Raw genomic sequence first — 72,089 nt, 5'->3', positions numbered from 1 at the left:
GGATCAAAGTGGGGAATAACGATCAGAGAACCAGCTCTAGGGCAGCCCACTCCCCCAAACTGGTATTAAGTGCCACAGGGAAAACAAAATCTAAACACTCGCTAGAGAGGACCTATAGACCCGGAGGTCAATCCAGAAACACTGCCACCCAGGGGTTGAAGCACAAATTGACTCTTGTGTAAACACAAATAAAGGAGTATAAGAAACAAAGTACTGACTGCTTAAAATTCAGGACTGTAACCTACAACACTGAGGAGCAGTGGAACACAGGGAACTTCAATAATGTCCTGACTAGGAAACAGACGAGCCAAACAGAACAGTAGAGGAAGTGAATGATCTTCACTACTGAACATTTTTATTTTTATTTCATCTTTTACTTAAGAAACTAATTTTTTTTCTTTTTTCCTCACTTGATTTTACCTTTTTAATTATTACATTTTTATTTTAATCAGTATTATTACTACTACTATTTTACCTTTTTTTTTAAAGTGTCATTTTATTTTCTCTTTATTTTATTTTTGGTTTAGTGTTCTACATTCTATTTTCATCTTTCCTTTAGCATCATTTTACTCTATCTCAAATTTACCTTTATGCCAACACTCTCTTCCTCACTTTTCCCCTTTTGATGTCCTGTTTCTTTTACCCTATTCCTGCTTTGGATTTTCCCTATTCCTTCTTTTTACCCCCTGTTAAAATTCCACCCTACTTATATATCTAATTTCCAATACCCCTGCGCTTAGTCCATACACACCTCTCTCTTCTCTTTCTTCACTATCAATTTTTTTTCTCTCTGTCCTTTTATTGTTGTTTGCTTGAGTATTGATTATATTGTTTTTGTTTGTTTGTGAGATTGTTTCGCTTTTTCTTTTTGTTTTTTTCTTGTTTAGTTTTGTTTTTGTTTGTTTCTTGCATCTGTTGTCCGTCATCTCACTTGATATTAGTTGTTGTTTGTAGTTTGCATTCATCTCTAGGTATTTGTTGCTGGCATTTTTTGGGATTAGTGGCTGTTCTATTGGAGTTTTCTCCCCATATAAATAGTTCTTTCCCCTCTTCTTTTTTATTCTCTTTCTTATTTTTTTGTCCTTTTCCCAATTTCATTTTTGCACTCTTTTTTTTTCCTCTTCTTTCTTTCTTATCCCCTAATTCTCTTTTCTCTGGTGGTCACCTTTATTTGGGCTTTTTAGTATCGTGAATACATTTGTGTTCATTGCCTTGTGCATTGTGCCTAGTTGTGTTGTATTTTGTGCCTTTAAATCAATGCAGGAGAGAGAGAACTACATAACCAGACACCCAGAGAAGAGAGATCATGGGGAGACAAAGAAACAGCCCACATATGAAAGAAAAGGAGGCATCACTGGAAAAGGAAATACATGAAATGGAGGCAAGCAACCTGTCCGAGAAAGAATTCAGAGAAATGGTCATATGGTGGATGAAAAGAATGGAAGACAAATGCAACAATATGTGTAAGAACCAAGAGGAAATGAAGAACCAAGAAGAAATGAAAAATGACACTGCTGCTATAAAAAACTCAGTAGAAAGCATCAACAGTAGAATAGAAGAAGCAGAGGACTGCATCAGTGAGCTAGAAGACAAGGTAGGAAAAAATACCCAAGCACAGCAGCTTCTAGAAAAAAAATTAAAAAGCAGGAGGAGAGCCTAAGAGAACTTTGGGACAACATGAAACAAAACAACATCCGCATAATAGGGAGCCAGAAGGAGAGGAAGCTGAGCAAGGAATAGAAAACCTGTTTGAAGAAATAATGACAGAAAACTTCCCTGATATAGAGAAGAAAAAACCCACACAAATCCAAGCAGCTCACAGAGTCCCAAACAAAATGAACCCCAAAAGACCAACGCCAAGGCACATTATAATTAAATGGGCATACACCAATGACAAAGTAAGAATCTTAAAAGCAGCCAGAGAGAGACCAGAAAGTTACCTACAAAGGAACCCCCATCAGACTAGCGACTGATTTCTCAACAGAAACACATCAGGCAAGAAGGGAATGGAATGAAATATACAAAATCATGCAAAAGAAGGGTCTGAATCCAAGAAATACTGTACCCAGCAAGGCTATCAATCAAAATTGAGGGTGAAATCAGGAACTTCACAGACAAAAAAGGACTAAGGGAGCTTATTACCACCAAACCAGCAATGCAAGAAATGCTAAAGGGTCTGTTGTAAAAAGAACAAATAGGAAGCAAAGAAGGAACACAGGGGTAAAGAATAAAAATGGCAACAAACAAGTACCTATCAATAATAACTTTAAAGGTAAATGGATTAAATGCCCCAATCAAAAGACATAGGGTAATGGATTGGATAAGAAAACATGACCCATATACCTGCTGTCTACAGGAAACCCACCTCAGAACAAAGGACTCACACAGACTGATGGTGAAGGGATGTAAAAAGGTATTTCAGGCGACTGGAAATAAAAAAAAAGCTGGGGTAGCAATACTTATATCTGACAAATTAGACCTCAAAATGATAGCCATAACAAGAGATAAGGAAGATCACTTAATAATACTAAAGGGAGCAATCCAACAAGAAGATATAACTCTGGTAACCATATATGCACCCATTAAAGGACCACCAAATACATAAAAAACAAAAACAAAAACAAAAAAACTTCTGGAGGATATCAAGGGAGAGATTGGCAGCAATACAGTCATAGTAGGGGACTTTAATACCCCACTATCACCATTGGACAAATCCTCTGAACAAAAAATCAGCAAAGAAACATCAATCCTAAATGACTCACTAGACCAGATGGAATTAATTGACATATTCAGAACATTTAAACCCAAAGCCACAGAATATACATTCTTCTCAAGTGCACGTGGGTCATTTTCAAAGATAGACCATATATTGGGTCACAGGCAAAGTCTCTTCAAATTCAAGAAGATAGAAATCATATCAAGCAACTTCTCAGATCACAATGGCATAAAACTGGAAATCAACTACAATAAAAACAGTGAAAAAAATCAAACATATGGAGACTAAATAGCATGCTATTAAATAATGACTGGGTTACCAGAGAGATCAAAGAAGAAATAAAAAACATCATGGTAGCAAATAACAATGAAAACACAACAATCCAAAACCTATGGGACACAGCGAAAGCAGTCTTTAGAGGGAAGATGATAGCTATACAAGCCTACGGCAAAAACCAAGAAACAAGGGTAATAAATTACCTAACCCGACAACTCAAAGAGTTAGAAAGAGAGCAACAAGAAAAGCCCAGTGTAAACAGAAGGAAGGAAATAATAAAGATCAGAGTGGAGATAAATGACATAGAGACCAAAAAACCAATACAAAAGATCAACAAAACCAAGAGCTGGTTCTTTGAAAGGATAAACAAAATTGATGAACCTCTAGCCAGACTCACCATGAAGTAAAGAGAGAGGACCCAAATAAACAAAATCAGAAATGAAAGAGGAGAAATAACAACAGACCCCACTGAAATACAAAGGATTGTTAAAAAATACTATGAACAACTCTGTTCCAACAAACTGGACAACCTGGAGGAAATGGACATATTCTTAGAAAAATAAAACCTTCCAAAACTCAATCAGGAAGAATCTAAACATCTCAATAGACCGATAACTATGGAAGAAATTGAAGCAGTCATCAAAAAGCTTCCAGCAAACAAAAGCCCAGTGCCAGACGGCTTCACAGTAGAGTTTTACTAAAACATTCAAGGAAGAACTAAAACCTATCCTCCTCAGACTATTCCAAACAATTCAAGAGGAAGGAACAATTCCAAGCTCCTTCTATGAAGCCAGCATCACCCTAATACCAAAAACAGATAAAGACAAAACAATGAAAGAGAGTTACAGGCCAATATCCCTCATGAACATAGATGCCAACATTCTCAACAAAATTCTAGCAAATCGGATCCAGCAGTACATCAGAAAGATCATACACCATGACCAAGTAGGATTTATTCCAGGGATGCAAGGATGGTACAATATCCGCAAATGAATAAACGTGATACATCACATAAACAAATTGAGAGATAAAAATCACATAGTCATATCAATTGATGCAGAAAAAGCATTTGACAAAATCCTACACCCTTTCTTGATAAAAACTCACAGTAAGGTGGGAATAGAAGGATCATACCTCAACAAAATAAAAGCCATATATGATAAACCCACAGCTAACATCATAATCAATGGGCAAAACCTAAAACCATTTCCCCTAAGAACAGGAACAAGACAGGGATGGCCACTCTCAACACTCCTGTTCAACATAGTACTGGAAGTACTAATCATTGCAATGAGACAAGAAGAAGAAATAAAAGGCATCCAAATTGGAAAAGAAGAAATAAAGCTGTCCTTATTTGCAGATGACATGATATTGTACATAAAAAACCCGAAAGACTCCATCAAAAAACTATTAGACTTAATAAATGAATTCGGCAATATAGCAGGATATAAAATTACGCCAAGAAATCTATGGCATTCCTATACACCAATAGTGAACTTACAGAAAGAGAGACTAAAGAAGCAATCCCATTTACCTTCTCACCAAAAAATTAAGATACCTAGGAATAAAGTTAACTAAAGAAGTAAAAGACCTATAAGAGGAAAATTACAGGACACTGAAGAAAGAGATAAAGAAAGATGTAAACAGATGGAAGAACATACCATGTTCATGGATTGGTAGAATCAACATCATTAAAATGTCCATACTACCCAAAGCAATCTATAGATTCAATGCACTCCCCATTAAAATACCAATGGCATATTTCACATACCTAGAAAGAACTCTCCAAAAAATCATCTGGAATAAAAAAAGACCCAGAATAGCCTCAGCAATCCTGAGAAAGAAGAACAAAGTAGGTGGGATCTCAATACCAGATTTCAAGCTGTATTACAAAGCCACTGTTCTCAAAAGAGCCTGATACTGGCACAAGAACATACATATAGACCAATGGAATAGAATAGAGAACCCAGATATCAACCCAAACCACTATGCTCAATTAATATTTGACAAAGGAGGCATGAACATACAATAGAGTCAAGACAGTCTCTTCAATAAATGGTGTTGGGAAAATTGGACAGACACATGCAAAACAATGAAACTAGATCACCAACTTACACCATACACAAAAATAAACTCAAAATGGATAAATGACTTAAACATAAGACAGGAAACCATAAAAATACTAGAGGAATCCACAGGCAGCAAAATCTCAGACATATGCTGAAGCAATTTCTTCACTGATACCGCTCCTAGGGCAATGGAAACTAAGGAGAAAATAAACAAATGGGACTACATCAAAATTAAAAGCTTCTGCACAGCAAAATAAACCATCAACAAAACAAGAAAGCCCACTGTATGGGAGAACATATTTGCAAATGTTATCACTGATAAAGGTTTAATCTCCAACACTTACAGGGAACTCATACAACTTAATAAAAGGAAGATAAATAATCCAATAAAAAAGTGGGCAACAGACCTAAATAGAAACTTTTCAAAAGAAGACAGAAGGAAGGCCAAGAGGCATATGAAAACATGCTCAAAATCACTAATTATCTGAGAGATGCAATTCAAAACGAAAATGCGGTATTATATCACATCTGTCAGCATGGCAATCATCAACAAACCAACAAACGGCAAGTGCTGGTGAGGATGCGGAGAAAAAGGAACTCTCGTGCACTGCTGGTGGGAATGCAGACTTGTACAGCCACTGTGGAGAACAGTATGGAGTTTCCTCAAAAAACTAAAAATGGAACTCCCATTTGACCCAGCAATCCCACTTCTAGGAATATTTCCCAATAAACCAGAAACACCAATCAGAAAGGATATATGCACCCCTATCTTCATAGCAGCACAATTCACCATAGCTAAGATTTTGAAACAGCCTAAATGCCCATCAGCAGATGAGTGGATTAGAAAACTATGGTACATCTACACAATGGAATACTACGCTGCTAGAAAAAAGAAGGAATTCTTACCATTTGCAGCAGCATGGATGGAACTGGAGAGCATTATGCTAAGTGAAATATATCATGCAATGAAAGAAAAATAACACATGATCTCACTCATTTATGGAAAATAAAGAACATTATAACCTGATGAACAAAAAGATAGATACAGAGGCAGTAAAGCATCGAACAGACTGTCAAATTACAGTGGGAAGACTGGGGAGTGTTGCGGAGAGGGAGAAAGAGATCAACTGATGGACTTGTATGCATGCATATAAGCACAACGAATGGACACAAGACACTGGGGGGTTCAGATGAGGGCGACAGTGGGTAGGAGAGACTGGGGGATGGTCAATGGGGGAAAAAAAGGAGATATATGTACTACTATGTGCAATACTTTAAGCATTAAAATTAAAAAAATAAAAAAAGAAACATCAATGATGAGAAAGAATTATTGATCGGCTGACTCATGCACACACCATACTGGGGATCAACCTCCAACCTGGGCATATGCCTGGACTGGGAATTGAACTGTGACCTTTTGGTTCATAGGTCAATACTCAACCACTGAGCCACACTGATTGGGCAAATTATTTTTTTCTTCTATCTTGGATTTTGAGACCAGCTACCCAGGTGACTGCTTCCCCCTCCGCACCCCCCACAAGTTGGCCTCATTATTGAATCTGCAGTGGACAGTAGCTATTGGCAGATAATTCATAGTGACTTTAACCCTATTGGGGATAGAATTTCTGCTTTGATATATTGAAATTATATGCCTAATTTTTTACTCCTCCCTTTAACTCTGTTTTGCTATGTAACATTGAAATGTCCTTTGACTGTGGTTAGGGTAACCTGCTCTATCCCTTAAAAATGGGCTCAACCATGTGACTAGCTTTGTCCCATCAAACTTAGCAGATGTAACACAAAGACTTGAGGTAATGTTGCACATTGGGACTTGCTTTCTCATGCTTTTGCCTTGCGAATATGCCTGCTAGAGAATGAGAAGCATGTGAAACAAAACCAAGTTGCCCAGTCAACTCAGTCAGGGGCAGAGTAGATCAGCTGACAGCTGATGGATCCCCAGATACGGAAACATGCATAACCAAGATCAGCATTAACAACTGTCTAGCCCAGTGGTTGGCAAACTCATTAGTCAACAGAGCCAAATATCAACAGTACAATGATTGAAATTTCTTCTGAGAGCCAAATTTTTTAAACTTAAATTTCTAACGCCACTTCTTCAAAATAGACTTGCCCAGGCCGTGGTATTTTGTGGAAGAGCCACACTCAAGGGGCCAAAGAGCCACATGTGGCTCGCAAGCTGCAGTTTGCCGACCATGGGTCTAGCCAATCACTCCAAATGCAGGATCTATAAATATTTATTATTATATGACATTAAAATTTTGTGTTTATTTGTTATGTAGCATCATTGTGGCAGAAGATAACTGATGCTGCTGGGTAATATACAAAACCTTTAGACTCTTTACAAACAGTATTGGTAAATAACTTACCAGGGTTGTGTCATTCTTTAACAAATGTAGTTAATTTCATGGGTTAATTATCTCTTTTGATATTTTCTTTAATTCTTAATACCAAGTATTAAAGAAAGAAATTATCATAAGAGAAAGCCAGATAAGTCCTGATCACTACTTCCAATCTTACAATCAAGTAAAACTGTAAAACTATGGGGAACTCTATTTTACTTCATTTTAATTTTTAAAAATATGTTTTTATTGATTTAAGAGAAGGAGAGATAGAAACATCAATGACAAGAGAGAATCATTGATCAACTATCCCTGCACGCCCCTCACTGGGGATTGAGCCTACAACTCATGCATGTGCCCTAACTGGTAATTGAACCATGACTTCCTGGTTCATAGGTTGATGCTCAACCACTGAGCCATGCCAGCTGGGCACTTCATTTTAATTTTTAATCACAAGGAGGTTATATTGTCATAACGATTTTGGTAAAATATTGACCATCCTGACTGTGTTATGGGGATGGATTTAGAGGGAAAGGTCAAAGAAAAGACAAGCAACTAAAAATAATTATCTTTTTAAAAAATCAAACTTCTTAGAACTATTTGCTGAATTATGCTTTTTTTTAAATAGCTATGCTTTGAGATAGGAATGCCATGACATTAAGATAAGAGTCATAACATTTAATACATGTTTATGAAGTTTAAACCACTAACTTGGCTGCAGTTAAAATGCATTCAGCTTTCCTGCTGTGCTCAGTGCCCTCCCAAATGCTGGGCTGGCAAAGGCTGCTACTACTGCTGTCTCTTCCCAGGCTGGCACCACAGGCTATGAGACAAATGTAGGCATTTAACCCACATTAAAGTGCAGTTAGAAGTATTAAAATTTGTGTTTCTCAGGTCTTTGACATAGGACATATTTCTAAAAAGTGGGGTGTATGTGTATTAGGAGACTTTAACAACTGAATGATTTTGAATAGCTTAAATTTCAGTCTTCTAGTGGAGCCAAGGAAAAGACAGATGACCCATAGCCATGCTGCTATCAAGGGCAGGATCCTCCAGGGCCTGGGACAGAATTTTCTCAGGGTCCTCCAGGACCCAGGACAGAATTTGTCCATCTTCAGGAAAGTCTAATCTGGCCTGGAGTACTTGAGACTTTGGCTCCTGGCTGTTGTCTCATCTGGTTTATTTTGTTTACTCACTCCTACCCAGTCTCCTGGATGACTTTGTCATTTACCTACAAATCACATTGTTTCCTTGATGAAAGAAAATAGATTTTGAGAATTTAGATTAAGTTCTTAGGGGGAAAGTAGAAAGCACTAGCCTCTGCTGCCAGTCTGCAGCTTTGCTCATAATTCAAAGGAGAGTGGTCAAGAAAGGCAAGGCTTGTGAAATATTCTGAAAAGTAGGGAAGGCCTAAGTTGATAAGCTCTACTAGTGTGTTTACATGAAATGAATAAATCAAAGCACATTAAATAAAAATGATAGAAGACAGATGGTGCAATGGAGTCACATACATTTGGGTTCAAATCTCTACCCCTTACCAACTGTGGGATGGAGTCTCAGTTTCCCCAATTTTAAAATCTCTATATATAAAAGCCTAAGTGACCAAGCTAACGAATGACCAATCAACTGGCCGACCAGTTGCTATGATGTGCATGGACCACCAGGGGGCAGACACTCAACACAGAAGCTGCCCCTGGTGGTCAGTGTGCTCCCACAGCGGGAGCGCTGCTCAGTGAGCTTACCAAGCAGCAGGAGTGGCAGGCGCAGTGGAGCCAGGATGAGTGGGAACAGCTCAGTGCCCTGCCTGGGCTCGGGCTCCTCCCCAGCTGCCTGCTGCTTTGTGGACTACTGCATCCCTTGGGGGATGTTGGACTGCCAGTTTTGGCCTGCGGCCTCTGGGGATCAGGTTGAAACCAGCAGTCCAACATCCCCTGAGGGGTCCCGGATTGAGAGAGGGTGCAGGCCAGGCTGAAGCACCCCACCAGTGCACGAATCTGTGAATCAGGCCTCTAGTGGGGATAATAAAAGAACCTACTTCAAGGGGCTGTCATACACTTGGAAAAAAAAAAGTAAATAGAGAGTGCTTGATGCTGACTGCAAATGGATGCTCATAGTATCATTGAAAATGCATGTAATGTGATGTTATGTCAAAAACAACCTATGCTAAGTGAAATAAGCCAGTCAGAGAAAGATAGGATATGCACTGAGTGGCCAGATTATTATGCATTCAGAGATCATAATAATCTGGCCACTCAGTGTAATTAAAACTGTTAAAAATAATAATAGGAAAAGTATTGAAAATACATAAAAATTTTATTGTGTGAGTTAAGACAATGAGATGGCCCTCTTTTTTATTTTACAATTCTACTGCTATAGCATTAGATTATATTTATGATGAAAATACTTAAAAATAAATGAAAATTATTTCACTTATGGACAAATCACTTATTAACTTATATAGTATTCTTATGTAATATTTTACCAAATAGTTTAACCCGAATCCAAGCATAAAGAAACAAGCATATAAAACAATACAGTGGGACATTCTGGAAAAGAATTCCCTGAACTCTTTAGAAAGATAACTGTCAATAAAAAAAATAATAATAAAGCAAAGAAAAGAGAACTGAGAATGTATTATAGTAAAAAGACCAACAATATCTAGCAACCAAATAGAATATGTGAATATTTACTGGATGCTGGATCAGAGAAAGAAAAAAATAAAGTCAATTTTGAGAAAATTGGGAAATTTAAATAGGGCCTGCATATTATACAATATATGTTAATACTTCTTAGCTGTGACAAAGGAAATTTCACTATGTTATAGAATGCCCTCATTCCTAGGAAATACATGCTGAAGTCTATGTGAGTGACTTGACATGATATAGGCTATATATCTATATCTACATATTTGACTTCCTTTCTCTTTTTTCAATCCTTGATTGATCTACTAATCAATCAATCAATCTATCAAGAGAAACAAAGCAAATAAAAGTAAATAATTGATAACAACAGATCCCACAGAAATAAGAAGAATCATAAAAAAATACTATGAGCAACTCTACTCCAACAAACTAATCAACCCAGAAGAAATGGACATATTTCTAAAGAAATACAACCTTCCAAAACTCTACCAGGAGGAATAAAAATATCTGAATAGGCCGATAACTATGGAGAAAATTTAAGCAGTAATCAAAAAACTTCCAACAAACAAAAGCCCTGGATCAGACGGCTTCATAGGGGAGTTTTATAAAACATTCAAAGAAGAAATAAAACCTAGCTTCCTCAGACTATTCAAAAAAAATTCAAGAAGAAGGAGTACTTCCAATCTCTTTTACGAAGCCTGCATTACCCTAATCCCAAAACCAGATAAAGACAATACAAAGAAAGAGAATTACAGGCCAATATCCCTCATGAACATAGATGCCAAAATTCTCAACAAAATTCTAGCAAATCGAATCCAGCATTACATTAGAAAGATCATACACCATGACCAAGTAGGATTTATTCTGGGGATGCAAGGATGGTACAATATCCACAAATCAATAAATGTGATACACCATATAAACAAACTGACAGATAAAAACCATATAATTATATCCATTCATGCAGAAAAAGCATTTGACAAAATCCAACACCCTTTCTTGATAAAATCCCTCAGCAAGTTGGGAATAGAAGGATTATACGTCAACATAATAAAAGCCATATATGACAAACCCACAACCAACATCATACTCAATGGGCAAAAACTAAAACCATTTCTACTATGAACAGGAACAAGACAGGGATGCCCACTCTCACCACTCCTGTTCAACACAGTACTGGAAGTACTAGCTATTGCGATCAGACAAGAAGAAGAAATGAAAGACATCCAAATAAGAAAAGAAGTAAAGCTATCAGATGACATGATATTGTACATAGAAAACCCCAAAGACTCCATCAAAAATCTACTAGACTTACTAAATGAATTTGGCAATGTAGCAGGATACAAAATTAACACCCAGAAGTCTATGGCTCTCCTATATACCAATAATGAACTCACAGAAAGAGAAATTTAAAAAGCAATCCCATTTACCATTGCAACAACAACAACAAAAAAATTAAGATACCTAGGAATAAACTTAACCAAGGAGATAAAGGACCTGTACTCAGAAAATTTCAGGACGCTGAAAAAGGAGATAGAGAAAGACATGAACAAATGGAAGAATATAACATGTTCATGGATTGGTAAAATTAACATCATTAAAATGTCCATACTACCCAAAGCAATCTATAAATTCAATGCAATCCCCATTAAAATACCAACAGCATACTTCAAAGACCTAGAACAAATTCTCCAAAAATTCATCTGGAATAAAAAAAGACCCCGAATAGCTGCAGCAATCTTGAGAAAGAAGAACAATGTTGGAGGGATCACAATACCAGATATCAAACTATACTACAAAGCCATTGTTCTCAAAACTGCCTGGTACTGGCACAAGAACAGTCATATAGACCAGTGGAACAGAACAGAGAACCCAGAAATCGACACAAGCCATTATGCTCAATTAATATTTGACAAAGGATGCAAGACCATACAATGGAGTCAAGACAGTCTCTTCAATAAATGGTGTTGGGACAACTGGATGGATACTTGCAAAAAAATGAAACTAGACCTCCAACTTACACCATACACAAAAAGAAACTCAAAATGAATAAAGGACTTAAACATAAGATGGGAAACCATAAAAATCTTAGAAGAAGCCATAGGCATCAAAATAGCAGACATTTGTTGTAGCAATATATTTAATGACATAGCTCCGAGGGCAATGGAAACTAAGGAGAAAATAAACAAATGGGACTACTTCAAAATAAAAAGCTTCTGCACAGCAAAAGAAACCATCAACAAAACAACAAGAAAGCCCACTGCATGGGAGAACATATTTGCCAATGTTATCTTCGATAAGGGTTTAACCTCCAACATTTACAGGGAACTCATACAACTTAATGAAAGGAAGATAAACAACCCAATAAAAAAAATGGGCAAAGGACCTAAATAGATAATTTTCAAAGAAGACATTCAAAAAGCCAAGAGACATCTGAAAACATGTTCAAAGTCATTAATTATCTGAAGAGATGCAAATCAAAACAGCAATGAGGTACCACCTCACACCTGTCAGAATGGCTATTATCAACAAACCAACAAATGACAAGTGCTGAAGAGGATGCAGAGAAAAAGAAACCCTGCTTCACTGCTGGTGGGAATGCAGACTGGTGTAGCCACTGTGGAAAACAGTATGGCATTTCCCCAAAAATTTAAAAATGTAACTGCCATTTGACCCAGTAATACCATTCCTAGGAATATATCCCAAGAAACTAGAAACATGAATCAGAAAAGATATATGCACCCCTATCTTCATAGCAGCACAATTTTCAATAGCTAAGATTTGGAAACAGCCTAAATGCCCATCAGCTGATGAGTGGATTAGAAAACTGTGGTACATTTACACAATGGAACACTATGCTGCTGTAAAATAGAAGGAATTTTTACCATTTGTAACAGCATGGATGGAACTGGAGGGCATTATGCTAAGTGAAATAAGCCAGCAGTGAAAGAAACATACCACATGATCTCACTCATTTATAAAAAACATTATAAACTGATAAACAAAAATAGATACAGAGGCAGAGAAGCATCAAACAGTCTGTCAAACTACAGCAGGAAGGCTGGGGAGGGTTGGGGAGAGGGAGGTAAGAGATCAATCGAAGGACTTGTGTGCATGCATATAAGCATAATCAATGGATGCAAGACACTGGGACGAGGGTGAGGGCATGTGCGAGGTGGGGTAGGGGAGGCTGGGAGAAAGTCAATTGGGGAAAAAAGGAGACATATGTACTACTATTTGTAATACTTTAAACAATAAAAAATAATAAATAATCGTACTTAAAAGCTGAAAGGAAATTTAGAGCTCTAATCCAAATTATATACAGAGAAATTGTGCCGTGCCAGCACGGCCAAGGGTGAACCTGAGTGGGGATAGTGAAGGATTGAGAAAAGACAGACAAGAGAATGAAAGCTGGGTCTCAGTGGGACGCTGTCCTCTCTGATGGAGAGCCTCTCTGATGGAGAGCTAGCGACGGCACCACGGACTACAAGCTGTGTCTTTATTTTATAGCCAGATGCCACGAGGCAAAGTAAGGGCATGGTCAAGATGTTTACAACATTCTTGTGAGTTTTGATTCTACTCAATTACATGCACCTGAAGGCTATCAAGCCCACAACACTCAGACACGTGGGGCCACGTGTTCGGACCATAGGTTCAAGCTTACAACTATAGCTGTTAGCTATAATTGTGCTGGGAGGGCTCTGCCCTCCAAGCTGGGACTTGCATGTGGCCATGAAAAGACTGTGTCCTCTCATTAGTCCAAGGTTTGAACCTGTCCAAATACTGTAGCTGCTCTCCACAAGAAATCAAGTGAGTTAACGGTTGAAATGAATAAGATCAAGCCCACAGATAGACAAAACCTCTTTAATATGGTTAGTCACTACATTTTCAAGATACTAGGTTTTCTGAAGCAATAAGAAGTTCTACTACTAAAGTTCCCAGGCTCTCGGGTGTCTGAAATCTCCTCTCTCTGAGGAAATAAAATGTGATTTTTAAAAGTCACATTGTATTATATTAATAATATATTACCTATGGCTTCAAAGTGTTGTGTGTTTTTGTTGTTGTTAAACATCATCCCAGGATATTTTTTTCATTGGTTTTTAGAGACAGTGGAAGGGAGGGTGGGAGGAGAGAGAGGAGAGAAACATCAATGTGAGAGAGACAGATTAACCTGTTGCCTCTGCATATGCCCACCAGACCTGGGCTGGGATGGAACTTGCAACCCAGGTACATGTCCTTGACTGGGAATCAAACCCACAACCCTTAGGTGTGTGGGCCAATACTCTAAACACTGAGCAACATTAGCCAGGGTTAAGAGTGTTAAGTTTTATAAGTGATTTTTGTATCTTGTGCTTTCAGTCTCACAAGGAGCCAATTGGAAAAAAAAAAAAAAAACCTTCCTGGCCAGTATGGCTCAGCATTTGAAAGTTGACCCAGGAACCAAGAGGTCAAGGTTTCATTCCTGGTCAGGGCACATACCTGGGTTGCAGGCTCCATCCCCAGTAGGGGCATGCACTGATGTTTCTATGTCTCTATCCCTCTCCCTTCCTTTCTTTCTAAAAATCAATTAAAAATATATATATTTTTAAAAGAAGGATGTCTTACCCTTTGAGACAGCATGGAGGGACCTGGAGAGTGTTATGCTAAGCAAAATAAGCCAGTCAGAGAAAAACAAGTATCACATGATCTCACTTATGTATGGAATTTAATGAACAAAATAAATGTATGAAATAGGTGTAGAGGCATGGAAGCATAGAACAGATTGAGGATCTCAGAGGAAATGGGGGAGGGGTGATGGACAGAGAATAAGCAAAGAACTTCTATGTATAACCCATGGACATAGACAATAGTATGGTGAAGGGACTGGTAGAGGGGGGCTTGGAAGGGGGAATGGGAAACTCCAGTAATACTCTTAAAAATAAAGTTAACTATGCCCTGGCCAGTTTAGCTCAGTGGATAGAGCACTGCCCTGCGGACTGAAAGGTCCCAGGTTTGAATCTGGTCAAGGACACATGCCCAGGTTGCGGGCTTGATCCTCAGTAGGGGGCATGCAGGAGGTAGCCGATCAATGATTCTCTCTCATTATTGCTGTTTCTATTTCTCTCTTCCTCTCCCTTCCTCTCTGAAATCAATAAAAATATATTTAAAAAAATAAAGTTAACTAAAAAGATTCATCCATGTGATAGCAAAAAAAAATTCTATCAGTCAATTGAAGTATACATTATATTTTTTATTACAAGAGTAAAATGTAAGAATAATTGGTAATTGTAAGAATTGCAAATTTTCTGGACAAATTTAAGAGTTTTACAGATTTAAATAGAAAAATAAGTCAATATTTAATGTAAATATTAAGGGATAATGTGTTTATCATTAGATAGCTTTAGAAATAACATTATAACCTTGTAAAGCTAATTAATTTTTATAAAATTTAAATATAGGAGCAGAATAATAGAAATTAGCTATCAGAATTTTAATCTTTGTAAAATTTTCTGGTGTTCTCTATTTATAATATCAAATAAAAACAATATCTAAAACCAATAAAGAAAAAAAGATTGTGTAGTCTTATGACACACTTTCACTGTGCTTTATTTCACACAGATTTGTTTCTTCTACCAATAATTCCCATCTAAATCATGTCATTTAAATATATCTATGTATGTATATATGCGATTCTACATATATGTACTTACATATTTTATTCCTGATTCCCTGAAATGCTCAGCACCAATTCGGGCTTTGGTCACTTCTCATTTTTGCTTACTTGGTTCAGCAGGTAATACAGAATACTAAGATGCAGTCCCTGCCTTAAGGAATGGATAACCAATGCATACACCAGCAATTAGAGTGATGTGCTACGATGGAGATCAGCACGTATTGCTACAGGAGAAGAGAGGACTGTGTCTATTCCCTGGTTAGGGGCAGAGAAGGGCCAAAGGGCAGCAGACTGAGGAGATGACCTCTTCCCCAGAGCTGCCTGGGCTCATGAATAATGGCTGCCATTCCTGAGTCAGGCTATGTTGGAGCAGAAGCATCCTTTTCTCATTACCTTGGTATCCCGGTGAGGAGATAATGTTCAGAGAGACAACCACCAGACTCAGAGTCCCCTTGATTTTTTTCTGCCAGTCCTTCAAGGTCATTTGAACAGACAGGAAAGGAGTGCCAGTGAACATGTCCCTGAGGAGTAATTGATGTTTAAGGACTAAGAAAGATAGGAAATTTCTTGAGCGACAAGAAGGAGAAGAGGAGGATTGGGGAGACTCCCACTCACTCATCCCTAATGGCTGGTATAGGGTGAAAAATTAGAATAAAACTGCTCAAATGTCCCTCTAGTCATCCCCAACCACATACCATTCCACTTAGAGAATTTCTGAAGAATTTCAAGGATCCGTGTGGGTATTCCAAACAAGTCAATGATTTTATCATTTCAAAGCAAAGTGCCCATTTTGAATATGTTTATGATAAATTGTTTATAGACTGTTTCCAGCAATTGTCCTTCAGTGGGCTTTCAGCTCTACAGCTTGAGTACATCATAAACACTCCAGCATGTCCCTAACATTTGTGTCAGTGCACGCCAGATTTACAACAAAGGGAACATTGCTGACCCAGGGCTGCTTTTTCAGTCCCTTTACAAGAGCTAGAATCATTATAAGCTCACCCAGACTGAAAGAGCCACTTGGCAGAATTCTGATATTTGAACCTTGTGAACAAAAACACTGATGTACAGGGACAAGTATCATTTTATCATAAAAATTTACAATGAGAATGAAAGCCAAAATGATTGCTTGCAATTGCTCACATGTTTTATAATTTTCCAAAATGATCTCTGCCACAGATACTGATGAGAGCAAACATGAAGGCGCCTGTTCCATGAGCATGCCGAGGGAGTGAGAACTCACAACTGTTTTGCCAGTGAGGCAGGGCCCACCCTCCCCACTCTGGTATGCACACTGGTGATGCCTCTCATCTGTGGAAGAACACGGGGGAGAATGGATTTAGGGAACATTTGAGACAAAGCAAAATGCATTAAATATTTTCCTTTGTCCTCCTGAACAGCAAAATGCAAAGATAGGAAGAGTCTGACAAATCTCTCAAATGGATGGCAAAACATTTAGTCACTTTTTGGAATATTATTTTGGTAAATAACAAACTCTTGTGGAGGTGTGGGCTGATTAGAAAAATAATTAAAAATCATTTTGGAGACAGGGATGGTGAATATTACCATTAAGGCGTATTCTTGGCCAGAAATGAGGTGTACTGGTGTGTGTGTGTGTGTGTGTGTGTGTGTGTGTGTGTGTGTGTGTGTGTGTGAGAGAGAGAGAGAGAGAGAGAGAGAGAGAGAGAGAGAGAATGAAACTGTCAAAGTATGGTGAGATGGAGAGAGAGTGAGTCCACTATCCAACCCTATGACCCTATCTTGGCTATAAATTCAATGCTTACAAAAAAAGGAATGCCAAAATATTTTGAGTAATTACAATACAGTATCATTGAAATATATCTTAATTCTCCAAAGAGAATACTTGAAGAGGGCCACATTATTCATATGTGTAGGTTCTGGGATGCTTTTGTAAATAATGAGTCTTCATATGTCTATTATACATCTGTGGAAATAGACAGACTATCCAAAGGGGGACACCCAGGCTATTTGTTCAGCTTGTTGTGTAGCAGGGGAATTAGCCCTCGTCACTTGCATTTGGCAGAGACTCATAGACAGGCAGCGGAGTGGAAAAGCCTTGGAGTGAAAAACGGTAAGTTTCTGTGCTCTGACTGGATGCTGTTGAGGAACCTGGAGGTGGGCTAACTAGAAGCATTGCATCTTATGTGAATGGTTGGAGGACCATATTTAACTTTCTCTGATTGGTACTGAGTTGGAAAAGGAAGACAAAACATAGGGAAGATGACAATTATTGACCAGGTCCTGCCTACTCTGGGCCTATTGCTTCAGAGCCGATGGGTCAGAGCTCTATGAGCATATGTGGATTGGTCATTGTTCATTTGCATATTCTCCTGGGATTTGGCAGGTTTCCAAAACTAGTTGGATACTTGAAAATGTCCCCTTCCCTTAGCCTTTTTCATCTGTCACTTGTTTAGGCTCAAGACAATCATCACCACATTAAACACCTCTGAAAGACAAACCATGACCACAGAATTTCTCCAGGCCTCAGCTTGGCTCTGACTGCACTTGTTGATTTGACCTCCTGGCTCCCCATTCTGGGCTGATCATGTTGGACTGTTTTACTGAGATTGGATACCGCACCTCTAATTCTGGGCCTTGATTCTGATAGTGGAACCTCAGAGGACCCATCTGGTAGATCCTTTCACCTCACCTCTAACTATGCTCAGACCTCACCAGCTGGACTTCCCAATCTATCCATCCATGAAGGCTATCAGACAGGGCTATTTTGTGAAGCTCAAAGAAAACCCTAAGATCATCTGGACTATTACGATATGGTACATGCTTAACAATCAATATTTAAAGAATGGAGTTTATGAAGATAAAAAGTGGGAGCACCATACTCAAAGAACAAGAGAAAAAAAGAGCCAGGGGCTGGGGACACTGTCAGGACCACTACAAAATTGCCTTCTAGGTGTGACATAAACAGAAATACCAAAACTACACTTAGTCCACTTTATCTAAATCCATAAAGCAATTGTGTTACCAAAAAAGGGAGTTCCAAAAATATTTTATTTTAATTTCTATGTAAACTTTCTAATCAAAAGCCAGGCTGCCAGTCTGGGAGGTGTATTCCCAAGGCTGGCCTGAGAAGGAAGGAATGTGGTTCATGAGGCCCCTCTGCTGTGTTTTTTGATGTTATATTGCTTTGCTGGGAAGTTTCATTAGTTTTTAAAATGGTATCATTTACAAGCAAGTCCTCATGCAATCTAGAGTCCAGCTAGGCTGAAAACTTGTTGACATCCTATTACCCACCATAAACTCTCTGCTTAGGAAGGAAATAGAGTTTTGCTTCTCCTTTTAAAAGAGTAAACAGGAAAAAAGAAGAGGAGAAAAACGAAAGACTGAGTTTAGACAGTGCTCCTTGCAGAGGGTTTAGTCATCAGGATGCCTAGGACTGGATGACTCTTTTGCAGGCAATGAATTCTCAGTTTCCTCTGAATTGTTTTCCAACTGAATGCTGTTTTCTTCCTTTTTGCAGAAACCTAGGCACCAGGTGGTTTCATACCTGAAAGTGATATTAATCCATGCTCCAGGTTCGCCCCCTGACAGTTTACAGAGAGGATGGGTGGCCGGATTGTGCTGGCGAAGAAGCTCTTTCCTCACCAATGGCTTCTGCAGAGCCCAAACTATTGATCCATCATATGATGAAAGTAACAAGGAACAATGGGGACTAGAAGAAACCATTGAAATTGGTTGCTTAGAAAAACGTAACATTCGAGTTGAATAATCTAGGAGTGAAAGGAGAACTGAATGGAAGTAAAAATAGTCAGTGGGGGAAATAAAGCTCTGTATGAAGCTGTTTTCATTAGGTAACATAACTTATTTATAAGCTCTATTGGTAAGGTTAAAGATTGCAGGCTGCTACCCACACCAGTGGGAGAATACTCGCTGGCATGTGGAGCGACACAGGCCCTGCCCTAAAGCAGCTTGGGCCCTGGGTTTGGGGCTCTGGGGTGGGTAGAAGTGTTTATGTAGGAGCACACACCTCCTCTTTGAATTCCTCTTATCTCCTGAGGCTCTTGACATGGCAAATAAAGGCAGTAAGATAATTGTGTTTTAAAAAATACTCCTAGTATATGACTAGCAAGAAATCTGTGGGTTTACAGTTTAGTCACACTCAGCCATCAACTTCCTCCTCCGTCTCATCTCAGAGTTTTAATATCCATTGATGAGCCGTGCCAGATCAGCTATTTCACTGGACTGTAAAATGGTGATTCTTTATTCCTACTGCTCCTTTAACATTTACTAGATGGTATTCTTCTGTAAAAAAAATTCCTTTTATAAAATTTATTTTTTACATGTGTTCCCTTTGTGACAGCAAGTGATGTGTGGGTTGATTTTTTTGACAGTTGCTACAAATCAGTGCAATAACATTTTAAACATGCTACCCATTCAAGTCAGTGTCTCTCTTCCCTCTTCCTACTCTTTTTTTTAAACCAAAGACACAGTGTTAGGTGCTTTAATTGTTTATAATTTAATATCCACCTATCTAATAAATATTTATTTATTTAGTGCCTACTATGTGCCAGCCACTCTTCCAGGGGCTTGGACTACACCAGTGAACAGGAAAAAAAAAATCCCTACTATTATCATAAGCTTAATTTAGGAAGAGAAAGGCAGATAACAAACATAATACATAAGCAAAATATAAATGTTAAGTGGTGATAAGTGTTATGGGGGGAAATAGTAAGGAAGAGCAAAGGGGTTGGGGCAAGGAAGAAAGAAAGTTTGCAATTTTAAATAAGATTGATAGGATCCCTGAGAAGGTGATATTTGAGTTAAAGATCCAAGGCATGCTAACATCTGGAATAAGGCACTCTACTTAAAGGGAACAGCATGTGCCAAGGCCCTGAGGCAGGCATGAACCTGGCTTGTTTAAGCAACAACAAGGAAGCCAGCAAGGTTAGAGGGAAGCTTAATAAGGTCATAGAAGAGGAAGGGGAAGCAGATCCTGTGGTATATTTCTTGTAGGCCACTGTCAGGATCTTAGCTTTACTTCAAGTGACATGGATAGCTATTGGAAGATTTTGAGTAGAAGAGTGATATTATGTGACATATTTCACCAGGGTCTCTTTAGCTGCTGATTATTTCAACAGTCAAAGAGAAGCCTGCTACTCCTTTCTTTTTTTACACAAGAAAAAAAATCAAAACTCACTGAGGTTAATAATTGATATGCTCCAGGTCACCACCTATCAAGGAGCAAAGCCATAATTCAATTCAGGTCATTAATTATCTGTTTATTACAGTGGTTCTCAACCTTTCTAATGCCACGACCCTTTAATACAGTTCCTCATGTTGTGGTGACTCCCAACCATAAAATTATTTTCGTTGCTACTTCATAACTGTAATTTTGCTATGGTTAATGAATCGTAATGTAAATATCTGTGTTTTCCGATGGTCTTAGGCTCTACAGCAGCAGTTCTCAACCCACAGGTCACGACCCACAGGTCACGACCCACAGGTTGAGAACCGCTAGCAGGGTTGCCTAAGACCTTCGGAAAACACAGATATTTACATTACGATTCATAACAGTAGCAAAATTACAGTTATGAAGTAGCAACGAAAATAATTTTATGGTTGGGAGTCACCACAACATGAGGAACTGTATTAAAGGGTCGCAGCATTAGAAAGGTTGAGAACCACTGGTTTATAAAATGGAGCAGACTAACAGACCTTGTTATTAAAGAACAAGGGTGGTTATCTGTGCTAAGGGATGGTACAGCTTCCCAGCCCATGGACCTCTGAAGATGTGTTTTCTGTTCTCGTCTCTGTTTGCCAACAAAAGTTTAGCACTGAGCAAAACTATGCTATTAATCTCTCTCTTCTTTTTTTCATTGAAGCATCTCATCATTCCAAAAGATGACATTTCTAAAATCGTGAGTGCCTCAAACTTAAGGCCATAGAGCATGTCTCTTTAAAAGACAGTTTCATGAGCTGTAAAAAGTAATCATGGTTTGTCAAGTCAGCAAATGCCTCCCCTTCAGCCTTCTAACCATCACTAATGCCTTTTTTGGAGAGATCATGCTTTTGTTATTTCACTTCTCAAAGCTGTTGATGGAGGAGAATGATTTCTTTACTAGAGGACCCTGCATGTCAGCCCTGACCACTTGGGACTACTAAGAGAATCTTACCAACAGTTTCTTTTCAGCCTCTCTGCTGGGGGGACAGGCTGCTGACCAAGAATTGCAATAGCATTTGGAAGATGGTAAGTTCCACAAAATAATCTAAGGGAAGTCCAGGTTCAAAAAAGTCAAGTGATAATTTTGGTAAAAAATATTTTTGTAGTCTTTTCGGCATTACAGCAGTCTATTAGAGAAAAATCAGCTTGCTAGCATAACTAATACAAAAATAAGCATGTTCCCTTTTTAAAAACAATAACACATAAGCAATGCCATATTTGACAGTATACTGGAAATGTAAGCATACTTTTTGTACTCAAACTATATAAATTTGAAAACAGATTTGTACTTGTTATTGAGTCTCTAATACTGAATGCTCTGCTTGGAGGAAGAATTCTTTATAAGTAAGGGAAGGGCCATGTTCTGTCATTTAGCTGGAATAAGAGAGTGTAAATCCCAGATTCCTGCATTGCCAAAATACCCATTTGGATGAGGGGCATAACCATGTGGCTCATGCCAGTGCATCCAGCTCTGTAGCTGAGCCAAGGTTACAAAGCACGCTCACCAAAAGATCTTCTTTGGGGCTCATAATGAGCCATGAAAGGACTACTATCTCCTCTTTCTTACAGCAAAACAATAGGCTCGGAGAAGTGAGCGACTCACCTGAGGATACTCAGCAAATAAGAGGTAGAGTTTGGATTTTAACTCAGGCCTCTGAGTCTATAGCCCATGAACATTAGGCACCTGCACTGTAGGTGTGGCATCACTATAGTTCTGATTTAACAAAGCAAACTGCATATCACCCCTATGATCCTTCTCAGTTGTCGTTTGGTTGTTGAAGATGCATTCGGTGGCCTGTTTTATATGTCTGAAATGACGCCCAGGCATAAAGCCCTGGAGAGTCTAATGAATTGGAAGTCACAGTTGGGCCCTATTTGGGGAATGTAATAGGTCTCAGTCTTAATGATTTAGCTCATCAGCCAACTACAAAAGTTTTCTACCAAGCTGTTGCTTTCCAACAGAGCCTTAATCATTTTTCTGAATCATTCTGTGGGGAAAAACTTGTTCAGTGATCAAAAGAGTTTATTTTATATTGCCTACTATATTCTTACCTTGGAAATTCACAATGCACTTGGCAAAGAAAAACCCCTGGATATCCCACAACAATAAACAAACAAATAAACAAAAACAATCTATTTTGTTTAGTACACAATTTTCTAACCTCACTTGAACACAATCTTTGTTTGTCTGTGCGATCTCTATTAACATTTTGGAAACTCTAATTCCTTGCTTTGGCAAATCTACCAAAGACTTCTCTCTAGAATACAAACTTCATTGGAAGAGAGCTTTTTGTTTCCCTTGCTTAATACTGACTGTTCACTTTCTAGAATAGTGCCTGCCAATAGAACTGGTCATTGAATATAATTTGAATGAATATATAGAGCCTTGTCCTTAATTTTAGCCTTGGTTTTCCAATGTTCTGGATAAACTACCCAAATGGAAATAATCTATAACTAATAATTTAATGTCAATTGAACAAAAACCTTTGATGGATACATTTATGCCAAAATCTTCAAATCAAATGACTAAAAATGATCTTTTCTATACTGCTTATAATATTAAAAGGTAAAGGCTGTAGTTAACTAGCTACAGATCAAATTCAAATACCAAACTAAGTATTTTTCACATGGTAACTGTAAGACACCCAGATCTTTGGAAGAAAAGTGCAAACTTTGATCATTCTGATACCCTGCACACAGACGCCAAGAATCTTTATATTGAAAACAGCTGCTTGACTGGCAATTTTTCATACATCTTCCAAATTCTGGGTGTAGGGAGAACTTCATTGCCATAAATCTTTCATGGAAAGGAAAATGGTAATAAGTTTTCTCTTCTTTGAATGGGTGTTGTGAGAATTCGAAATATTTTCAAAGAAAACAGTATAGACTACACAAAACCAAAATCTGGTTGATTCAACCTCATTAGCGAGGGATATTTTTTAAAAGTTTAGAGCAAAACAGGCCTTGGAGATCATTCAGTTCAGGGCCTTCATTTACTGAATGAGTGAAGAGACTCAAAGTAATTTAGTGACTTTTCCCGAGTTCTGTAACTTGTGCTCATGGTGGTGGGATTAAATAGAATTCTGTAGGTTTCAAGACACCTCTCTCCCCAGTTTTGCTGTCTTTCTCATCATATGGCTTTTCTGAGAGTTTTCTTGTGTATGTGGCCCTCGGGTAATCAGGAAAGTACTCGGGAAAGTACTCAGAAGTAGGAAGCCCCTGGAACTATATACTCGTAACTCTACCACCTCACTTCCCAGGTGAGAAAATGCAGAGTTCAAGTGTGAGCAGCAGGGATAATTATCCAGTGAATTCCGTATTCTTTAGAACAGCACTTTCTAAAGAACTTCCTGCAGTGTTGGAAATCTCTAATATGGTAGCTATTAAGCACTTGAAATGTGGCCAGTGCAACTGAAGAACTGAGCTTCAATTTTAATTTAAATAGGGACAGGTGGCTAGTGGCTACCATATTGGACAACAGGACTGTAGAGAGCTGGTCTAGATATATTCCACTCACTGGGCTTGTCATATCTCCACCAGGATTTGGTTATACCAAAACTACCAAAATGTACCATTTCTTATAGCATTGCATTATATGTTTTATAAACACCAGTAGTTCAATATGAGGAAAAAGAGAAAACACATCTACATTTGTGATTTTACAAGTAATACTAGATCCAACATAAAAGTCATCACAAATAGTCATTTTGCTTCCAATGAATCTACCTTTTCCGTAATCCTGGTAAGGAAGTAAAGCCTGCCTTTTACATTTTAACTGTTCAAATGATATCTAAAATGAATACTTTACAGATTATTTCTAAGTATATCCTCTAAATAATTTGTAAAGGCCAATTTCTTAGCCTCTTTTCCCTTAACACCTTGCAGATACATGCTGATCACATCATTAAGAAAATAGCCAGGGGATTTTACTCTCTTCTGCAATGTATTGTCTCAGAAGCTAACTTAGACATCTCAACTTGCTCACCACTTAGCTGCATCCTGTATCCAATTAGTTTCAGTAAATTATTAGAATAAAGGAGCATTGTTGAATCAAGAGCTGCATGCAATATTTAGATTTACAAACTCATACAGTATAAAGGCTTCCTAAGAAGCTTTTATGTTTCCATCGGAAAGACTGAATCCTTCAAATGATATAATTGATCTTGACATAGATAGTCAGCTACAGAGAAGTCAGGCAATGGGCACTCAGAGAACTAATTCAAATGCGGTGGCAGGATGCTAGCTCCATGTTAGGGCCTAATGGACTCAAAAGATCAACGTTTTTTATTTTCACATGCTTTACCAGACAATTTGGCTCCCATCTCCCAAGAGAAAAGAAAAAGTTTTAACCAGATAAAATTCGCCTATGTAAACATTTCTCTCCTCTTTGGGTGGCTGAATCTCTTCTTAAAATATCTTTGATGTCTTTGTAGAAGCCAAGAATGATCTACTGATAAAATACTCTCTTTGCCACATTTGTAGTAGGAGAAAGTTAATGCATATCAAAATTGGAATTTCAAGATTTGTCGTATTTTGTCTAAGCATCTCTGCTTGATATTGGCGAAGGTCACAGCTGGAAATCTGAAGGGAAGCTGCAGACGTTGTCTCTAGAGAATTTGTGGTAAAAACTGTCTCAGAAGCAATCTGACCACAGAGATGAGAAGACTGGGTCCTGTGAGCACAGAGAACTACGTATGGACCTTTCTTTGGACACAGATGAAAGAGAATAAAGCAAATTGTAACAAAGTTCTAAAAGTTGAGACACTCTTTGATGTGATTCATTAATTTAAGGAAAGGGGAGAATCATACATAAATTACTTTAAAAAATCTTTGTTACATTATGAACTTTTTAAATATCTGAACCAAGATTCCTAATATGAAAAGAACTCTCTCTCTCTCTCTCTCTCTCTCTCTCTCTCTGTAGATAAATATTAGTAGATGAATATAGGTATTTGACAACTCGAATATCAAATCATTGAGTCAATTCTCCAGGTATTCCTGCAGGGAGTATTGTTTTCCCCAATCAAACAACAAAGATAGATATTTGAATATTTTACTGACTTGTGAATACAGATCATTACTTCTAACAATCAGGCAGAAAATAGCATCTCGGTTCAATGTGATGCTGCATGGTATATAATAACAAGCTGCTTTGAAACATAATTACTTTTATAGAAATATACCCTTTCACATTTTGTTTTGTTGACAAATAGACCAAGAAGCTGCCAGAGAAGTGTGGAGGGAACACTTTACTCAGAAGCATATGCCTCACGTTAGCCAAGAAAGAAGAAAAAGTGATTAATGTGTAAGTATGTATCACGAAGCCCTTAATCAGAAAGATATACAGATATTTCTTTTCCATAATCATGAGACCTGAGATTTTTCTTAAGGGAAATGTTCCAACATGAGAAAGAAAATACATAGTTCAAAAAGTCCACGTTTTCAATTTACTGCCACATGGTTTAAATTATCTATGTATTTATTAAGGGCACTAAATAGGCAGCTTAATTTAGGCAGAAGGGTCATTCAAGTTGAGAAAAATCATGTTTAATCCCTTAGCTCACTACAGGTTGATTGTGCTTTTTAAATGCATACAGTCTCAGCTAACAAATTCCCCATGCTAAGAAGGTCCCCTGTCTGCTTCTAAATTTGTGGGCTGCCAATAACAATGGAAACTTGTTAAGCTACTGGCTCCAGGCCCAGCCAATCTGGGCATCTTCCAGAATTAGGGATTTGCCAGTTACTTTCTCTTTATGTTGCCAATGTGCTTGTCTCCAATTTGGAGGTCGCCCTCTCTGTTCCTGGCAAACCACATACTTGTTACATTACTATAGGTTAGAAACAAAAGGGCCAAGGCAGCAGAACTTCTTTCCTTGCATGATAAGTCTGCCTTGGTTTTTCTCTCAGAATGGGGAATACAGTAGGTCTGAGGGGAACCATGAAGAGGACATGGTTAGATGTAAGGGACTACAAATTGGAACACTTCTGGATATTTGATGGTATTACAGAATTATAATTTTTATGGCACCATAATGAAATAGTTATTTTTTATAAAGAGCCCTTATTTATTTCAGAAATACAGCATGAAATATTTTATATCAAATCATATGTCCACAATTTGTTTCCAAATAATATAAAGTGATAAAATAGATGGGGAGTATGGATGAGAGAAGATTGGCCATGAATTGATAAGTGTTGAAGGTAGTTGATGGATACATTTGGGTTCATTAAATAATTATGTTTATTTTTATATACATAGTTGACATACATAATTCAAACAAAAACAACAACAAAAAACACTAAAGGGGAGAAAAGTGCCTGAGAAGAATACAACATCCTCATTTAGCCTTTTCTGGACTATTGGACTGTCAACAAATCATGGGGAAGTAGGGTGAGAGTCTAAGAATCCTTTAGAAACCGGCTTTCAACCTTTGTTCAGCATTTATGAAACAGTGCTTTGAGTGATCCATGCTGTGCACTAAGTGTTATAGCAGACTCTAGTGTTTATTTATTGCATCATACTCTGTTCTGTCAAACATGCTGACTGAAATCCATAGGCCGAGAAACTCCCTCTAGATGGCTTAGACCATGGTTGGAGTTTATCAGCCTCTCTCCTTGGGTTTCTTGACCTCCATGTCATCCCATGCTCACAGGACTAACATGCCCTGAGTCATTTCTTAATGGCCTTTATACACAGCAAAAATGGATTCTTTGCGTGGATATGGCTCCAAATGCAAATAAGCAGCCTTTAAATTCCATCTATTTTTATTTTCAACCCACCCCATGTGACCAGACAATGGCAGGAAGCCTTTCTCCCAGTGACCCCATGGCAGCCTTCCTTCCTCCTAGGCCTGTTACTATGGCTTCAGTTCTCATTGCCCTCCATGTGCTTTACGTAGCCCCTTTCAGGACCTCCCTAGGTTCTGGCCTGTGTCCTTCCCTGCCTTAGTGGTTATGTTAACTACCACAGAATACTTAAGCAAGCCAAGCGTTGTCAGGCAAAAACTTGAGCCACAGCTCCAGACATAGGCCTCTTGGTCTCTTGCACCCAATTCTGGGGGTGTAAGGAATTCTGCTTCCTTAGGGAAAGCAGCTGCTGCGAGCCTCATTGTGGAAATTAAATGTTGGCTTCATCTTAAATAGTAGATATTCTGAGCTTCAGATTTTGACATCAGAAGCCCTTAGGAGAAACACAACAGACACCAACTAAACCAAATAATCAAAGTTAAAATTATAAATAATAAAACATAGCAACATCATTTACCCCCAGACATAATGCACTCAGAAGGACATATCACTTCTGGAACATTCTTGAAAAATGCATAACCTCAATCTAATTATAAGAGACATTAGATAAACCCAAATTGAAGGACATTCTATAATATAACTGATCAGTATTATTCAGGTATCAATATTTTTAGTCCCCCCATGAGGTCTAGGAGACTTGAAAACTAGATGCAAGTGGAATCCTGAATTGGATGCTGAGACAAAATGAGAATATTAGTGGAAAAACTGATAAAATCCAAGTAATGTCTGTAATTTGATTATTGTATTAAACCACTGATACTTTATTTTGGTAATTGTCCTATGATTATATAAGATATTAATTTTAGGAGAAGTTGACTGAATAGCACATAATAATTCTCTGTAGTATATGTGTAATTGTTCTGTAAGTCTAAAATTATTTCAAAATAAAAATTTAAATAAACACAACCGACAGACAAACAAAAAAGCTCCTATGACATACTCTGGTCCATCGTGTAATATTTTCCTCCCTGGTTTGGCTTGAGGCACCTCTACCTGAATAATAACCCAAGCAGAGGTTCTTGAGATAAAAGGAAGAAAGACGTATGTTATAAGAATAAATTGTCATTAGATACCAAGAGACTGAAATAGCAGAACAAGTCTGAGCAGATGAAATCATACATCTCCAGCACCAGTTTTGTGATTGCTGGCTCAGTGCTCCTATCAGGCCCTAACTCAGTCTCAGTGCTAAGTGTAGCCTTGCAACACTAATTAATTCAAATATGTCTGCATATTTCATCCAAAACAAGACGTGAAAAATCACCAGTGGTTCTCAGCTTGAACCTAATTTTGAATGAAGGGAAAGAACTGTTCTGCAAACGCTCTCCGCTTTCCTCACAGCACATGATGAGCACTGGGGCTCTTTGCAGAAGTCCCTTACGGTAAAAACAAAACAAAGCGCAGTGCTGATTCCAATAAACTTGCAGTCAACCCTAGCCCAGAAGCAAAATCCCATGCAGAGAATATAAGCCCTTGTTTCTCACAAATCTAAAAGAGAAAAAGATTTGTGAGTAGAGCTTTCAGCTGTGCGAATAGACCATTGTTTATCAAGCATCTTGTTAAAAATTTTCTTTAAAATTTGTTTTTTCCACTGAAAACTCTGATTTTTTTTTTCTTATTTGCCTATCAATAGCAAAAATTAGAGTTCCAAAACCAGAAAGTTAATGTAGAGAACGAGCCGGGGGAGGGGGGGGGAAAGAGAGAGAGAGAGAGAGAGAGAGAGAGAGGAAAACTCACTATGAATTCAAACAAACCTATAGCCAATGGCATCAGCACTTAGCCAACTCCAGTTTGTCCATACTCCATTAAAATGTCACATTAGGAGTTTACTAAATCTTTTTTAAAATTTCTTTATTGTTGAAAGTATTACGTATGTCCCATTTTCCCCCTATTGTTCTCTCCCAGCCTGCGCCCCCGCCCCCATTGCTTGTGTCCATTGGTTATGCTTATATGCATACAAGCTCTTTGGTTGATCTCTTATCCCCCAGGAGTTTACTAAATCTTGATTTCTTGTCAGGTTAGCCAAGGTTTCACTATCTGAAGCTAACATTTCTAATGCTTACATCTCAAAGGCTGAGCAAAACAGGGATCCTAGAAGAAAGAAGCAATTACACAATGCTCTCTGGATTGCTCATCTTTTGGTTTCTAAGACCTCAGTTGCAAGCTATGGCAGATTGCTAATTGTATCCCCAAAGCTCTTCTCCCAGTTTTAGCTGAGCACTTGGCTATCCAAGAAAACTTGATTTTCTCTCCTCTCTTGCAGCTAGAGGAAACCAATAGGATGTGATTTTGAATGGCATGTGCCACTTTTGGATCTTGCGTTTGAAACAATTGCTTTAGGTACTACCAGATTACTTCCTCCTTCCCGTTATCTGTATAATAATGAGAATGGGCTAGTCACTTTGAACCCAGAAATGGAAGCCATGTGTTTGGAATGTTGGAGCCACCCCAACAGCCCTGACCATTCTTATCTGAGCAATAAAATGAGAGACAAATTTCCATCTGATTTAAAATACAGTATTGTTATAGAAGCTTGCTTCAACCCTAACTAACAATCTCATGGTTTGTAGTCAGAGTCTGGCCTAAAAATCCATACATGATTTCTTAGTAACATGGATTCACTCTTTATCTTTAGCATTGAGAATGGGCAAAGTGTAACTAAGCCAGCTTTCAGAGAAGTTACCCCATGAAGTATTCATTTCTAGATGTTCATTCTAAAGAAATACTGAAACAAAAAAATTAACATGTTATTCTTTATGAACCTAAGAATTGAACTCTATCAACTTGAACAACAATAATGGAATGATTAATTGAAATATGGGCTAGTACATACATTTTATCTTATTCCAGAAAGAATTTAAGTGTGACCCCTGAATAAAAGAAATGTTTCTGTATGTGTGTGTATGCACACATGTGTGTTCACCATGTGCCCCAATGGCTTTATTAAATTTGCAGCCAGATGATTTTTTTATTTAAAAATAGTTTGACTTTTCTATTTGACTGCAGTCCTAGGCACTCTCCTATCTAATAAAGAGGGAATATGCTAATTGACTGTCACACCCTCAAAGATGGCGGTGCCCACAGCCACAAGATGGTGGCGCCCAGTCCCCTCAGCCCTGCCAGGGCGGCAGGCATGCAGCATGGCTGGGCCCACCCCCAGGCAGGTCCGGCTGCTCCACACATCTGCCTCTAGAGTCCCCCAGTCCCCTCAGCCACCCAGCCGCCCAGGGCTAGCCTGAGACACAGGCAAGCCTTGAATGGCGGCTGCCCAGCCACCCAGGGCCGCCTGAGGATTGCACTGCTGGCAATGGCAGCAGCAGAGGTGTGATAGGGCGTCACCTTCCCCTGATCGCTGGGTCGCCTCTCACCTGAGGGCTCCTGGACTGTGAGAGGGGACAGGCCAGGCTGAGGGACCCCCCTCCAGTGCAAGAATTTTCATGCACCGGGCCTCTAGTTATTTAATGATATATATTTGAAATCATGACTCTCTTTGATTATTGTAAATGTCAGTAGGATGGTAGACACAAACAAGAAGATTCTCCAGGGCTCTTAAAATTTAAAAAAATATTAAAAAATTTAGAATCATAATTCCTAGTTATTTTTTCCACCAAATCCTAACAGAGTATAACTTTTTTTCTTTATTGATTAAGGTATTACATATGTGTCCTTATCCCTCCATTGCCCCTCCCATCCCACTGCCGTTCATGCCCTCACCCCACTGGTGTCTGTGTCCATTGGTTATGCTTATATGCATGCATACAAGTCCTTTGGTTGATCTCTCCCCCTTAGAGCATAACTTTTTGATTAGATAGTTAACTAAGTATTTTTAATGTATCTTTAGTTCCAGGCTTTAACCACCTGATGTTTAGAATAACTCATCTTTTTACCTCCCTACTTCTTCTGGTAACATTTTCTCCCAACTTTTTATTTTGAAAAATTTTAAACCTACAAAGTTGAAAGAATAGTATAATGAACACCAGCATACTTTTCACCTAATCTTTCTTTTCTGCTGGTCCATTTAAAAGTAAATTTCAAGCATAATTTTTAATGAAATAAAAAGTGATTATAACATCAATATAAATTGAATAACATCAATGAAAAAAACAATGGTTAACTATGAAAATACCAACTAATGGTCATTTCTGAATGGTAAGGCTATAATTTTTTTTCCTGTGTTTTCCAAAGTTTCCAGAAAGAAACAGCTTGAAAACCCTATACTATATTGAACCAATAATTCATTTAGAAGTTTGATTAAAATGTACTACTACTATATGTTACAATTATTTTTATTTTGTGAATGTAAACAATATGAAGTGGAGTGCCAGCAGCATGATAAATATTCAATTACACCCTCAGGATGATAGTATTTTTATACCAATCAAAATGTGATCATCTATATCTTTTTCATTCAGCTGAATAGATATCCATCTTAGCTTTCACACATGCCTTAATCAGTGCTTTGGAGAGCTGTGACTTATGGTGACACCTCCTGAAATGACTCACACATAATCCTTACTTGGTTTTCTCTAAGACCAATACCATGAAGGAATCTTTGAACGGTTTTGTTCAGGATGAAGCTATTGCCATAAGTTTTTGCCACAATTATTAAAAGTCTTTTTGTATGAAAATCTGTCTAGTGTTTTGGTTCACAGAATTTCTCAAATAAAGTGGTTCTTCAATGCTGGCTGTGTATCAGAATCACCATTTCAAATATTTAGGGCCTCAATGTTCATCCCAGACCTGTTAAGGCATAACATGTTTGTGTGTGTATGTCTATGTGCTTGCATGTGTGTAGTTATGTGTGTAGCTATATGTGTATACATGTGTGTATGCATATGTGCATATGTCTGTATGTATATCCATATGCACATATGCATTCCAGCTCCCAATTGATGTTGATGTACATTCAGGTTTGAGGACCACTACTCTAGACACATGTTTCCATTCCAAAGATAAAGAGTCCACATTGTTTTCTCAGTTCAAGACTGAATATCAGACATATTCAATAAAGGCTCACTGAATGAGTGAAAGAATGAATGGATGAATGCCAATTCTCAGAACTTTGGAACCTTCCCTAATCACTAATGTTGACCATGTAGAACTATAAAGTGTTGCTCAAGTTACCTGATTGTTATTGTACATCCATGTTCACAAAATAATTAAGTTCAGTCTTGAAAACCGTAGAGAATACAACTCTCAAATCATTATAAAGAAGGGGAATCTTTTATAAATAAAGAGAAAGAATGCTTGTAATCTATATTTTGAACAAGTATCATACAATAGATTTTGAATGCCTAATATAGACTATTTGTAAGTTTAATATATCTTAATTAATAAAAATAATTGGTTTTTAAAAACAATCCAAAAACCCCAGTGGTTTTAATTCCAGTATGCCCAAGAATCACCTCCAGGGCTTACTTTGAGCTACTGAGTCTGATTTCAGATCTTTTCTGACATTAGTATCACAAATGACACACACAAGGACTGGTGGTGTGAGGATACTCAGACAGCCTCCCATCATCTCCTAAGTGTAATTCACAAGTGACGAGAAGCTTGACAGCCATCTGAATTCTACAGCAGGACCGAGGACCCCAAGAAGAGCACAGACAAAGCCAAGTGTGTGCATTGTGTGCCTTCATTTAGCCTTTTGAATTGTTAGGAGAGTTCTCAACAAGGATCAGAGCCATTGTTTTTAAGAGACATTAATAGTTTTCAGTTTTTGCTGAATCTGCTTTGTGTCTTAAGTGCTATACAACTCTTACCTCAAAACTGAGGAGACATCATGGAAAAGAATACTCTTGAACCAAAGTTGCTGAGATTGGCACCATGATTTGTAATCCAGAAGGAGAAAGCCAGTTTTTCATTCCTATAACCCCATCCAGCCCCACCAGCCCCACATCCCATTCAAGGGCCTGCTCAACACCCTGTTGTAGGCAGTCTGAACTCTGCCACTTCCTCCACTTTCCTCTCCTAACACTAAGCCCCATCTCCCCAAAACACCACAAAACCAAAGGACTGTAATGAACACAGATGACACACAAGGCCATGTGTGACCAACTCAGTTTCTGTAGTCACACAGTCCTGGGTTCCAGTTCCCACTGGTCACTTACCACTGGTCACTTACCACCTTGAGCAACTTATTTCAACTCCCTGATCCTCATTTTCCTCATGGCTGGTTTCTTAGTGGTTAGAACATTGGCCTTCAGACAGAAGGGTCTCAGGTTTGATTCCCGATCAAGGGCATGCACCTCAGTTGTGGGCTCCATCCCTGGCCCCAGTGGGGGCATGTGTCAGAGGCAACCAGTCAATGTGTCTCTCTCACATTGATGTTTCTCTCTCTCTCCCCACTGCTCTTCCTTTAAACACTATATCCTTGGGTGAGGATTTAGAAAAAAAACATCAGCTTTGAGATTTAAACAATGCAATAAATTCAAAGCATGCAGTGAGGTTCTAGTGAGCTCTCAACACTAAGCTCTCAGTAAAATGGAAATAATAGTAATAATCCTAGAACTGGTAGTAAAGATAGATGCCGATGCACTGTTTCATCATGTAGTTTATCAAGCTTTCCACAAGAAAAGAACACAGAAAATTCTTATTTCCTAAAAATGAGTTTCAAACCAATACTTGGTAAGCAGGCTTCTAGATACTTGTACACCCGACGGGCCTTCTAAACAAATTCCTGACTTACTTGTAGCACCTTGTTCTCTTTCAAAGTCTTCCATTCCATTGATGTTACTCTGAAGAATGAGGCATCTTTTTCTATTTAACCTAGTCAATGTAGCTACTCTGAAAGGGGGCAAACACTGCCTATAATCCTGGACACTCTTGCAAGGCCCCATAAGTCTCATGTGTCCTCTGGCTGCATAAGGAGTCACCAATGACGTCAGCCAGATAGCTGCCACCACTCACAACCCCCAGGCTGCTGAAACTGAAAGGGTCTCCACTTTCTCTTTCTTAGTTGCTGATGGAAAATTTGGAGTCCCTTGTGTTGGGGAGTGTGGGGGAAGGACCCAGCTAAGAAAGGGAGTCAGCAGAGAGAGGAGGCAGTGGTGCCAGCTATTCATGTGTCTGTGACTCACCAAGGACAATGTGGGCATTGTTTAAAATCACATAGAAATTGTCCTACACGGCCCTCAATCTTATTAGCTGTGTAGTCACTTTTCCACATTCATCATTCAAACTGACATGAGTAAATAATACCACATGTGGTAGTGATGACAGTTGTCTCCATAATGTATTCGTCTCAAGGTACTCATGGTTTCTGCTGAAAAAGAAGTGTCAGTGAATGACTTAAAAAATTCCGCAGTCGGGATAGCTGACTATCTTTAAGAGGAGCAGTATTAAAACTCAAAAACGTATGTTGGGAGAGGCTGAGGGCAGGCAAGAGTGGTGAGTTGTGCTCTCAGCTTGAAGCCTTATGACTTTGATGAGACAGAAAAAATTAGTAACACTCACTCTCTGCACGTTTCACACTACACACATATAGTCCACTTCCACCTGTCACTTTCATTTTTGCATAAACTCAAACAATCTTTATTGAAATTAGAGATAATCCTTAAGACAAGCATACCCTTTCTTAGCACCCTCCCTCCAGGCACATGGTTTGTGCCTACTTTTTTTGCTACATGCAGGAAATCCCAGGATAAAGATATAGCTGGGTCCTAACTAGAGTATAGTAGGGTCTAGGGAGAGGATTCACAAATAAACCAGGACCACAAATTGAAACATATATGTCAGGTCCAAATCCCAGGTAAATATTATGTGTATATAGTTGAAAAAATGTATCCATCCTTTTAGAGCAGTCATAACACTTTTGAAATGATTATTCTAAAAAGATACATCCTGGTTGGGGAAGTTGGGGGAGAAATGTGGTTGCCAAGGAAGACTGATGGCAATCAAAGATCATGACAATGGTAAGATGCCAATGGTCAGTGAGTCCAGAACTTACCAAAGCAGAAACAGGGGCACCTTTTGCGGGGGCAGAGGGGGGCGGGGAGGGGTGGGACAAACACATGGATCAGAATAAGATCATCTGACATAAATTTACAAGCTTGATAGATTAAACACAAAATAATCCTTTCCAGCCCTGGCCAGTTTGGATCAGTGGTTAGAGCATCAGCCCGCAGACTGAAGGGACTTGAGTTTGATTCCTGGTCAAGGGCACATACCTCGGTTGCAAGTTTGATCCCTGGCCCCGGTTGGGGTGCATGTGGGAGGCAACCGATCAATGTGCCTCTCTCATGTGGATGTTTCTCTCTCTCTCCCAACCCCTAACACTCTCTAAAAATCAATGGAAAAAATATCCCCTGGTGAGCATGGAAAAAAAAAATCCTTTCCACAGTTGATTCTTTTTTTTTTTAAAATATATTTTATTGATTTTTTACAGAGAGGAAGAGAGAGGGATAGAGAGTTAGAAACATCGATGAGAGAGAGACATCGATCAGCTGCCTCCTGCACGCCCCCTACTGGGGATGTGCCCGCAACCCAGGTACATGCCCTTGACCGGAATCAAACCTGGGACCCTTCAGTCCGCAGGCGACGCTCTATCCACTGAGCCAAACCGGTTAGGGCAACACAGTTGATTCTTAAAGATTTGGTTGCAGCAAAGCTTAAGAAAATGTTCCTGAACTTGACTAACCATCTGTAACACCTGGAAGTGTTTTTATAACCCTTGCCCTGCCCTGCTCAATCAGTATTGCATCAGAGGTCTTGGGAATCTATTTTTTAAAAGCCAGAAAATTTGTCTAGAAGTTGGTTTACAGAATAATTATATTGGCTCTACTAGGACTACTAGCTAATCTATAAGAGTTGATAGACTGAGTAAGGAGTGAGCTAAAAGCCCAGCCAAGCTCCCCCTAGTCATGGCTACTACCAGACGTGAAACTTTTGAGGCATGAACAGTCTAGTGAGAATTGTTAGTGTTTGCTCTCTCAACAGTAATGTCTGTGTGTGTGTGTGAGAGTGTGTGTGTGTGTGTGTGTGTGTGTGTGTGTGTGTGAGAGAGAGAGAGAGAGAGAGAGAGAGAGAGAGAGAGAGAGAGAGAGAGAGCTGTGATCTGCAGTGTGGACGTTCATGAGCGGAGTGATACAACTGAAGGGGACATCACGGCTTTAAAGACTCTCAAAGTTGGATGAGCTATCTAGTCTGTGCCTCCACCCAATGAGAAGTCCCCTCAACAACATGCCTGCAGACCACAACTCAGTCTTTGAATATATCTAGAGACAGGAAACTCACTTCCTCCAGTAGAAGCCTGTTCCGCTGCAACAGCTCTTGTTATTAAAAAAACAACAGGAAAAACTCATGCAACTTTTTGCAACTTCTCCCTTGCTCTTTCTGCTGATACTTTAAAGAGCATTCCTAATTTTTCATTCAAATATTTGAAATCTCTATCAGATGCCCCACATCTTTTCTCTCAAGTCAAGCTTCCAGATCTTTCTACCACCCCTTTTGTCACAGATTTGGCAAATCTTCTTAAGGTTTATAGTGTGTGTGTTTTTTAAAATCTCTAACTTATGATTGAGGAAACTGAGGCTCAGAGAACTCAGGCCGCTCAAAGAAGGCCATAAAGTTAGAAATAAACAAAGGCAGGATTTTAATTCTATTATTCGAACTTCAGATTTAATTTCTCATTTTCTTTGATAGGCACTACTTTTTATCTCCACCTTCCCACCTCCCACCAAACCAACACACATAGAGCTTCTCTTGGCCATAACCGGCTCATGGTTGCAAAGACAAGGCAGGGCAGACCGGGCAGTGGCCTCTGAGGTGGCAGAGAAATTGAAGTTCCATCCTTCATCCTCAGCATTGTTGGAACACTGAGGAGAAGGAGCCTGAGGTTCTATACTTCCTGTTACCATGATTACAGCAGATACACAGCCTAGACCTCTCTTTCTGAAGAAAAGCCATCAGCTTTTCTTACCAGTGTGCTAAAGAGTTTAGAGACCCTGCTGCTTAGTGCTGGATTCTGGGAGTTCAATAATGAAAAAGAAAAAAAAAAGCTGGATAAGTAAGTCTAATAACTGCTTCCCTACCCTAGACTCTGAAGTGAGCATTAGAGTTTGGGCTTCCCAATAGCAATGTTGCTTGTAAGTGCCAAGCCCATTGCCCTGGCTTCAAGCTTGCAAGCAGCACAAGATTATAGGAGAAGGGCTTTGCCTCAGAGCTGGAGCAGGATGGTGACTGGTGGTGACATGGGGGTGAGTAGTCACATGATAAGTGAGCCACAGCCCAGATTCCTGACATTGGCTTTCAGAGAAATTGAGTGGACAGTCCTGGCTTTCCTCACCCCTACCACTGCACAGTATGTTTGAATGTGAAGACGTGAGAAAGTTCAGACAGAGCAGCCCTGTTTTCAGCATAGCTCATTACATGGGTAACCTGTACCACTCTAGGGGCAGTGACTCCATTCTCCTATTGCACAGATTACCTTACTCCTTTGTCCCAAATCTGCTTTGGGTTTAGAACAGAGGGACCCCATCGTTCAAGGAGAATTGGGTATCAGAATCACCTGGGCAGATGTTTAAAAACATTTCACGGCTGGGGGAGAGGAGGGAGGGGTCTGCACTGGAGATGATTCCCTGTGCCCTTTCTGTGTTATTGTAGTGTGGAGAGACACACACAGAGTTAGTTGCCAACCTTCCCAGCTGACTCGCCCTTGCTGAGAACTGCTGGTTTAGGCAGGACTGTGAACTAAGTAAAAACTCACATCTTTGTCATTTATGTCAAGGTATGCAATAAAACTACCACAACTCTTAGAAAATCTTGTAGTGAGGCCCCATCATACCCAGAAGCAAAGACTTGAAGCCTCCTAGCTACCTGATTGCATGCATCCTTCTCTTTCCGCACATTTCCATTATCCGCTCTGGTCAGCTTCATCCCCACGCTGGGATTCTCGGATAACATGACAGCAAATCCCTCAGGATTTGCTGATGGAGTGACTGGAGGGTGTGAGAGGGGAGTCAAAAAGGACTCTGGAGGCTTGGAGCTAAGTAAATGGAAGAATGAGTTGCCCTCAACCGAGTATGAGAGGACTGTGAGAGGAGCAGTTTCAGAGTATAGAAGATCAGCACTCACACCATCCTCGCTGGTGCAGGCTCCATTATGGACAGACTGATGGATGGGGGATGGGCCCTGACCTCCCTGGGCCCCAGTTTCTTCTTTGCTTTCTTCCCAGTGGAGTCTCCTCTTCCACGTTTACATCTCTAGTACCAGTTGGCGACTTCGGAAAGTGCCCAAATCAAGACTCTGTTATTCTTTTATGTGCTACTTAATAAGGCAAGAAAATGGGCCACACAAACATTTTAGCAATGTTTTCAATTAAAAGAATGAAAAGCTTCAGTTTGTTCAAGATTTCACAATGAGATCATAATCATAAAATTTTCAAAATCAATGCAAGGACTCCCTGTTTTATTCTGGGAGAGAACTGACTTCTGAAGAGGGGTCAGCAACTAGCTGAGCATTGATGATGACCCTTTTGATTTGAACCATCTTTTATAACTTTTATAGTTATCAGGCATCCTCACGGTGCTTTCATCTAACAATATTTGATTCCCAACTAAATCCCACAAATACTCTCTAACTCAGAGAACTCAGGCCACTCAAAGAAGGCCATAAAGTTAGAAATCAACAAAGGCAGGATTTTAATTCTACTATTCGAACTTCAGATTTGATTTCTCATTTTCTATGATAGGCACTACTCTTTATCCTCATGTGTCCTGAATTAGGTTGGATTTGTGAAACAGCAATAGATTTTTAAAAAATATATTTTATTGATTTTTTTTTACAGATAGGAAGGGAGAGGGATAGAGAGTTAGAAACATCGATGAGAGAGAAACATCCATCAGCTGCCTCCTGCACGCTCCCCCACTGGGGATGTGCCTGCAACCAAGGTACATGCCCTTGACTGGAATCGAATCTGGGACCCTTGAGTCTGCAGGCAGACGCTCTATCCACTGAGCCAAACCGGTCAGGGCAATAGATTTTTTTTAAAAAATTATTTTTAGAGAGAAAGGAAGGGAGAGGGAGAGAGAGAAAACATCAATGTGAGAGTGGAACAGCTATTGGTTTCCTCCTGAACACCCTCTACTGGGGATCGAGCCCACTACCCAGGCGTGTGCCCTGGAAAGTAACGGGAAACCTTTCAGTGCACGGGGTGACACTCAATCAACTGAGCCACACCGGCCAGGGCAGCAACAATAGACTTTTAAGAAGGAAATTTATACAATGTGTGGGTGTGTGGTGGGGAGATGAGCTACCTTTGCTTATGTCAGCTGTACCCCCAAACCCCAGTTTCCCTGTAACTCCAGCCAGCAATGGTGACTCCCTTGTTTCAAAGGAATGTGAATTGATTCAACTGACTGATAGATTTAAAATGTGACCTAAACAAATTCCTTTGTAATGGGACCACTGTGCTATCTCTTAGATTCATCAGATTCTTGAAGCTTTCCTCCCCACCTTCTAAGTCCCTCTTCCATTTCATGTGACCAGAGCAGAACAAATCCTCCCTTCTCTCCTTCAAAGCATCCCCTTCTTTCCTCCTTGCAGTGGTCGGATGTGGGAGAACTTGTTTCAGATCACCTTTGAAGGACTTAAGTTTTACTTTTCCACCTCTGCTCAACCCCAAAACATATCATAATTGCTTTTCTTTTGTCTCTTCTTACAGTCCCTTATGATAAAAGAGGGAGAGAATAACAAATTTGGCCCTGAGTGAAAATGAAAGAGGAAAAGGCTCTCACCTTTGTCCCCGCCTAATATTGTAAAATCCCCTCACTACAAATTGCCTGGATGACTATTTCTTTTTCATCATTCCCAGAGATTGTGAAGTCCCACCTTTTGGGCAAAACCCATATGGAGCTTCAGGAAACCTCCTGCCCCTTTGGTGCTTATAAACGTTGGGTATGTAGGTGACAAGGGGAAAAGGAGGACGTGAGCCTTCTGTCAATGTTATCACTGTGCCCAGGCCCTGCCAGGCAGTTGTTGTAAAGGCAGTTTTACTCAAAATGTAGGAGAGTGTTTTAAAAAAGTAGGCTTAGAAATAACAAAAGGCAGATGTTGGCTTGTTTCATGAGAAATGGAATTAGAAAATGAGATGTTCATCGACCCTGCCAGTGTAATTTGAGACAGAAATACTAAATGTTGGCTTTCAGCCCTCTTGATGCCCACAACACTCCATGGAATTAGGTTAGGGACCATGTAATGAATATAATGCAGTATCCTGACCCACTTTGGGGAACTGGAGGGAGTAAATTAATATTTCCACACATTTATTCCAAATAGTAACAACTACATGAATCCTGGGAAACAGGGATCATTTTGAAGATGGTGTCAACTGAACAATTGTTTTTAATGTTGTCTTATGGATAGATTGCTCTTGTGGGGAAAGTTCCAGGCTTCCCTTTCCCCCTCCTTAGCAATCCTCTCTCTGGGTAGGGTAATGTAGTACAACACACACCGGGCATGGGGTCAGGGCCCTGCTCTGCTCCTCCCTTGCCAGCTGTTTATCCTGTATAGCCATCTTGAGCAAATTCCTGGGCCTCTTGTATCTTTATTTATAAAATCAGAGAACTGCAAAATGGTAAAAAACAAAACAAAACAAACAAACAAAAAAACAACCACTCCATTTCCAGCAACAGCCTGGTTATCACTTCTTCACTGGCCACTTTAATCTGCTTTCATTCATTTTGCTAAGATTTTATTTCCTTTCTATAAAAGTAGAGAAAAGAAAATGGAAGTAATGCCCTAATGCTGTTCAATTTTGAGTTAAGTGTTTCACATTGATCACTTGGATTTTTCAGAACATTTTGTTGAAGAACAACTAGAAACTCTCCTGGATTCACTGTGGTGTTTTCTACTTAGTGGGATAATTTGAAAAGAAAATATTTTATTAATTTACTCACTTGTATACTTACAGATACATATAGTTTAGCTAATACTACAATTGGAAAACTATATGAATTGGTACAAGATTTTTATCTTCTCTTAATTATTTGGGACTTGGAGTTAATCTCAGCAAAGGAACAACCTGATTTCCCTTAATATTCTGAAATCTGCTGCATCATATTCAGTTCCTCTAGCTACGGACATTTCCAGGCTTGCCTCCCTCTGTCATGGACTTATTCAGTCTTAGGAAACAAAGTGCAATTTGCAATAACACTGGGACAGGTGGGCACTGGTAGCCTTTACTTCATCTTCTCCCCAGGGAAAATTCATGAGACAAGTTATGCTATTTATTTGCTTAAGAACTTCCCTTCTGCCATTCCCTCCATATGGTTTATGTTTTCCTTCTGAATTGGTGCTCTCACAGTACAAAACCGCCTTTGTCGAGAGGCAGTAACAGGTGTGTTGTGAGAGAACGAGCACGTGTGAGAGAATGAGAGAAGGTGTGCATCTGTGTGTGAGAATGCAGAGGGCAAAGTGTGAGTTCTGTGTGTGCAGGTGTCCGTGTAGTCTAAGGCATGAAGACCCAGCATGCTCCGTGAATTCCTCAGGAGAATATATTTACGTAATATTTAAGAACTCTTGGCTGAGAAATCTCTGCACCATCTGTGAACACATCCCTTCCAGAGAAATGTTGCAAAAGCACATTTGATTCCTAAGATAGATGAATCACATGCCATTTAGCAAAGGAGTTCATGGATGAAACTAGCTCCGCAATGCTCACTTTGTCTTGTGTTTCTGCCTAAATAGTGTGACAAAGTGTGAGCTCCCAGCCAGACAGACTAGACTAGAATTTCAGCCTCATATTCCTCAGTGTGGGGATGTTGATTGATTTATTAAATTTCTCCAACTCCCATTGTCCTTACCCATAAATGCTGGATAACAATGCCTAACTCCCAGTGTGACAGAGAGAACCATTTGTAGAGTTGCTTTGCTCAGTGCCTGGTGCACAGTAGGTACTCAGCAACTGTTGGTTCCTGCCCCCAAAATACAATTTTCAGACGTGGTTAAGCAAAAATGGGAAAAATTATTTCCATATATTCAGGTAATAATTGACAAGGTTCAAATTGCCTTCTATTTTGCCAACAGAAATTTGCCCTTTGGCGTGATGAAGTTGCTGGGATGTGCAGCTGCACGTGTTGGCTTCAAGCTCATCTTCACCATGGAACACTGGCATGACTGTGCACTGCTTTTAATATACACAAGCATTCCTGCCCTGCTTTCGGCAGGTCCTGACCTCTGAGCTAGCTTCATGGGAATGGTCATGAAGCTGCATCTAGCCTCCAAGTCTATCTGGATTAAACTCTGAGTTTCATCATCCCTACAGAGTCAGCAGCTCCACCTGACTTTGGTGAAAAGGAAGGCTTGCTCTCTGCTTTTTATAGACATCACAGTGGAGAGAGAATGGGCTTAGGACTCAGAGGAAAGTTCAAATCTCACAACTGCCACTATGATACAAAAACAAACAAAGCAAAAATGGTTTAACTCCTGAGTCTGTGTTTCTAGTTTTCTAGGTAGTAATACCAAAATAGAGTTGCTATGAGTATTTGTTAGGAAATCACCTCATACCATGCCTGACACAAAGTAAATCATCAATGAATATCAGTGTCCTTCACAAAGCCCTCAAGTGCATATGATAGACAACCATCCTACACACATATTTAAACGATTTCCTATTTGGCCGGTTGGCAGTGATTGGCCAACTCCAAAGGAGAAACCATTCTGTGCTGACAAGTAGGGCAACAAAGACATTGAAGTCTAATCAGGCATTCTCTCTGGTCCACGGTATAGTAATTATCAGCCACCATTTCCTAATTTAGAAGGCAGATCAGCATACCAGACTGGTACATATTTTTATGGTTTTGCATGGTGGATGCTGTGGATAGATTTCCCTGTACACAGTCTAGTCCAACTCAGGCATGATTTCTAGTAATTCAATTTGCAAGGCTTACTAGTACATTTTCCTTATAGTAAGAATTTCATATGTGATGGAGATTGCAGTAATCAAAAGCACCACATGAAACTTGAGTTTGAAATTAAGTTACATAGTACCCTAGATTGGATTATCTGGACACAGAGTCTAAGGCAAAGCTTGGCATATATCAGTTTTTTTTTGTGTGTGTGTGTTTTGTTTGTTTGTTTGTTTGTTTGTTTTTGTTTTGTTTTTTTTTTTTGGAACAACACTCAGAAGGAAAAGAGGGAAGCAGGACTGGACAGATTGGAAAAGTTGAACTGCAATACAGTTTGCAAGTGAGACCTCAACCAATCCCCACAGGGTGCTGTGCACTAGGAAGACCATTCAGAGGTGTCTCTAATTCAGGCAGCAGGAGCCAGTATATTGTACCTGCATCTATTAGTCATTGGGTGTAAGCTGCCCCTAGGAACAGGGCTTATCTTGGGCAAGGCTAATTTGTGCAGCTAATTTGTGACAACCCCAGATACACCGCTTCTGTCATACAATAGATTGCTGCTGGGTCACCATATGACTTGGTGGATCTTACAGATAGGCAACTCCTCAAGATGGCATACTAGGATCTATTCTTCAAATGGAATATGGTTTTCTGCTGTAGGTATCAGTTGCCTGACTAGGTGTGTGTGTGTTGATTCCCCCAGTGGGATAAACTTGGTATAAACCTCACAAGACATCTGTTTCTGTCAGATAGCTCAATCCTAGTACCCTAGTATTGCTTAAGTGACAAGGCTGTTTGTATAGAAGCCAGGTCCCACTGCACAGCCCATATTGCTCTCCCCTCTCCATTTCATCTCTACCCATCCTGGGTTCCTTGTTTCCTGATAAATGGACTGAAGAGGTTCCAAGTGTGGAATTTGCTGCACTCCAAACCAAAGAAATTGTGCTTCCTTCCTAGTGGTGAGATTTGCGAGATGCAATAGTTGTCCTGCACGTTAGAAAAGATGCCCTGGGCATGCCCCAGAGCCTAAGCACTGCACTGATGCAGGAGCCTCTGAACTTCATAAGGTATCTCCTATCCTCTGGAGCTCATTGACTTACCAAAGCCTGCGAAGTACTTATGTTGGCATTTATCTCTGTCACTATCCGTCAGGTGTGATTTATATAATTTATATTTATATGATCTTGGCAGGAAGAGGGAGGCGGTTTCAGAGGCTTCCATTTGCCCTTCTCTGCTGTGATAGCTCTAACCCCAGAAGCCAAGAAACCAGTGTGGAAGGTTTGCCAACTACTAAGCATGTTCATTCAAAGTATCCATGCATGGCCCATTGAAGAGACCAGTGGGTAGGTTTGTGGCCCCAGTGATTCACTGTGAGCCAGATCTGGGCCAGAATTGCATTTATCAACTCACTCTCACATCTTACAGAAGGGCCATATCACTTCAGGTCCCAGCTATCAAAGTCAACTTGGAGTCCATGACCACTAGTCCTTAAAATGTCTGAGTATTTTCATTTTCCCAGCTTATAGATACCCAAGTAAGTGACTGTAGAACCCTTTTAGGTGGGCAGGGGGAATCATTACCTTATACACTTTCCATGGTGCTATGGGATACTTCTTCCTGGTGGCTTAGTTTCTCCTTCAGTCAGTGGATTCCAGAGGTGAGTATAGGTCAAGTCTAGGAACTGAGCAAGGGGTCATGTCTTTTTCTTGAGGCTGCTGCCCTTAGTCTCCTAACCATCCATTCTTGATTTATTTTGATTGTACAGATTGAGCAATACCCTATTGGCTGCCCATCTTGCATGCCTCCAGGCATGCCATACTTTATTAATAATCTCCATAACTCTCTGTGAGTCAGGTCTCCTGGCTGTCACTCTGACTTTGTTGCTCGTTACAATAATTGCAACCACTTGCTTCTAATGGAAAGAAGATCCAATAGTAACAGAGGCCTCAGCTGATTCTATGAGATGCTCTGTAGCTAGGACGGATCTTCAGAGGTGCCCCTAACTGAAAAAAGGAAGCTGGGTCTTTGGTGTGGAATGCATATTTTGGGCTAGGTAGCTTTCTATGGCCAAGGGAAATTTCTAGTGGTGATCTGCAGCCAACACTCCTGGCATTTGGGGGGCCATGCTTCAGGACTATGCCTCAGATCTAAAAGAAGTTTCTAAGTGACACCATAGCATTCACTACATGTGGGAAAGGGGCAGATCACAAAACATCTCTTTGCCTACGTGGTTCTTGGTGAGGGCAGTATGGTTCTGGAACCAGGAGATATAGCAGCCATTTTCTTACTCTTCAGCTTTTGATCATGTCAGAGGTGGCAGCTCCTTTGACATTCTAGTTCTAGAATGTTGTTTTGAGATGTATCCTAAAATCAGAGTCTGTTTCTTCAGCCCTCACAATGATTATGTGAACTTTTAGCTTCTCTAAATAAATCCCTTCCTGCTTAAAACAGAGTAGATTCTGTCATCACAACTAAGAACCTTGAGCAAAGTTGGTATTTGATAGTGGCATCCATTCTGGTTAGATGGTGCTGTGTTGTATTGGTCATTATATAAATTGAATATTACATAAACCTTCATCAATACAGTCAGTTTATGGACTAAACACAAAGTAGCTCATTGATGCTCTATGCCAATCTTCCCAGGACCCACAGCTCTTTCATGGTTGTTGATTGACATGGAGTCAGTGCCCACTTTGGGAGAGAATATGCTCATATTAGTTGGCTATTTAGGCTTACAAGAAAGGAATATGGACAGGTTACTTTGAGGGAAAAGCCTTTTTTTTAAGATTTCATGGAGCTCTGGTATAATAAATGATACAGCTCAGTAGCTATAGTCATTCAGGATCTTGGTGCTTTAGGAACCAAGAATAATTGGCCACATGCAGTCTAAACTTGAAAAATTGCTTTCTCTTTGTACCTGAGTATTTGTTCTTTTCCAAAAGGGGGTTTCATTTGATTGGTATACCTTCATCCAATGGGAACTGTTATTATTGGGCAAAATTTCTTTCCAAGCCTTTGCAAAATCAGTGAGTTTCTTGTGTGTCTACCACACGTATGGTTGCTCTCGATTTCCCCATAGAGTCCAGGTTCAGCCAGTTGGAGACAGGATAGTGAGAGTCATCATAGCACTCATAAAGACAACAGAATGCTACTTTGCTTTAAAAGTAGAAACTACCTTGGGGCAAGTAAGTGGTTTTTTGTACAGAGTTACTGCAGTCATTCCAGTGCTGAATCCTCCCAGAAAGTGACTTGTCAGAGTCTGGACCCCAAGTTTCATATCAAGGTGAGCTGCTGCTTCTCCTCCTGTCTCAAGAGCCCTTTGTATAAATTCATCTGTTTTCTCCAATGGACTCAGATAAACTTAGTGCAATTTGTTTTGTAGAGAAGCTGATTTATGTAGAAGCACACATTTGAGGGTAGAGCCTGTAGAGTCTTGTGTACTTACTGGAGCACAAGAGAATAAATTTTCTCAAATGAAAAGGTATTATTTTAAAACATCATATAACTTTTATAACAGTGCTTTTTAAATGTATCTGAGCATACGTTTTGAAAAGTTATCTTGGCTTCTTGTTAGATCAGGCCCAGTGAATCAGAATCTGTAGGAGCAAGGCCTTAAAAGCTTTGTGTCTAACAAGTGCCCAAGGTGATTCAGAAAAAGTTTAGGAACTCAAGCTATTTGCTATACCCCTCTCTCTGGACAGTAGTATAAGATAATAAATCTTATAAATGGCCTCCATATGTCTTCACCCATTTCAGTGTCACAGATGGATCCCGGCCTGTTTGCACCAATTAGATGTGCAAGAAGTAGTTGTCAAACAGATCTGGATATTCAAACTAACAAAGGGAGCTAACATCAGTGTGGTCTTTTTTTTTTTTTTTAATCAAGGTGATAAGATAAAGTTAGGTGGACAGAATAAAAGCAAGTGTGCTAAACTATGACCACTTTATAACCAGCTTATGAATAATATATTCAGCAGTGCTAATCCATTCCTTTTTCCTTTCATCCTATATTATTAGAAATCTCTCCGGCTTCTTTTCCCCAATGAGAAATAATTCTGTGGAACATGAACTAAATGCTAGGCTGTTTTCTTTGTTGAAAAGACAGAAGTATAACTTGACACTAATAAATGACTATATTACACAATTACTTGAATATGAGTCTTCAGCAAAAATGAAATGACTCGACATTATTATTTCCAACAAATACCAGCTTTAAGCTCAGTAAATAACAGCTTGTGTCAAATTTGTTTATTAGCATGGATAATTTGTTCTTAACTAGACATATTTTACACTTGAAGTAATGTTTTACTAGAACTACATAAAGCAATTGTGCAATTGATAATAAATATGTCACTACTGGCACATAATTAATTCAGATGAAGTAGTTGAAACCATGGTAGCACCGCCTAGAGAATAGCAAAAGGATGCATAAATAACTAGATGTAGCAAATAACAGATGGTGCACAAAAGACAACAATAAGAGAAATAAAGATGAACAAGATTGTATGTGTGTGAACATATTTTTTCAAGCACCTATGACACACCTGACATCATGCGAGATCCTTTCTTTGAAACTGTTCAGGGAGGTATGGAATTCAATTATTGTAGATAAAGGAACTGAGAGTCTGAAAGGTTAGCAGTTTGTCCTATGACGCACTGTTAAATATTGGTGAAATTGAAGTCTGAGTCCAGGTGTAGTTGACCTTAGAGCCATGATTTTGCTACCAATGTTTAATACAGTGTTAACAAGCATGGGCTTTAGGGTCGGATATACCTTGGTTTATGTCCTGGCTCAGCAACTCACCAGATAAGTGATCTTGGTAAAATTACTTACTATCTCTTAGCCTTAATAATAACAGCATGTAGTACATAAGATTGCTGTGAGGTTTAAATGGGAAAACACATGGGGAAAATAGCATAATGCCTGGCACATATCAAGCATTAGTAAAGTTAGTTAATATTATATCTCCAGGGAAGTCAGCACAGAGTAAATAATCAATAGACTAGGAATTGAGCACCATTTCAAATGATATTTTTCTTTGTACTAGTTCAGGTAGATATGGACTGAGTTTAACCAAGACTGGTTAAATACAGACTTCCTATTTCTGAGACAGTTTTACTTCCATGAAATTTTCTTATTTTTGAAAAATATGTTTCATTTAACAGCCATTATTTAAGTACCTGTGTCAGATACTTCCTTCAAGGAGCTCACAACCTTATGATTGGGTATGGGATTGTGGCAGGAGCAGAGAAGAGGAAAAAATGGGAAGCAGCTTGAAGGAAAACAGGACTTTAGACTAACAGAACATCCCGGAGGACTGAGTCTTACCTTTAAAGCAGTGAACAGCTTCTGGTAAGCTAGGAACCCTGCTTCACAAACTGATGGAAAAGACATAACAGTTCACTGAAGTAAATGAAGAAGTAACATTTAAAAACAGATATAAAGGAAAAGTAGGAGTGGGCTAGGCAGAGAAGTGTGGTAGATACAAAGGGTTGAGTATAAGAGAGAACACTGTGGCCTGGCATGTTAGATATTGTAAGGCTGGAATGCATGTGGGCTTGGGAGCAAGCAGGTGGAGAAAGGGCTGTGGTCAGTCATTAGAAGACATAAGTTTAAAGGAGTCAATTCAGGAAGAATCTTGCATTTGCTTTATGCTCTATGTCTGTGGTTTATTACTTCAGTTGCCCATTAGAATTACCTGTTTTATTTGGAACTACAGTTGCATCCAAAAACAACTCTCTACCCTGTTTAGGGCCCACTCTCCTACTAAAAAATTAGACAAAATGCCTTTAAAAGCCTGTTTGCACACCTGAAAACTACCAAGAGAGTGAGAATTTGGAAAGCCAAGATCCAGAAAAGGGGGAACTCCAAGAGTGGTGACTTGCCATTTGGGACAACTTTTTTTCTCAAAAGGATTGAACACCCATTTCAAAATCATTACCTGAGAGCTTGAGACGTGGAAGAGTTTTCAGTAGCTTAGATATGGGGTGGTGAAAGTTGGAGTTCAGAGCCCACCAAAGTAGATTAGACCTGGTATATATATCCCTGGACTTCATTTTGGACCCTCAAATTTTATACAGTAGGAGTGAGGATTTTCTAGAAATAAACCAGGCCTCATAAGAACAGAAGCCAATATTTGATCATCTTGTCCTGATGGGATTAAGGTGAAAATGTTGTAGTCTAGCTGTCTTTCAGAAGTAAAATTAGTTTCTCTCTGGTGAAAATTATGATTATAATATCATCCAGAGACTTATCCTGTCTAAGAAAAGGACAATATGCAAATTTACCATCACTCCGTCAAAAAGGTGGCGGCGCCCATAGCCACAAGATGGCAGCGCCCAGTCCTCTCAGCCCCAGTCCTGGGCAGAGCAGCCGCTGAGAGTGGGCAGTATGAGCAGCCTGGCGGAATGCTTGCAGCCTGGCCCGGAGGGCCTCTGGGCAGTGGGCACAGAGTGGCCGGGTGTGGGAGGGGGAATGGTTGCATCATCACCCTGGCAACAGGGAAGTGTTCTGACCTGGCTGTGGATGGGCCTCTGGGCCGTGGAGGACCTCTGGGCAACGGGCACTGAGCGGCCAGGCCCCGCAGAGAGCTACTGGCACACGGATTCATTAAAAATTGCTTTAATTGCAACAAAACCGTTTCTGTGGCTGTCAAATAAAATCTGTAAATAGGAGGTGTAATTGAAGCCATCCAGACTGAGCAGTTTTTAACTGCAGTTCTGAAGTATGTGAGGAGTGCAGAGAATTCTGGAAGGTAACTGTTTTCTACAACAGAGACATGGCCATGGCCGTTGAAGACAAAACTAAACTTAGATGTATCATGACATGTCAGTGACATGGCGATTGATAAGAAGAACTTTCCCATTTCTTGTTTCTGCGTTCAGGTTTCACATGGCCAGTGAACTAGGAGATCTCCCAACTGTTGATGGTGAGCTCCTTGCTCTCTGTTAGACAGTTCATAACATGACACATTTACAGCAGTCCTAGTGAGCAAACCTCCATGCCTCTGACTTAGTGTCTCTATACTTTGAAGCTATCTTTTGAAATTTATGTAGTGACCCCAAATTTGATCAAATTATGTATAAAATTCTTTTTAGAAGTTGCTTATTAACACGGGAAAAGATTGTTATTTTACAATTGTAAGAATAGCTTTAGGTGCTTTGATTTTTTTTTTTTTGTGTGTGTGTGTGTGTGTAATAGGAAATGTTCAGCCATCACAGGTATTTTAGAATCCCAAGAACATCAGAATGAAGTGTCATTTGTCAGATATTCTTAACATTATATGTCTTTACAATTTTTGCTTTAACATCAAAAAAATGGTTCATTTACTTATTTCATACCAATTAAATATTCTGGATGAAACAAGTCACTCACCAATGATTTTTTAGAAAAATTGCTTCATTAAAATGCTGTATCTATTATTAATCAACTTTGCATTGACTGTGTTTTAGTGTATTTATAAATGATGAACTCAATTTCTGAAATTAAAATTTTACTTGCAATTTTATTAAAAAACACAAAGCAACAACTAACAAGTATAGATAAAATACAAATCTTGACAGAAAATCAAGAAAAAGAATCAAATAATAGAAACAAAAACAGGACAGTTATTATAAAGCCTATTTCCTAAATTATCAGACATAGACTTTTAATAACTATAGTTAATATATTTGAGGGATTAAATAACAAGAGGGAGAATTTCAGAAATAATGGAAATTATACCCAATGAGGAAATGGAAAAATAGAATGAAAAATACAATCACTAGTTAAGAAATCAAAGGATAAATTTAATAGTTGAGTCAAAAAACAGTGAAAAACAGAAGAAAATATCTAAATGGAGGTGTACAAATACAGAGGTAGATAAAACAGAGAAAATAACCTAATACAAAAGATTAACAGGTCTAAAATTCACATAATTGGAGTCCCAGTAGTAGATAAGAAAGAGTCTGGGAAGAAGTAAAATTTGAAGAGATAATGGCTGTGAAATTTTTTAAAGAATGGCAAAAGAGATAAGAAGTCCAACAAATTCTAAACCGTATAAATAAAGAGAAAATCATACATAAGTACATAATAATAAAGCTTCTGAAAACAATGACAAAAACAACAAAACAAGTATAGGAAAAAAAGACATACCACCCTCAAAGGAGTAATAATAAGACTGTTGTCTCCACAGCAGAAAAATTAAAAGCCAAAAATCAATGAAGTATCTTTAAAGTACTTCAAGAAAATAACATACACCTTATAAATTATGTATTAATGTAATGGATTCTAATTCTAAGAAGCTTATAATAGGTTATGTCAGAACAATGTTTCTACTGCAACAACGACATGCCACTACACAGTTATTCAAATGTCTAAAATTTTTAAATGGACCAAAACAAGTTGATGCAAAGATGCAGACAAAGCAGAATTATTTTATTTTATTTTACTAGAGGCCGGATGCATGAAATTTGTGCACAGTGCAGTCCGTGGGACTGGCTGGCAATCAAAGCTCCAGCGTCTGGTATAGAAGGGCAGGTCCCAGCTGACCTCTGAGCCCTGGGCAGCACCTGGGCCCACAGACCCCCACAAGCCCCCTTCTGTCTGAGTCATGGCGCCCAAGTCCCCACACAGAGATAGGTAAGTGCAGAGGCTGGGGTCCAGCGTGGGCCTCTGGGCCACCCAGCGGTGCCACATGGAAGCCAGGCAGAAGCGCGCTCTCTCCCAGCTGGCTTTGGCTGACCGACGCCTGTGCAAACCCATGGTGAGCCTGACTGGCCACCCCTGTGGCCCCGACAGCTATGGCCTGGCTCACCTGGAAGCCAATTGGGGCTGGCAGCACCTCCACTGCCGCCTGCTGCCAGTGCCTCATCACCGACGCCCACCATTTCCGTGCCACCCCCCGGTGGTCAGCGCACGTCATAGCAAGTGGTCAAATTCCTGGTGGAACTCCTGGTCAAAGGGACAATTTGCATATTAGGCTTTTATTATATAGGATATTATATTGCAATAATTTATTGTGCTACATGTTAAGAAATGCTTATATGGTCCTGCCAGTGTGGCTCAGTGGTTGAGCATTAAACTATGAACCAGGAGGTCACAGTTGGATTCCCAGGGTCAGAGCGCATGCCTGGGTTTCAGGCTCGATCCCCAGTAGAGGACATGCAGGAGGCAGCTGATCAATGATTCTCTCTCATCATTGATGTTTCTATCTCTTTCTCCCTCTCACTTCCTCTCTGAAATCAATAAAAATACTTAAAAAAAAAGACATGCTTATATGCTATTTAAGTCTACTTTGATAATATCCCACTGGGAAATGTATATTTTTCTTATTTGATATATCTTTTCTTCTTTTTTTCTAGCTCTGATGTTTCAAGTATTATTAACTCTTTTTTTAATTGTCTTTATTGTTGAAAGTATTACAGATATCCCTTTTGTTTTGTTTTCTTTTCCCATTGACCACTTCCCACCCCACACTCACCCCTCCCAGCCCTTTACCACACTATTGTCTGTGTCCATGGGCTATGCATATATGCATATAAATTCCCCAGTTAACCTCTCTCCTGTCCTCCCCTCACCCCTTCTGAAATTTGTCAGTCTGTTCCATCCTTCTATGTTTCTAGATGTATTTCATTCATCAATTTATTTTGTTCATTAGATTCCACATATGAATGAGATCATGTGATACTTACCTTTCTCTGACTGGCTTATTTCACTTAGCATAATACTCTCCAGGTCCATCCATGCTGTTGCAAATGGTAAGAGTTCTTTCTTCTTTACAGCAGTGTAATATTCCATTGTGTAAATATACCACAGCTTTATAAATACACTCATCTGCTGATGGGCACTTGGACTGTTTCCAAATCTTAGTTATTATAAATTGTGCTGCTATAAACATAGGGGTACATATATTCTTTTAGATTGGTGTTTCAGATTTCTTAGGATATATTCTTAGAAGTGGGATCACTGGGTCAAATGGGGGTTCCGTTTTTAATTTTTTGAGGAAACTCCATACTGTTTTCCACAGTGGCGGCATGAATCTGCATTCCCACCAGCAGTGCATGAGGGTTTCTTTTTCTCCACATCCTCGCCAGCACTTGTTGTTTGTTGATTTCTTGATGATAGATTCTGACAGGTGTGAGATGGTACCTCATTGTCATTTTGATTTGCATCTCTTGGATGATTAGTGACTTTGAGCATGTTTTCACATGTCTTTGGACTTCTGTATGTTCACTTTTGAAAAGTGTCTATTTAGGTCCTTTGCCCATTTTTTGATTGGGTTGTTTATCTTTTTTTTTTTTGTTAAGTTGTATGAGTTCCCTATAAATTTTGGAGATTAAGCCCTTATCAGATGTAACATTAGCAAATATATTCTCCTATGAAGTGGGCTCTCTTATTGTTTTGTTGATGGTTTCTTTTGCTGTGCAGAAGCTTTTTATTTTGATGTAGTCCCTTTTTTTAAAAAAAAAAATTCTCCTTAGTTTCCATTGTCCTAGGAGATGTATAGGTAAATATATTGCTATGAGATATGTCTGTGATTTTGCTGCCTATGGTTTCTTCTAAGATTTCTATGGTTACACAATTTACATTTAAATCTTTTATCTATTTTGAATTTATTCTTGTTTATGATGTAAGTTGGTGGTCTAGTTTCTTTTTTTTTTCATGTATTTGTCCAAATTTCCCAACACCACTTATTGAAGAGACTGTCTTTACTCCATGATATGATCTTGTCTCCTTTGTCAAATATTAATTGAGCATAATGGCTTGGGTCAATTTATGGGTTCTCTGTTCTGTTCCATTGATCTATATGCCTATTCTTGTAAATATACAGTAGTAGGCTGTTTGATTACAGTGGCTTCCTAGTTTAACTTGATATTTGGTATTGTGATTCCTTCAACTTGGTTTTTCTTTCTCAAGATTGCTGTGGGTATTTGAAGTAATTTTTTGTTCCATATACATTTTTGGAGTGTTTGTTCTAGATCTGTGAAATAAGCTGTTGGTATTTTTAGGGATCACTTTAAATGTATAGATTGCTTTGGGTAGTATGGACATTTTAATAATGTTGATTCCACCAATCTATGAATACCGTATATTCTTCCACTTGTTTATATCTTCCTCTCTCTTTTTCAACCTCCTGTAGTTTTCTGAGTACAGATCTTTTACCTCCTTGGTTAAGTTTATTCCTAAGTATCTTAATTTTTTTTGCAATGGTGAATGGGGTTATTTAGTTTCTCTTTCTGAGCATTAATTATTATTGTATAAAAATGCCATAGATTTCTGGGATGCTAATTTTGTATCCTGCTACATTGCCAAATTTATTTATTAAATCTAGGGTTTTTTGGCAGAGTCTTTAGGGTTTTCTATGTATAATATCATGTCATCTGTGAAAAATGAGAGTTTCACTTCCTCCTTTCCAATTTTGATGCCTTTTATTTTTTCCTCTTATCTGATCCATGTTTCTAGGACTTCCATTACTATGTATATAAATAAAAGCCTAAGTGACCATTATGACCAGACAACCAGCCGGTAGCTATGATGTGCACTGACCACCAGGGGGCAGATGTTGCTGGTGGTCAGTGCGTTCCCACAGCCAACTTCCCATGGCCGACCAACCTTCTGTGGTCCCTTCCCCCAGCTGGCTGCCACGATCGGCCCCAATAGGCCCTAATCCCTGGCCAGGCCAAGGGACCCACCCATACACGAATTTGTGCACCAGGCCTCTAGTCTTGAATAAGAGTGGTGAAAGCAGACATCCCTGTCTTGTTCCTATTCTTAGGGGAAATGGTTTCAGTTTTTGCCCAATGAATATGATATTGGTTGCAGGTTTGTCATATATGGCCTTTATTATGTTGAGGTATGACCCCTCTATTCCCACTTTCCTGAGAGTTTTTATCTAAAAAGGGTGTTGGATTTTGTTGAATGCTTTTTTCTGTGTCAATTGATATTATCATGTGATTTTTGGCTTCCAATTTGTTTATGTGATGTATCACATTTATTAATTTGAGAATATTGTACCAGCCTTGCTTCCCTGAAATAAATCCCACTTGCTCATGTTGTATGATCTTTTTAATGTATTTCTGGATTTGATTTGCTAATATTTTGTTGAGGATTTTATTTCCATCATGGATATTGGCCTATAATTTTCTTTCTTTGTAGTGTCTTCAACTGGATTTGGAATTAGGCTAATGCTAGACTTGTAAAAAGAGCTTGGCAGTGTTCCTTCCTCTTGTATTTTTTGGAGTAAGTTGAGGAGGATAGGTGCTAGTTCTCCTTTGAATTTTTGGTAAAACTACCCACTGAAGCCATCTGGACCAGGGCTTTTGTTTGCTGGGTGTTTTCTTTTTTTTTAATTACTGCTTCAATTTAATCAGTAGTTATCGATCTATTCAGGTTTTATGGTCCTTCCTGATTAAGTTTTGGAATATTTTATTTCTCTAGTAATATGACCATTTTGTACAGGTTGTCCAGCTTGTTGGAATATCATAGTATTTTTTACAATTCTTTGCATTTCTGTGGGATCAGTAGTTACTTCACCTCTTTTGTTTACTTGGGTCCTTTCTCTTTGTATCTTGAAGAGTCTGACTAAAGGTTCATCAATCTTGTTTATCTTTTCAAAGAACCACCTCTTGGTTTCTTTATTTTTTTTAATTTTAATTTTATTTTTTTATTTTTTTATTGTTTAAAGTATTACATATAGTAGTACATATATCTCCTTTTTTTCCCCATTGACCTTCCCCCAGCCTCCCCCACCCCCTGTCACATGCCCTCATCCCACCCCACTGTGTCTTGTGTCCATTGGCCGTGCTTTGGTTGATCTCTTTCCCCCTCTCCCCAACACTCCCCAACCTTCCTGCTGTAATTTGACAGTCTGTTCAGTGCTTTACTGCCTCTGTATCTATATTTTTGTTCATCAGGTTATAATGTTCTTTATTTTCCATAAATGAGTGAGATCATGTGGTATTTTTCTTTCATTGCCTGGCTTATTTCACTTAACATAATGCTCTCCAGGTCCATCCATGCTGCTGCAAATGGTAAGAATTCCTTCTTTTTTTATAGCAGTGTAGTATTCCATTGTGTAGATGTACCACAGTTTTCTAATCCACTCATCTGCTGATGGGCATTTAGGCTGTTTCCAAATCTTAGCTATGGTGAATTGTGCTGCTATGAAGATAGGGGTGCATATATCCTTTCTGATTGGTGTTTCTAGTTTCTTGGGATATATTCCTGGAAGTAGGATTACTGGGTCAAATGGGAGTTCTATTTTTAGTTTTTTGAGGAAACTCCAAACTGTTCTCCACAGTGGCTGCACCAGTCTGCATTCCCACCAGCAGTGCACGAGGGTTCCTTTTTCTCCACATCCTCGCCAGCACTTGTTGTTTGTTGATTTGTTGATGATAGCCATTCTGACAGGTGTGAGATGGTATCTCATTGTCGTTGTGATTTGCATCTCTCGGATAATTAGTGACTTTGAGCATGTTTTCATGTGTCTCTTGGCTTTCCTTCTGTCTTCTTTCGAAAAGTTTCTATTTAGGTCTGTTGCCCATTTTTTTGTTGGATCATTTCTCTTCCTTTTATTAAGTTGTATATGTTCCCTGTAGATATTGGAGATTAAACCTTTATCAGTGATAACATTTGCAAATATGTTCACCCATACAGTGGGGTTTCTTGTTGTTTTGTTGATGGTTTCTTTTGCTGTGCAAAAGCTTTTTATTTTGATGTAGTCCCATTTGTTTATTTTCTCTTTAGCTTCCATTGCCCTAGGAGTGGTATCAGTGAAGAAATTGCTTTGGCATATGTCTGAGATTTCTCTGCTTGTGGATTCCTCTAGTATTTTTATGGTTTCCCATCTTATGTTTAAGTCCTTTATCCATTTTGAGTTTATTTTTGTGTATGGTGTAAGTTGGTGATCTAGTTTCAATCTCTTGGTTTCTTGATCTTTTGGAGTTTATTTTGTTTGTTTGTTTGTTTGTTTTTGTCTCTATGTCATTTATTTTCACTTTAACTTTATTATTTCCTTCCTTCTACTTACTCTAGGCTTTTTTTGTTGTTTTCTTTCTAATTCTTTAAGTTGTAAGGTTAGATAGTTTATTAGAAGTTTTTCTTGTTTTTTAAGGTAGGCCTATAGTGCTATGAACTTCCCTCTTGAGACAGTTTTCACTGTGCCCCATAGATTTTAGGCTGTTGTGTATTCATTTTCATTTGTTTCCAGGAAGTTTTTGATTTCTTTCTTGATCTCTTTGGTAACCCCTTCATTGTTTAATAACATGCTATTTAGTCACCATTTTTTTTATTGTAATTGATTTCTAATTTTATGCCATTGTAATATGAGAAGATGCTTGATATGATTTCAGTTTTCTTGAACTTATAGAGACATAGTTTGTATTCTAACTTGTGGTCTATCTTTGAGAATGTCTCATGTGCACTTGAGAAGAATGTATATTCTATAGCTTTGGGGTGAAATGTTCTGTAAATGTCAATTAATTCCATATGATCTAATATGTCATTTAAAATTGCTGTTTCCTTGTTGATTTTTTTTTGTCCAGATCTCTTTGGCAATGTCAGTGGGGTGGTAATGAACTCTACTATGATTGTATTGCTATCTATCTCTCCCTTAAAATTCTCTAGATTTTTTTTTTCTATATACATATTTGGATACTCCTGTATTGGGTGCATATAGGTTTTCTAGAGTTATATCTTCTCGTTTTATTCCTTTAGTACTATGAAGTGGCCTTCATTGTCTCTTGTTTTGGTTTTCATTTTGAAGTCTATTTTGTCAGATATGCTACCCAGATATTTTTTATTTCATTTGCTGAATTTTTTTTTCCATCCCTTCACTTTCATTCTGTGTGAATCTTTTGTTCTGAGGTGAGTTTCTTGTAAACAGCATATATATGGGTCATGTTTTTTTAATCCATTCAGCTACCCTATGTCTTTTGATTGGACCATTTAAGCCATTTACATTTAAGGTTGTTATTGATAGGTACCTATTTGTTGCCATTCTTATTCTTTATGCCTGTGCTCTTTGTTTATCTCTCTATTTTTTCTTCTTACAATAGTCCCTTTAGCATTACTTGCAGTGCTGGTTTGCTCATAATAAATTATTTTAGCCTTTTTTGTGTGTGTGTGTGTGAAACTCCTAATTTCACATTGATTTTGAATGATCACCTTGTTAGATATAGTAGTCTTGGGTTCAGTCCCTTGGTTTTCATTACTTTATATGCTTATGCCATTTTCTTCTGGCCTGAAGTGTTTCAATTAAGAAGTCAGCTGACAGGCTAATGGGAGCTTCATTTAGGTTACTTTCTGTCTCTCTTGCAGCCTTTAAGATTCTTTATCTTTTGTGTTTGCCATTTTAATTGTTATGTGCCTAGGTGTGGGTCTTTTGGGGTTCATTTTGATTGGAACTCTCTATGTGTCCTGAACTTGAGAGTTTCTTTTTCCTTCACCAGGTTCAGAAATTTTCTGCCATTATTTCTTTAAACAAGTTCTTTATTCCTTTCTCAGATTCTTCTCCTTCTGGTCCTCTAAAATGTGAATGGTGTTACTTTTCATGTTGTACTAAATCTCCCTTAGACTTTCCTCCTTCTTTTTATTTATTGATTTATTTTTCCATTTGCTCTCTGAATGGGTGTTTGTTTTTTTTCCCCCCACCTTGTCTTCTAATTCACTTATTAGGTCCTCACCTTCTTCTAGTCTACTGTTGAATCCTTTCAGAATGTTCTTTATTTCAGCTATGTTGTTCCTTATTTCCAATGGATTCTTATTTAACATTTCAACCTCTCTTTTCAAGTTGGTAAAGTTCTTATTAAGTCCCTTATAATTCTCATTAAGTTCCTTATAATTTTCATTAAGTTGCTTTTAGTTCTCACTGAATTGTTTGAGCCCCCTATTACCATTACTTTGGATTCTTTATCTGACAAATAGTTTGCCTCTCTTATATTTAGTTCCTTTTCTGGCACTTTCTCATTTTCTTTCATTTGGGGCTTGTTTCTTTTTCTCCCCATTTTTGCTGCCCCTTTGTTTTTATTTCTATCTATTATATCAAATTGCTATGTCTCCTAGACTTTGTGGGATGGTCTTATATAGTAGGTGTTTTGTGGGACCCAATGGTGTAATCTCTTAGTTCTTCTGAGCTGGGTGCTCTAGGAATGCCCCTTACTTGGGTTATTTGGGCTCTCCTGTTGTAGTTGGGTCTTGAATGTTATTGTCCTGTTCATGTGGATAGAGTCTCTTCTCAGCCTGGCTGAGGATGTTGCTCACCCTTGACCACATGATGTGAGCTGTGTGGAGGTGCTGACCAAACAGAACAAAATACAACACAACAAAATAGGAAATAAAACAAAAACATACACAAGACCCCTATAGCACCAACAAAAGCAACTGCCAGAGATAGAAAATTAGGAAAGAGAAAAGAGAGCACAAATAATAGAAAAAGAGAAATAAAGAAAAAATACAAAGAGAAAATAAAACAAACAAAAAAAGCACAAACAAAAACAACAAAAAGGGGGGGGGGGCTGAAGGAATATGCAGATGCAGAGCTGAAATAAAGAAAATAATAATAAAGAATTAGGGAAATAAGGGAAGAAAAATGGTTTAAAATGAAGAAGGACAAAAAGAAAAAAAAAAAAGAAAAACATTTGAAAGGAAATTAGAGGAGAAAACAGATAGACCTAAAATAAGAAAACGAAAAAAAGATGAGAAAGCAGGAGAAAAAGTAGAGAGAAAGAAAAGAGGGGAAAAATAGAGCATTGAAAAATAGAAAAAAATTTGAGTAGGAAAGGGGAAGAGAAAAATAATATATATATGAATGAAACAAAAGAGACTAGAATAATAACAAATCAATAAAGCAGATAGATAAAAAAGATAAATTTAAAAAGAATAAAAGAGAAAAATACAAAAGAAAAAGAGAAGAAAAAAGGGGGGGGGGAGAGAAAAGAAAAAAAAAAAGTGAAGTGGCATTCATTTAAGCAGAGTTTAGTGCCCCATGAGAGCTCCCTTTGGATCTTACTCTTCTATTCTGTCTGCCAATTCTGGGTTTCCTGTGAGGTACTTAGTTGCTAACCACTGTCAGGAACTGTCTTCCTTTGGCTTTTAGCAACTTGCTTGAAGCTCTGAGTGATCCACTGATCCACCATTTGTGTCTTTCTCCAGAGGCCTTGGCTACAAGCAGGAGGGTCCAATCTGCCCTCTAGCATAGGTTTGTTAGCAGCATGGGGCCCAGGGCTGGGTCAACACACTTCCCTGGTTTCCCAGGTTTCTCCTTTGCCTGCCTTTGCCTGCTAGCCAGCTGTCAATCTTAACCACTCAAAAGTCTGTTAACGTAAAACAAAACAAAACATTGAAACCTGTAAAGAATTTTTGTGAGTTTATTTGAGCCAAACTGTCGACATATGCCGGGAAGCAGAACCTCAATGAACTGAGATAATGCTCCGGAGAATGGAGGGTTACATCTGTATTTATACATTGCAATCAAAAGAAAGGGACATAGGTGAGTTACATGAAATTCATTGGTGATAGATTAAGGAGGTGGGATAAAGCAAAGCGGGGAAACCTCTGGGATAGGGTAAAAAGTGAAATGATGGGCATGTGCTTCTTTTACAGAGATGGATACAGGATACTTTAACGTAATTAACAGTTGACAATTAACTTGATAACAATAACAATGAGGGAATGTCCCAATGCCATTTGTTGTGCCCTGAGGGGTCCGGGGTAAAAAGGAAGTTACAAGTTACCCAGACATCTCACAGATATGTTATCTTAGAGGCAAAAAGGCAAATGGGCTCAGTAAAGATCTAAGTTGATCTTTCTCAGGGAAAATATCGGCCTAGGACAGTGGTCGGCAAACTGCGGCTCTCGAGCCACATGCGGCTCTTTGGCCCCTTGAGTGTGGCTCTTCCACAAAATACCATGGCCTGGGCGAGTCTATTTTGAAGAAGTGGCATTTGAAGAAGTTTAAGTTTAAAAAATTTGGCTCTCAAAAATAATTTAATCGTTATACTGTTGATATTTGGCTCTGTTGACTAATGAGTTTGCCGACCACTGGCCTAGGACATGACTACCCACTATAACCTGTTTGTAGTTAAATATTTAATTTTCAAACCATCTTTTGTGGTTATTGTAACGGAGCGCGTCCCCCGGAGATAGACCACCAGACCAATTGGATCAAACAGGGAAAAAGTTTATTGCAGATTCGAATCTGGGCCCCGCCGTAGCTGACACAGCAGCAGGCAAGTGCCTTGGCGGGAGCGCCGTTGAAAGGGGCGCTTTATACCCTTCCTTTATACCTCTTCCCTCTATAACCGTTGGCCTGGCATTCCCTGATTGGCCCCTTTGAATGACCCGCGAATGTGGGACCCCTTTGTCCTGGACTTTTCCTAATATGGTTCGCTCGCGCAGTGAGGAAGTTCTACACCGGACCTTTCCCTATATGGGTTGTTTGTTACAGAGACAGCACTGTAATGCCTCTGGCAGGTAGGGGAGTGGTGGTCAGGCAGAAACTATTTCTTTCATTTATGGAACGGGGAGTTCTATAGTGCCTGCGGGGGGTGACCTTTCCAAGTGGTTGTTTTAAATTTTTCTACTCTGACTCTAGACCCCGAGGTCTAGTCCCTTCCTGCCCTCCACAGTTATTTTAGGTCTCTGAGTTTGCAAGACTGCCACGCGGGCCTCCCCTGAGCTTGTCAGGTTAGCATGTGGCTCCTTTCATCCACAAGTCTGTTTCTGAAAGGACTTCAGGTGAGGGGAGCTGCTATTTAGCTTTCAGGGAACTTGATGGGTGTGTTTCTCTCTACCAGAATTACTCCTCCACGAGTGGCCCAAAATATTACTCTGCTGGACATAGTTCCTTGTATAGAGACCATTGGGGTAGGCTGGGAACCTGGAGTTTTTATCAGCTCTCCTGTGCAGGGGAAGTACCAGTCAGGTTCCCAGGGGGGCTGATGGCCCATCTACCAATCCAATCACTGAGGGCTTCTGAGACTGTTCAAACCTGTAGAGTTGGTCTTTGCTTTTGTTTCAAAAGGTCAAGATGCAGGGTATGGCATGCAGGGTTCCTGAGGGTAGGACAGGCTGTATCACCTAAGGAGTTTTTTGTTTGTTTGTTTGTTTGTTTTCCTTTTCCTGCCCTGCAGCTACTGGGAGCAGCTAGCTCTTCTCAGGTAAAATGGCCATTTCGGTTTTGGGGCCTAAGACCTAATACTCCTGGCTGCTGCTTTTCCAAGTCTCCCTGCAATGCTTCCCACCTCAGCCCCTCAGGCACCTCCAGTCTGTGTCTCCCTCCCTCCACAAAAGCTTTGGGTGAACAGCTGCAAATGACAACTCCTGTGCTCTGGGTTTAAAAACAAAACAACAAAACAATGAAACTAGGCTTTCTCTCCAATCGAGTCCAGTCTATCAGCTCCAGGCTCTGCCTCCGCCAGCAGCCCTGCCACCTTTCATGGATGAATGTAATGTGGGCCACAGTTCTTGGCTCTGGTGCTCAAAACTGCAGAATCCAGCCTGGGTTTTTGGCCTCTATCTTTTTATTTATTTGTTTGTTTTTTATTGCTTTCTGAGAGGACAGGAGAGAGAGAGAGAGAGAGAGAGAGAGAGAGAGAGAGAGAGAGAGAGAGAGAGAGAAACATCAATGATGACAAAGAATCATTGATCAGCTGCCTCCCGCATGCCCCCTACTGGCGACCCAGGCATATGTCCTTGACTGGAATTAAATCCAGGACTCTTGGCCTGAGCGGCTGCCGCCTCTGGAAACTGGGTCAACTACTCTTGTAATGTAACCTTGCCCTTCCTGCCCGTCTCCATATGTTTTCTGTCCTTCCTTTATTTAAATTTCCTCCTCAGCTGGATCTCAGTTGGTAGTTCTGGGTGTATGTTCCCCACTTTAGTTTTATTTCCAGTCTGACCCAAGGAGGAGGTGCACGACAGGTCTGCCTATTCGGCCGCCATTTCTTCCATTCATAGGTATTTGCACTCTCCAAATAATGTAAAAGGAGAAGATCCACTGCTATTTGGAGTAACTTCAAGGTCCTTGATGTAGCTGATAATCTGCAAGTCACTTGGATACTGAACATCTACCCATCTGATGTGCTCAGTGTCTCCGTTTCCACAATTAAAGTCAGTATCCATCTACCAGTAAAGCATGTTGAGTAAGTGTTCCACAAATATCAGTTTGCTTTCTTCAAATTTCGGAGACCTCCTCCATCCCCAGTGGTGTCTCCCAGTTGGCTGTGCAGAGGCACTGCCCTGAAGGGGGCAAAAACAAAGGGATGTGTGATGACTACAGGTCACTCTGAGCAAGGAGGATAAAAGGGGTCCCATGGGCTGTTTTAAACCCAGGTGGAGACCAGAGTGAGAGTAGTTGTGGCATTGTACATTTATTAACTCTTATACATTATTTGTTAGAATGAAAAATGGTACAGCCACTTTGAAAAAAGTTCGACAGTTTCTTATACATTTAAACATATATTTGTAATTTGCCAATCAATCACCTTTTAAAAGTACTTATCATGCCATGGCCAGTTGGCTCATTTAGTTGCAGCATCGTCCCATACACCAAAACATTTTGGGTTCAATTCCTGGTCATACAGAAGACACCAATCCGTATTTCTTTCTCACATCAATGTTTCTCTCTCTCTCCCCCTTCCTCTCTTGCAAGAATCAATAAAAACATATCTGCGAGTGAGGATTAAAAAAAATTACTTATCACCTTTTAAAAATATAATATATTGAATTGTAGATTTATATAATTTAATTTTAAATAATGGCCATTTTTAACAATTGGCTTGGAAAATTCCTTAAAGTTTAATGCTTGGTTAGCTCCAATACATCATTAAGCACAAGGAAAGTTTTTGAGGTGATAGAATTGATCCACATCTTGATTTTGGAGAGATTATACAACTGTTTGTATTTATCAAAACCTGTAGCTCTGTACACTTAAAAGGACTGATTTTATTGTATGTAAATTATAGTTAAAAAAAAACCTAACCACAAAATATGTATATATTCTTTGACCCATTAACATCAATTATAGGACTCTATCCTCACTTAAATTCAAGCATGTCTGGCATTGATTTTAATAATAAAATTGGAATTAATTTGAAATCCTCAAATTCAATAATGAATAAGTTAATAATATATCCATACAAAAGAACATGCTTAGCAGCTAGAAAAATTTGCTTATGGAAGGGTGGCTTAGGGATAAAGGTTAAGAGATACTTACTTTTCATGCACACACTATTGTACATTTTGAAATTCTACATATGCACATATTACTCTTTCCAAAGATAAATGGAACCTACATTGGTTTCAGCCAAAATAAAATAAAGGCATTTTCAAACAAACAAACACTCCTGAGATAATTTACAACCAGCACACCTTCACTAATAGTTAAATGCCTGTATAACTGTCTCAGGTATTGCTCACAACTCCATTGATGAGGAGGGAAGGCCGAGAGACTGAAAAACTGTCCTAAAAGCACACAGCAATGAGGTGTGGCTCTGGGACTTAAAAATGAACACTTTTTTATTTTTTAAAATATTCTATTTATTTTACTTTATTATTTTAAAAATATTTTTATTTTTAATTAGAGTTGAAAAAATGTTATATTAGTTTCAAGTGTACAACCCAGTGATTAGACATTATATAACTTACTAAGTAATCATACTGATAAACGTAATACTCATAGGAAATATAGTTAATAATATTGTAAACACTATATATGGTGTCAGATGGATACTAGAAAATGAATAATCTTAAGAGCTTTGCTGCACTGCCTTTCAGGAAAGTTCAGGGAGAGTCAAGGAACCCTTAGCGGAGTGGTGGAAACTGAAGCTAAGCTAGGACATCCCTGAGAGGGAGTTTGAAACACGGAAAGACAAAGAATCAAGGGTAGAACCCTGGAGATATTGATATTTTGGAGGAGAAAATGAAGGCTGACAAGAAGACAGAAATGAATGATCAGGAAAGAAAACATGTAACTTCATAAGTATTGCTTAAAATGTTAGGAGAAACTACAATTGACCCTTGAACAACACAGGTTTGAACTACAGGGTGGGGGAGGGGGTTCACTTACATGCAGATCCTAATATATAAAAAGCTAGGGGCCGTAAATACCAAAGCAACCAGATGGATGACTGAACAGCAGGCTAGAGAGCTGAGGGAGCATGACAAATGGTCACCATGAGGGGACCCCTGCCTGGATCAAGGGCATGGTGGGCCTTCAAACTGCTGGCGGCCCCTAGGCCAGGCTGGCCAGCGTCCCAGAGGGGACCCCCACCATGATCGGGGTTGTGGCCGGCCTTCAAACTGCCAGCGGCCCCTAGCCCAGGGAGGCCTCCTAGCTGAGGACACCCAAGTCTGTTCTGGACCTAGGGCCGCACTCTCCCCACGAGTGACTTGGAAGCTGCCAGTGTCTCACTGCCTGTCTCCGGGAGGTGGGAGTGCATCCACCGTCCACCAAAAAGTAGGACCATCAAACTGTTCACAGTCTCAGTGCAGGCACGGGTCTGTGGCTGATGGAGTGGAGGCCAGACCAAAACAAAACAGCAGAAACACCCTGCCCACCTCAGTGGGTGCAGCTGCAGTCCACACGGGCCTGGGCAGTGTAGAAAGTGCTACCGTCTCCCGGGTCCTGTGCTGGCACCACTGCCTTGCTCACCCTCAAGCCCCCCTGAGTCCTGACGGCGAAGTGTGGAGGGCATCCTGCAGGGGTTGTGCCGTTCTGGGTGCTTTTGCCCAAAGACACCCTTTGGGATGAATTCAGAGCCACATCTCACTTCCCACGAGACTGGAAGAACCATGTAAAAGAATTCGACAAAAGCTTTCCACATCTCTGTTTATTCTTTTGAATCCATAAAACGACCTTAAAAAAGCATTCAGGCCACCTAAGAGAGAATGCACTTTCTGGCCAGAGCATGCAGGATTCTTTTGACCAGCAGGTTAAAGGAAGCAGAGAGCTGGCACAGTGGAAACGGCCCTGGTGCCCTGTGAGGAGACTGTGGGAATGGGGTTGCAGAAATTCCACAAGCCTCTTGCCACCTTCTCCTTTGCAAACCACACCATCCAGATCCACCAGGACTGGAGGCAACTGGGAGTCACAGCCATGGTTTGGGATGTGGTAAGCAAATCCTGGGGGCCTCTGAAAACATCTGCAATTGATTATAAGACTGGTCTTTATTTAAAAAGAAATAAAAGAACAGCTTTGTTGAGATATAATTCATATACTGTACACGTCACCTAAAGTGTACAATGAACTGGTTTTTTAAAGTAAATTCAGAGTGGTACAACCATCACCATGCTCAATTTTTAAATATTTTCACGACCCCAACACCTCCAAAAAAATATTCTACCCACTAGAATCACTTTCCTGATCATCTTCCCCCAAATAGATTGCATTTTAAGGGTGGATAAAGGAAAGTTGAGGGAAGTTAAAATACTGCACAAAGGATATTGTAAAATGACAAAGCCTAAAGTGAAGATCATGTGTTTTCTTTTTTTAAAAAAATATTTTTTTTTTAATTGATTTCAGAGAGAAAGGGAGAGAGAGAGGGAGATAGAAACATTAATGATAAGAATCACTGATCAGCCAAAACCGGTTTGGCTCAGTGGATAGAGCGTCGGCCTGCGGACTGAAGGGTCCCGGGTTCGATTCCGGTCAAGGGCATGTACATTGGTTGCGGGCACATCCTCAGTGGGAGGTGTGCAAGAGGCAGTTGATCGATGTTTCTCTCTCATCGATGTTTCTAGCTCTCTAACCCTCTCCCTTCCTCTCTGTAAAATATCAATAAAATATATTAAAAAAAAAAAAAAAAGAATCACTGATCAGCTGCCTCCCACAGGCCCCCTACTGGGGATCGAGCCTGCAACCCAGGCACGTGCCCCGACCAGAATCAAACCTGGGACCCTCCAGTCCACAGGCCGATGCTTTCTCCATTGAGCCAAACCAGCCAGGGCCATGTGTTTTCTTTACGTTCTGCGTGGTTGTAATGGTCCCCAAATCTATACTAACAAAAGGGTAATATGCTAATTAGAGCAGACGTCTTTCAGACGCCCTTCCAGACAAAGCTGCAGTGGCTGTGAGGACCAAGGCTCAGGCAGCCATGGGCAGCTGTGAAGGGCTGAGGCTCAGGCCGGCAGTGGCAGCAGCAGTGGGGTAATGGGGGCGGTGCCTTCCCTGATCCACCAGGTCACCTCCCGCAGAGGGAGGCCAGACTGGGGGCTGAGGCAGAGGCAGTTAGGGGCAATTAGGCCGGCAGGGGGACAAGGTAGGGGTGATCAAGCCGGCAGGGGGTCAAGGTAGGGGCAATCAGGCCAGCAGGCAGAAGGGTTAGGGGCAATCAGGCAGGCAGGCAGGTGAGCAGTTAGGAGCCAGCAGTCCCGGATTGTGAGAGTGATGTCCGACTGCCGGTTTAGGCCTGATCCCCCGAGGGGTCCCAGATTGGAGAGGGTGCAGGCTGGACTGAGGAACTCCCCCTCTCTGTGCACAAATTTCATGCACTGGGCCTCTAGTTTTTCAATAAGTATGTACAGTACTGTAAATGTATTTCCTCTTCTTTATGATTTCCTTAATAACATTTTCTCTAGCTTTTCCTATTATAAGAATATCTCCCTATGTTATATATCATATATTTATTACATATGATATATAACATACAAAATATGTTAATCAACTGTTTATGTTATCCATAGGCTTCTGGTCAACAGTAGGTTATTAGTAGTTAAATTTTGGGGGATCCAAACATTATACACAGATTTTCAACTGGGCAGTGGGTCTGTGCCCCTAAACTCTTCATTGTTCAAGGGTCAACTGTACATTTTTGGAAAAAAATTTATTTTCCGTTACCTCTACTATGTTATTAAGATCTCATTCTGATTTTAAGAGAAAAAAACTTGGTCACCCCACCTGTGGTCACATGCATGCTGGAGCACCATAGGCCCAATACCATACCCAGGATTCTGGCTTTTGTGTGTCTTACTATTTAACAACTAGGGGCTCAGTGCATGAATTCGTGCACCTTGAAAGGAACTGTGGGCCGCGAGGCTGTGGTGGGCACAGGGGCGGGTCTCAGCTCATCCTCCGTGACCATGCCCACCCCCTCCCACCACAGCCCCCAGTCCTCTGTCTACCGGCAGCACCACTCCCACCCCTGCTCCCACACACTGACAGTGCCAGTCCCTCTCGCACCTGCTGACAGCGCGCAGCGATTGGGGCCGGTGCCAGCAGCGGGTGTAAGTGGCGGCTGCTGCCCCGATTGCATCTCAGGAGCAGGGGGAGGTGGTGAAGCACTGAGGGGCAATTGGAGCCAGCAGCCGCTACTCACACCCACTGATGGCGCTGAGTGACCAGGGCCAGCACCAGGCGCTGACAGTAGATGCAAGCAGGGCCAGTGCTGGCAGCAGGTGTGAGCACCAAGTGGAACCACGGCACTCAGGAACAAAGAATTTTCAGTAACCCCCAGAGGTCGCCCCAATGACAGCGACTGGCACCCATCTTGGTCTGGCACTCCTGCTCACCTGCTCTACCATCTCACTGCGGCTGATGCCCGCCATGTTCTACACGTGCCCCCTGGTGGTCAGCGCACATCATAGCGACCAGTTGTTCAGTTCAGTTGTTTCGCTGTTCGGTCTATTTGCATACTAACCTTTTATTATATAGGACTAGTGGCCTGGTGCACAAAATTCGTGCACGGGGGCAGGTGTCACTTAGCCCGGCCTGCACCCTCTCCAATCTGGGACCCCTTGAAGGATGTCCTACTGCCAGTTTACAGGGATCAGGCCTAAACTGGCAGTTGGACATCCCTCTTGCAATCTGGGACTGCTGGCTCCTAACTGCTCACCTGCCTGCCTACCTGATTGCCCCTAACCACTCTGCCTGCCAGTATGCTTGCCCCCAAATGCCCCCCACCAGCCTGATCACCCCCAACTGCCCCCATGCCGTGTGCTTGCCCCCAACTGCCCCCCTGACGGCCTGCTCGCCACCAACTGCCTGCTGGCCTGCTGGCCTGCTCACCCCCAACTTCCCCCCTGCTTGCCTGATCAACCCCAACAGCGCCCCCCCGCCACCGGCCTGATCACCCACAACTGCCGTCCCATCCTGGCCTGATCACCCACAACTGCCCTCCCTCTTGGCCTCTAACCGCCTCTACTTTGGCCCCGCCACCATGGCTTTGTCCAGAAGAATGTCTGGAAGGTCTCCTGGAAGGTCTCCCATTCTAATTAGCATATTACCCTTTTATTAGTATAGATAGAGGCCTGGTGCATGGGTGGGGGCTGGCTAGTTTGTCCTGAAGCGTGTCCCGGATCAGGGTGGGGGTTCCCTTGGGGTGTCAGGTGGCCTGGGTGAGGGGCCTGTGGTGGTTTGCAGGCTGGCCACACCCCCATGGGGTGAGGGTCCCATTTGGGGGGGGGCGTGACCAGCCTGGGTGAGGGGCTGAGGGCTGTTTTCAAGCTGGCCACAGCCCCTTCAGGGTGGGAGTTCCCGCTGGGGTACCTGGCCAGCCTGGGTGAGGGGCTGGTGGCTGTTTGCAGGCTGGTCACGCCCCCCAGTGGGGACTCTTACTCCATGGGGGCGTGGCCAGCCTGGGTAAGGGGCTGAGGGCTGTTTTCAGGGTGGCCACACCCCATTCAGGTTGGGGGATCCCACTGGGGTGCCTGGCCAGCCTGAGCAAGAGGCTGATGGCTGTTTGCAGGCCAAAGCCCCAGCGTGGACCCTCACCCCATGGGGGTGTGGCCAGCCTGGGTAAGGGGCTGAGGGTCATTTTCAGGCTGGCCACACCCCACAGCGATCCAGGTCCCCAGCCACTCCTTGAGCAGAGGCCAGGGCTCCCAGCTCCTCCTTTTTCCTTTTTATTTTTTGCCACTCCTTGAGGGACACCAGGGCAGGCTGGAAGCCTGTGTGGCCCCCAGCAATCCAGGCCCTCAGCTACTCCTTGAGCGAAGTCCAGGGTGGGTGTGAAGCTTGGCTTCCTCCATCACTGGGGGCAACCCAAGCCTCCTGCTTGCTCCAGTTTCATGGCCGCCACCATCTTTGTTGGGTTAATTTGCATATTTGCTCCTGATTGGCTGGTGGGCGTAGCAGAGGGATGGTCAATTTGCATGTTTCTCTTTTATTAATGTAGATTAGAAATGTAGTATCATGTACTAGCATTGTAGCCAGCAATCCTATTTAATAAAGAGCTAATGTACAAATGGTCATCATGCTGTCACACCGTAAAGGCTCAGATACTCAACACTGGGGAGAGAGGAATAAAGACCAGCCAGGCATAAATGAGCTCATGAGAGAGGAATGGGGATCAGCTAGGCACAAATGAGCTCACAAAAGAGGAATGGGGACCAGCCAGGCTGCAGCCTGGGAGAGGAATAAGCTGCCCACCCCGCAGTCCCATGCACCAGAGCTGGGGCTGTGGCCAGGAGAGGGACAAGCCACATGCCCCACAGTCCCAGGTGCCAGTGGCTGCACCTGCACCTGCACCTGCGGCCTGGGAGAGGGACAAACTACACACCTCACAGTGTTGGGCACCAGCGGCTGGAGCTGCAGCCCAGGAGAGGGACAAGCCACACACCCCACAGTCCTGGGCACCAATGCCTGGAGCTGCAGCCCAGGAGAGGGACAAGCCACACACCCCATGGTCTGGGGCTCCAGCGCCTGCGGCTGTGGCCCAGGCAAAGCCACCTGCCCATGGTCCCCTTCAGCTATGGCTGACCCAGGTGAAGCTGGCCTGGGTCCTGGGTGCCTGTGGCTGGCCAGAGGGAGGGAAGCCCGGGTCCCAAGTGACTGCAACTGGCTGGAGGAGGGAATCCTTGGTTCCAGGTGCAGGGTGAGGCAGAGGCAGTTTAGGGGCAATCAGGCCAGCAAGGGAGCAGTTAGGAGTGATCAGGCAAGCAGGCAGAAGTGGTTAGGAGCAATCAGGCAGGCAGGCAGGCAGGTGAGCGGTTAGGAGCCAGTACTCCCAGATTGTGAGAGGCAGTCGGACATCCCCCGAGAGGTCCCGGATTGGAGAGGGTGCAGGCCAGGCTGAGGGACCCCCCACCCCCACATGCACAATTTCATGCAACAGGCCTCTAGTATGATATAAGAAGTTAAACAACTATCTTGTGGGGACCTATTTTTCTTAGACAATTTAGAATGGAGTTGAGAAAAAATGGGATAAATCCATTGCTTCTTGTTTTGTTTCTATATTTATTTGAGGGAAAGAATGATAGTACCTCCCTGCCCCACAAATAAAATGAAACATGTTCTCTGTATCTGTAATTCTGTTTCTATTTTGTTTCTTAGTTTATTTTGTCCAATACAGAGAACAGGCTGACAGCTGTCTGAGGAGAGAGGATGGGGGGCTGGGTGAAAAAGGTGAAGGAATTAAAAAGAGAGTAAGAGAGAACACTCTTTTAAAAAATCCATGCATTATCTGTGAAGTGGTATACTCTTATCTGTGGGGGATATATTTCAAGACCCCCATAAATGCCTAAAACCACAGATAGTACTGAACCCTACATGTACTATGTTTCTCCAATATATAGGTACTGGTATCTATGATAAAGTTTAATCTTAAATT

Source organism: Plecotus auritus, assembly GCF_963455305.1.
Source record: "Plecotus auritus genome assembly, chromosome: 3".
Classification (NCBI taxonomy): Eukaryota; Metazoa; Chordata; class Mammalia; order Chiroptera; family Vespertilionidae; genus Plecotus; species Plecotus auritus.
The sequence above is the reverse complement of the archived record's forward strand: the minus strand, read 5'-3'. Positions refer to the sequence as shown.